The sequence below is a fragment of the Myripristis murdjan genome, chromosome 24, assembly GCF_902150065.1.
Source record: "Myripristis murdjan chromosome 24, fMyrMur1.1, whole genome shotgun sequence".
Classification (NCBI taxonomy): Eukaryota; Metazoa; Chordata; class Actinopteri; order Holocentriformes; family Holocentridae; genus Myripristis; species Myripristis murdjan.
Window position 1 is genome coordinate 3,923,256 of NC_044003.1, and position 61,039 is coordinate 3,984,294.

Here is a 61,039-nt window from a genome sequence, read left to right on the forward strand (position 1 = left end):
AAAGAGAGACACACACATGACGTGCTGGGCAAACACACCGAGGCATAGGAATAGTGTAGCTTTAAGCATATTTGGGAGAGAGGTATGTAAATACCAGTCATTTTGGCCTGAAAAAGCCCTACTTTCCATTCACAGAATGGGCTTGTGGGTCATTCTCTCCCTTACTTAGCATAGCACAGCGCAATTACATAACCACATGTAATTATTGCAGTGGAACAACATGGCTCTCCACGATGTTGGAGGCGGGCCGGGGGGAGCGAGCCTTGGGAGCGCGGCGGTGCACGCCGGCCTGCAGGCTGCCACTGCTTCATGTTGATTACTTAATATGTAGGAAATATGGATCATTACATCCTCTCCTTTGTAAGTGGAGGCTTTCAGACGGGCAATAACGTCCATCATATATCACAGTGAGGTTTGCTTTTACAGCAGCAGACACTTTGCCTGCAGTAAAAAGGCCAGTTTACATCCACAACGACCTCTGCAAAGATGTTTTTTCATGTCAAAGTGACACGGAAAGTGACTTTTTTAATTTGTTGCTGTTGCAGCGCCTGACCAATACATCAGTCAGTCAATATTATCAGCCAATCATATGCTTTTATCACATCGGTATCAGTGTATTTTATTTGTTTGTTTGTTTTTTGTTTGATTCCTACAACAGAAAAAGTTGCTTTGGACATTTATATATTGATATTTGAATATACAAATCTTTTTTCTTAATTCAAGTTTAATTAACATGTATCTGTATACACTCAGTGGCCATTTTATTAGAAATATTAGAAGTTGCGCAGGGTTTGAACAGTTTCTAATTGCAATATAGTCTTTATGCACAGAAGCACATAGATCACAATAGTTAGGTTGTGAAAGTTACGAAGGATGATATTTCACATCTTCATACACTCAGTGGCCACTTTATCAGCTCTACCTGCACAATCTAATCTAATCTAATCTAATCTAATCTAATCCAGCTGTTGTGCCATAAAGTTTCCTCTCCTGCTGCCTATAATGCTCATCTTGTCTTGTTGTCACGGTAACAGAGGTGTTCATTCACTTCTGTGTTTGGCACTGAGCTCATAGTTAGTGCTGCACTTTACTGACAGCTGTTTCCACTATTCTGTCCCTCCTCATTGTGTATAAACACGGAGGACAAAAAACTAGAAACCCCTCTCAGTATAATGCAGTCCAGTAGCAGACCTCTGCAAACTACAACCTCAGTAATAAACACAGAATTAAAGAGACACATTCTGCACAATGTCAACACAAACTGAACATTATAAACTTTGTTAAAAAGTAGAATTTAAGGCAGAGCTGCTCTTAGACTGGAGCTGATAAAGTGACGCTGAGTGGATACAACTATGTTTTAATTCTTTGGTTAAATCACTGAACCATACACATGTTTATTTAGTTATTTGTTGATTCCTTATTCTCTCAGTGTTCATTTCTAGAATGATGTGTCATAATGTTAAATGTTCTAAATGATGTTATTTGTTGAAGAAAGCAGAAGTCTGAGTACCTTTGCGTAGTCGTATCAGTATCACGTGTGTTTGAAATGCACTTCTCAGGATTCGAGAGTGGTTTCAGGAGAGGTCACATGGTGGAAATGTAACTGAGCGCATTGATCCTTCTGTCTCTCACAGCGATCTGCACACGGCTGAAGGTCGAGGAGGATCCACCACTGATTAACTTCTCCTCAAAGCACTCTCCTGTGCTTTTTTTAATTCCAAGGAGTGTTTTTCACATCCACGTGATCCGCTGTGTGAATCAGACGCTTCAGAGCGGCTGGGAGGTTTATTTTTCCACTTTGGACGGAGCCAGGCTAACAACTCCCATAGACTTTAAGTGTTTATGCTAAGCTAACAGGAGATGCTAGCCATAGGAAGTGAACCAGTGGATGTACAGAGGTGGAAATGGTGTCCAACATCTGGTGTGTGTGTGTGTGTGTGTGTGCGCGTGTGTGTGATCTCACAGAGGCGACCCTGTGCTGTGCTGTTGCTCTCCATGCTGCTGGGAGCGCTGGTGCAACTGGGATGCAGCCTCATGGAGACAAACAACCACCCCGCCTCCCTCCCCCCTCCCTCCTGCCCCCCCAAACTCTGCGGTTCTTTAACTGCTGTTAAATTACATGGCTTCTGTTTCTGGATGACTGAAAAGCACTTGGAGCGATCAGAGGGAGCCTACGTGCTCGCTGCTGTCGTTTTGGAATTTCCGAAGCAGGCCTTCCAGATTTGCGGCGGCAGCAGTTGCAGATTTTGCGGCCGCAGCAGTGAAGTAGCATGTCATGTCGGCCACGCAAATTATACACAGGGCTGGAGACCGGGAGGCCCAAACACCCGGAGACGGCCCATTCACAGAAACACGGCGCTGCAAAAAATACAGGCATGTTAACGAGCCCCGCGCAGCCTCCTCGGCCTTAAAATCTTGTTTTTCCTCAACAGTTTAAAAAAAAGCAGGATGAAGATAATCCCACTTGTTTCCAATGCAGTTTCAGGAATTTTTCAGGATAAACATGTTGGAACAAGACAGGTGAGTGGCGCTAATTTCAAGATGATTCAATAAAACTCTGGAAACAAGTTGATTTGCATTGAAACAAATGGGATTATCTCATCCTACTGGCAGATTATTGAGCTTGTTTGAAGAAAAAATCGAGATTTGAACCGTGAAGATGAGACTGGGTGAGATTTTTTTTGCAGTGTGTATGCAGCATCTTTCTAGGTTTTCCAGGCTGTTGCTTGTGAAGGTTTCATTGTGTCATTACAGTGAAGCTCCAGTGTACACAGTTGTTCTTGCGGAGATTATAGCTCACTTTAACCTCAGTCGTTAGAGCCACTCCGTCATTAACATCCAAGTCGTACTATTTTTTTGTGGCCGGGCTGTGATGCTACCCTGGCATTTGTGCTCCAAAAGGGCCAGCAGATCTGTGATTTTGTGTGTCATCTGGTTTAAGATAAATCCTTCGACTTTTGTTCTCCATCACAAAGCCGTGACGCTGCCCTGATGTTGTGCAACAAAAGGAAAGATGTGTCATTTTCTGTGGAACCGATGAGAAATCCTGACGTGATTTTGGTGTCCACAGCCTCGGTGAGCGCGGAGGAAAATCACTGAATGGCTGGAGGGAAGAACATGATGTTTTTAAAATTAACCACTTTATCAGCTCCACCTGCACAATCTAATCCAATCTAATCCAGTCCAGCTGTTGTGCCCTAAAGTTTCCTCTCCTGCTGCCTATAATGCTCAGCTTGTCTTGTTGTCACGGTAACAGAGGTGTTCATTCACTCCTATGTTTGGCATTGAGCTCATAGTTAGTGCTGCACTTTACTGACAGCTGTTTCCACTATTCTGTCCCTCCTCATTGTGTATAAATAGGGAGGACAAAAAACTAGAAACCCCTCTCAGTATAATGCAGTCCAGGAGCAGACCTCTGCAAACTACAACCTCAGTAACAAACACAGAATTAAAGTGACACATTCTGCACAATGTCAACACAAACTGAACATTATAAACTTTGTTCAAAGGTAGAATTGCTGCTGTCAGACTGGAGCTGAGAAAAACTGCAAAACTCAAATTAAAGTTGGAGTCTTTACTCTCCCAGGATCTGGTTGGCAGACGGGCTTTCAGACAGACACACCAAACCAGACACACACAGCGAGACAGGGATCATATCAGATGGAACAGCCTGTAAAAACAGCCTAACAGGGGACAGACACAGTAAAAGCTTGGTGCACAGCGCCATCTGCTGGACACATCGTGCTACGACCGGACTGCGCTCCATGTAGACCTGCACAACAGCGGACACATAAATAACAAGAACACACTCACAACTGTTGAACCCCCCCCCCCCCCCCTCCACCCACCCACCCCCACCCCCCACACACACACACACGCACAACACTACACAATATGAATCAATCAATCAATAAATAAATAGACAGAAATAGATATGAATATAGATATAAAGTAAATCAAAATAAATATCATCTTTTTTAATTGCAAAAAATCTCTCATCTGCCATAATTTCTGCACCATAATAATAAAGGAATGTTTAGCAACATTTATTATTCATTCATTCATTCATTTTTAATTTAATAAATTAAAACCATATCTATTTATTTATTTATTTATTTATTTGCTTACTTATTTAAAACAGTTTGTATTTAAAAATCTGGGTCTTTTTTCCTTAAAGATTAAAAAAGTATCACAATAAGAATCATATCGGTCATATGGCGTTTCTTTTCTGTGAGATCTCCTCTGATTAAAGCTCGTGAAGACAGGAGTTATTATAACTGTCAGAGACACGGCTGGTGTCCTAACAGGAAGGTCATAATTCCCTGTCCTATCACCTAAGATGTCTGATTAAAAAAAAAAAAAAAAACTCTGGCTCCTCTGACCCCACCCCCCACCCCCCACCCCCAACATGTCATGTGACTCGGCAAACATGTCTTTGTTTATTTCTTTCTTTATTTGAACACAAAGGGAGGGTGCCAGTGGGCATCGGAAGTTATCATTACAATTATTATCTTTCCCGAGGGGCGCACTGGCGGCATCCCTCCAGCAGATGGCGCTCGAGGCAACCGCCTATACCGCCTGTGCCAGGAGCCAGCCCTGCACTGTTACCTGAATGTCTGCCCGTCAGGTCTGGTAAGTTGGTTTCCTGGGGTCAGTCTCAGGCCAAACGTTGGACTTGAGCCAGTGTAAATGCAGTGGCTGTACTGCTGTGACATTTGCTTAAAGGGCTTGTACCTTCCAGAGAATGAAGCCTGTTGATTTTGGTGAGTTCATGTCCCAGTCCACCTCTGCAGGTAACTGAGGGCATTTTCACATCAGTGGAATCATTGAGACTTTTCAAACAAACCAAAACGTGTCAACAAAAGCCTTGTTGGTCGGGGTCAGACAGAAGTCAGCAGGTTACTCCCCTTGGAGATCAGTGAAGTACACTCCTGATCAAAATCTTAAGACCAGTTGAGAAATTGCAAGAATTTACATTTTGCACTGTTGGATCTTAAGAAGGTTCTAAGTAGAGCTTCAAAATGCAAAATGAAGAAATGGGAGTGAGACAAAAAAAAAACATTGAGTAAGCAATTTATTGCAAACAACCATTAAACTGAAATAGGCCATTCATCAGCTGATCAAAAGTTTAAGACCGCTGCCTTTAAAAGCCCAAATCTTGGCAAAAATGTGGATTCAGTGTCATTTTCTGTCAGGTCTCCACACTGTCATGACCTCCTGATGGCAAAGGCAACAAAGCTTTCTGTCTTTGAACGCGGTCGGATTGTTGAGCTGCATAAGCAAGGCCCAACAACAAGGCCCTCACAGCGTGCCATTGCTGCTGAGGCTGGACGCAGTAAGAGTCATTTTAAACTTCCTAAAAGATCCTGAGGGTTATGGAACAAAAAAAGTCAAGTGGTAGACCCCCAAAAATTTCACCGGCCCTGACCCGGAGGATCCAATTGGCTGTCCGTCAAGACACGGGACGATCCTCGGCCCAGATTAAGCTTGTCACTGGTGCCAACCGGTGGAAGAAACTTGATACACCTGTTTGAAACGCTGTAAACGTCTCTGCCCACATGCTTCCATGCGTCCTTTACGTCGCCATGGATGTCAAGCGACAAATCCACTAGAGGGCAGCTCAGAGTCCAAACTTTCGGACAACTAAAAGCATCGTGACGGTGGAGGAGGTCGTGATGATGAAGCTGCTGCAAACAGGCAGAAGAAGAGGTGTCGTAGACGGCGGTGAGGTCACTGATCACATCGCAACAGGAGGATGGAGAATTTTTTTCTCTGATATTAGCCTACCAATGAGAGATATTGATTTCTTATGTCTTGTTCTGGTCTCTCTTGAACTATCAGCTCATGATTTGCGGTGGTGCTGCTCAGTTTCATCAGCATCCGTGAGCTTCCTGAAAACCTGCAGAAATACGGACGAAATGAACACAGAGTACAGACAGGAGGCTGAGCGTAAATGAGCCTTAATGTTGGCCTTTAAATGTCACTGACAAAATATTAAGCAAGAATAAATGCTTAATGACTGTCTTTCCTGTTTCCAGGGCCAAGTGAGTGCATCCAGCTGATATATGGAGCCCTGGGAGCAGGAACGGGATACTTCACTCTCAAAGTGTGGCATGAAGGTCAGGGAACGTGAAAGGCCGGTTTGAAGAGCTGCTGTTTAATTTCTCAGTAAGATTAGTTTCAATTAAACAAAGGCCATAAAAAAGACAGTCGGGTGCTTTGTTTGTCTTACCACCCACTCCACTGATGTGCACTCCCACAGTGCCGAGTGGAGCGGCCTGCTCATGCACAGCCCCTCTGGATGGCGTCCAGCGCTGTTCTTGGTGGAAGTGATGAGGAAACTCCGGCCATTCAGCGACTCTGAGTCACCGAGTCATGTAAACACTGGTCTGAAAAAATACTCCAGCATGTCATGTGGCTTTAGGTCACATCAACACAGCTTCATTCTCATAGCTGCCTGCCGCTGACTCGGGGAGATCCAGAGGGACGCAGCCAGACATGTGGAGCGGGCCCACATGTTAATCTTCTTGTTTTCTCCAGTAAACCTGCTGCATGTTTCCTCGCGTGATCGTGCCCTTCTTTGAATTCCTACTGTCATAATATTTTTGACATCAATCCATCAGCAGGGATTGCTAAAAGCATGCATTAAAGGAGAGTGAATGACACAAATGTAAACAGTATTGACGCTGTTTATATCAGCTGAGCGAGGCAAGCTGTGCTGCCAGGAATCTCCATCTTCAGTGTTAGAGGCTTGTTTTTATTCAAACACGACATCAAATCTGCCAGGGGCCGAGTGGTGGACCCAGTGTCAGTCCAACTGTGTGCTCAGACCAAACGTGAGCTGACGTTTTAACGATTCATACAAAGTCAATTCAAAGACACAAATAAACGTGAATTCGCACCGGCAATGCAAATGACACAAGCACGTGAAATTTGGATTGTTGAATTTTTTTCAGCCTTAGTGACAAATTCATTTCACAGCCATATTTTACGTGAGTCTCTTATTTTCCTAACTCTACAAAACAATGTCCATCTTAACGAGTAATTTACTATCATCTGCAAACAGGATTAAAAAAAAAAATCTGCCAGTGGGATGAGATAATCCCACAACGCTGATCGACTTGTTTCCAGAATTTTTCTTGAATCAGGTGTCACTTTCTTGATCCTGGTGGCTGATCGGCCTCATTCTGCCTCGTTTCAACTCATTTATACTGAAACAAGTGAAGCTGCACTGGAAACAAGTGGGATTATCTCATCCCAGATTTTTTTTTTTTTTTTTTTTTTTTTTTTAGCTCGTTCGAAGAAAAACAAAACTAAATGTGTTGAGATGGAGATGATTTGCACTGATGGAGTCTCCATCATTTATATGCAGCAAAAAAAAAAAAAAAAATGTAAGAGCTGAGTGTAAAAGTGAAGAGGATGTCTGTGTTTCTGTTGCACGTCATTACTGGAGAAATTCATGAAACAAGTGAAACTGCAGTGGAAACAAGCGGCTCTTTGTGGTTTTCAAATGAAATGTGGGTGGATCTATTAGTTGAGAACTCTACATCCACATGGTTTTAATTAGGAACTGGCTCTAAAACATTTCCTTGGATATTTTCTCCCATAAAATTATAATTATAAAGGTTATGGACTCATTCGAGATGTATTTTTGTCTCTATCCATATCGATCTATATCTATCCTTATCTATCTATAATCGATCTGCAAAAGAACAGATATCGTGTCTCGCTCGCTGATCAGATCTTGAGGTTTACTTTCAGATTTATTTCCTGTCTGATTTGCAGTCTGTTTTCTTTGCACCTGATGTTTGTAATCTGCGTCTGTATTCTGACATCTGACTGTCCTAATCTAACATCCAGGTGTGTGTTCTTTACCTGTTTTGAGGACTAATGATGGTGAAATTGTCACCTGTGTGGAGGTTGGTGGGACCCAAATACAGAAGCAGGTTGCAGAGAAGAAAAATAATTTATCAACAGAAAACTACAAAATAACACGAGGATGTCGAGGCAGAAATGACAAATTTTATTCTTTTATTCATGTGGGTTCAGGTCCTGTGGGTTCAGGTCATGTAGGTGGTTCTAGTGAGCTGCTGTTTGCCTGCTGCTTCAGTAAATGACCAGATGTTTCCCTCTGACTGTCATTTACCAGATTCTGTTATCGCAGCGTTTTCAATGTAAGTGGGGCAGAGGCTCCCTGACAAGCTGCAGAAGTCCTTGAGAAATGAGACTTTTTTTTTCTTGCCTGGGATGAAGGGATGCAGGCAAAAGTTCCAACAAACCCAACAGGAAGCCGCATTTTATGCGGTCCAAGAGCCAGAAGTCATCAGCTGCTGGCATTGTTGTACCGGTCACTGGGGTTTTGGGAAAGGGTGGGCTTTCCGAAGAATCGATTTAACCAGTCAAAACAGCACCAAAGGGAATCTGGTGGATGTGTTAGACTCACATGGCTGAGCTGTTTTGTTTTAACAGGAACTGCCTTGGAAGTTTGTGTTTCAAGCTTTTCTGTATCGTTTAGGATCGATCCTTTTTTCACTGGACAAAGTGGACAAACTCCACTGTGGGTGAAAATCTGAAATATGACTTTAAGAAATAGCTGCAGCTTATAAACAATTTCTAATTGCAATATAATCTTCATGCACAGAAGCACATAGATCACAATAGTTAGGTTGAAAAAGTTTGCAAGAATGTTATTTTACATCCTCATACACTCAGTGTCCACTTTATCAACTCCACCTGCATAATCCAATCTAATCTAATCTAATCTAATCTAATCCAGCTGTTGTGTCATAAAGTTTCCTCTCCTGCTACCTATAATGCTCAGCTTGTCTTGTTGTCACGGTAACAGAGGAGTTCATTCACTTCTATGTTTGGCATTGAGCTCATAGTTAGTGCTGCACTTTACTGACAGCTGTTTCCACTATTCTGTCCCCCCCTCATTAAATATAAATAGGGAGGACAAAAAACTAGAAACCCCTCTCAGTATAATGCAGTCCAGTAGCAGACCTCTGCAAACTACAACCTCAGTAATAAACACAGAATTAAAGTGACACATTCTGCACAATGTCAACACAAACTGAACATTATTAACTTTGTTAAAAGGTAGAGTTGATGTCAGAGCTGCTGTTAGACTGGACCTGATAAAGTGGCCACTGAGTGTAAGTAACAATATGCAACTACAAATACACATATTGATTATTTTACTCTATTTTATGAATGCACAGCACTGTGTAACTGTGTTTTGAAAGGTGCTATATAAATAAAGCTCATTATCATCATCATTATTGTTATGTACACATAGAAAAAGTCACAGTTCTGGTTTGCCTTGAGCCATTATTACCATTGGGTTACATGTTAATGTCTGTCCTAGAAGTATAGAAAACGAAAACAGAAAACAGAATCATGTGATGAGGCTCCACATACAGAGGAAAATGGTTAGAGCATCTCCTGACGCTCATTTGGCCGGTGCAAGGACACGGACGGGGCTGCCGGGCCAACAAACACTCTGCTTAACGACTGCACTGCGACCACAGAGATGTCACATCCTGTTGTTGCATTTAGTGTAAGAACAGAGGTTAAACATAAATATAGCCGCGCGTTACAACAGAGGCTCCTGTGTTCGCTCTGACATGGCAGTCTGGGCCAGTGTGTCAGCGGTCAGGTCCGCTCAGTTTCTCATGGCGAGCGCTCTGTAAACAAGCAGGCCGAGCAGAGGTCAAGCTCCTCGCTCCTCACAGCTCAGCCGCCTGCTTTGCTCCTCATCTGCTTCTGATTCTTCTGATTCAACTTTTAATTGGATTCGGAGGAATTTTTCTCATGTGATTTACAGTCGAGGAATCAGGGCTGGTGTCGTTTCCGCATCAGATATGACCAAAAACTGACCACTGCGAAAAATAAATAAGGAAGGATGTAGATATCCATTTTATCAGTTCATTTAGTCTCATATTTAGCTTTAAGAACTTGTTTTTCTTCAACTGAGTGGAAAATAAATCCAGAGGGAGGAGATAATCCCTCTGGATTTGTGTGATTTTGCTTGTTAAAGGATTTTTTTTTCTGGGATCATTATGTTGAAACAAGGATAAGAACAAGAATAAGGCTGTTCTGTAAATAGTTTTTTTTTTTTTTTTTTTTAAATAAATAATGAATGAATAAAGGAATAAATACAAAACTATAATAAATCTGGTGGCAAAAATCAAACTCTTAGTCCATCCAATTTCAATTATAAAAAACTTATTTCAGTTTTTGTTTCCTAATTATATATTTAAATTATATTCCAGCATCCACTGAATGGACAAAAGTATCAGTCCACCTGCAGGAGCTTTTCTGACCTCCCACCCTAAATCCAGAGGCATCAATATGGAGTTGGTCCAGAAGAGCCTTTGTGAGCTCAGACTCTGATGTTGGACCAGAGGGCCCGGCTCCCAGTCTCCGTTCTAGTTGATCCCAAAGGTGTTGGATGGGGTTGAGGTCGGGGCTCTGTGCGGGCCGCTCAACTTCTTCCACCCCAAACTGAGCCGGCCACGCCTTTATGGAGCTGCTCTCTGCACTGGGGCTCAGTCATGCTGGGACAGGAAAGGGCCTTCCTTCCCCAAACTGGTCCCACAGAGCTGGAAGCAGAGAATTGTCCAAAATGTGTCGGTGAGCTGAAGCGTTCAGATTTCCCTTCAGTGGAGCTGAGGGGCCGAGGCCGAGCCCAGAAACACCAGCCCACAGCGTGACCCCTCCTCCAGCAAACTGCACAGTCGGCACAACCCTGAACTTGCTTTACTAAAAAACTGTTAAAACTGCCATTGGTGATAGACAAGGCATTTTTATTTGTACAGCACCATTCATAAACAAAGCGACTCAAAGTGCTTTACAGAGGCATGGAAATACATTCAGAAAAATAAAACAACCAGAAAATATGAAAAAGCTTGAAATCAGTAAAAACAGAACATTTTAAAAACAAGAACAATGCAAGAAAAGAAATCAAAATGATAAAAGCAAAAAATTACTTCATCATTAAAAGATGGAAACACATGTGCAACAATAATAGTATTAGTACAGGTAAAACTAATACCACCACTGCTGCTGTTTCTACTGCAGTTTTTACTGTATTACTGCTGGCACCGTTACTTTTAAAAATAATGCATATTTTATTTTATTTTTTGATGAACTGAAGGAAATGAATTGCTTAAGATAAAAGTAATTAGCCCATAGGATCATCAAAATGACACTTGATTGAAGAAAATTCTGGAAAAGAGTTCATTAGTTTTGGAAACAAGTGGGATCAAAAACTGGCTTTGTGTTGCGTTTGGTGTGAACACACAGACAGACTGTTTCCATTGTTACGGCTCTGCTGTGTGCACGCATATAAATTATATAAATAAATAAGAAAAGTAGAAAATATTTACACATACCCAAAACACTCTCTTGGTAAAAGCAAGGACCAAGAGTTAAACTGAAATGATAAAACTCATTAAAAATAAAATAAATAAAATTCACTCCTGTAGTGCTACTACAGTTACAAATAAACCCTGTGATGTTAAAAAAAAAAAAAAAAAGTACAAAGTGAAGTACAGATGCCATGTTTGAATATTTCGTGTCTTTTGAATAAAGGTGCTATAAAAGGTTCAAAATTCATATCACTGCACTTAATTCTGTGCTTTCAAGTGCTAATGTGTTATTTATTTATTTATTTATTTACAGCACAGAAAAAAATCCGCCAGCAAAATGAGAATATCCAACTTCTAGAAAAAAAAAAAAAAAAATCCCTGACACAAGTGAAACTACAGTGGTAACAAGAGGGATTATCTCATCCCACTGGCAGATTTTTTTTTTTAAAATCTTGTTTGAAATAAAAAGCTGCAGCGTCCTCAGGTTAAAAAAAAAAAAAAGAGAAAAAAACTGTAATTAATTGTAATTAATTAATTGTAATTAGCATGACTGAGTTTGCAGTGTACTGACATTCTTACAGTGCAGTGTTTTAAATAGATAAAAAATAAGTCTGTGCTGAGACAGTTAAAGTGAAATAATCCACACAAACAGCAGGCCTGCCCTCGTCTCTGAGCTGCAGCTTCCTGTCATGAAGATATGGAGCGATGCCAAACCAGTTAGAAAAGCTTGAAATGGAAACCTCCAAGGCAACTCTTTTAAAGCAAAACAGTGAAAAAGCTTCAAGCTTTCAATTTGAATTTTAACATTATTACTCTTTTAAAACTATTTTGTGAACAACGGTCTCCTTGGAGGTTTTTCTTACATCTTTGAGACTGGCTCTTCTCCAGGGAGCACCTTTTTTTTTCTTTTACAATCTTTTGGATAAATATCATATACTTAACACACTGTACAAAAAGACACAGGATGGACTCAATACAATATGTTGTGACAGGTTAAATGTCAGTGATGATACAGTCTGATGTCACAGAGTTTTTCTCTGAGCCAAAAATCTCTCTGGCGATGGCACTGGTTTGTCAGAATGTAAACATTTTAAAAATATTAAGTCAGGGCGGTGCTCGGTGGACCCATCCATAGCAGTTTTTAATGTCACCACTTGGAGGCTCCAGTAGGTTCATTCTGCCACAGAACTTGAATCGAGTAGAACAGACCGTCCCAATCAAATCAAAATGGCAGGATGGTTGAATCAACGGCGAGTTTAGTATGTATCGCTGCCTTTGTTGATTACTGCTTTCAGCGAGCAGCCACAGCAAAACACAGCAGTTCTCAAGGTCATGTGACACTTTTACAGCCCTACTCCTGATGTCGTCACCGTAACAACGAACCACAATCGGCAAATTTTATTCTGTACCAGCCAAATGACCAGTTCCACAACCGTTCGAATTTGTTCTAGTTCTGTGAGTTCTGCACCATCCCTAGTAACCTTATTTCTGAAAAAAGTAAGTCGGTAAGTCAGTGAGTGACACAGTGGTTCCTGTAGGCCTGTAGGGATCCGGAAATAATTTGCATGGAGATCCTGTCAGATTCTGATAGATGAGCCATCTCGTTTGTGATTAATTACTACAGCAGAATAAAACATGGCTGATAACACGTCTCATTTCTCCACCTGGCGATACGTACTTTCCCATTTTTGTTGTGCAGTATATTGAATGGGGGTGTATCGTCCCGTCCCTAAGCACATTTTAGAATACTTTTGTGATATCTAAATATTTTTTCTTCCCTGCAAAACAATTTTACCCTTGCACACTAATGAACATAAAAAATTGCGTCATCGGCATATTGAATTCCACTCTTTTATATCGCTGTTGATTCCCGGCTCTGGAGCTCCGCAGAACGGCCTGCAGCTTGACAGCGAGGCACGCCTGAGGCCAATGTCGACTGAGTCTTACACTGGTCAGGCACTGATCTTTGTTCTCTGCATAATTTCCTCCAGATGATCCTCAGCACTGAGGGACTGAGGAAGATGAAGAGCCAGGGGTCGATGATGGAGTTGAAAGACAGCATGCGGAGAGCGTTCAGGTCGGCGGCGTGGCTTTTGTCCGTCCTGCCCATGAAGTTGATGTACACTCGCAGCTGGAGGGGTGAACATCAACAGAGACACAAAGAAAAACAACAAGAAAGATTAATATCAGCAAAACAGTGCACACTGTCATGATAACTGAATATCACTGAAAAATCTCCATCTTAACACGTCATTTAGTTTCATCTTCAGTGTTAAAATCTTGTTGTTTTTTTTCCAATCAACTGAAAAAAACCTGCCAGAGTGATGAGATAATCCCACTTGTTTCCCAAAGAAGCTTCACTTTTGCAGGATTGTTTCTGGGAACAAGTATAAGTATGTTGACGTAAGGCAGAATAAAGCAGATTAGCCCACAAGAATCAAGCAAATGATTCACAATGGCCCTGTCTCCACCTGGTTTTAAACTGTGTCTTTGGTGATTCAGTCACAAGTGGACAGGTGTTAGTCTGTCCGTTCACACCTGGCATTAACCTGCGTCTCACCTGCCCACCTGTGACCGGATCTCACTTTACTGCTCTAAATGCAAATAAACAACATCCGTCCTGGGTCACCTGTCTGTTTACACCTCTGATGTGATGTGGACAAGACACACTGAGGACACACAGCTGCTGTTCACACCTGAACTGAGAGCTGCCAGCAGCTGATAGGGTCACGCAGGACGGAGGTTAAAACCAGGTGGGAACAGGGTCATAGACTGACATCGTGTTTGACGTAAGACAAGATGTTATCACTGAAGCTGAGACTTGATGACTGCCTTGATGACTCTGTCAGATGGAAAGTTTTTGCAGAGAAGACAAGCTCTGACAGAGACAGAATCTATGAGGTTGCATCAAAATCTCCCACATGACGTCAGCGGCTGAAACCAGCCTGTGTGTGTGAATAATGTCTAAATACAAGACGACCAAGCCAGAAGAGAAGAAATAACTGAAGAAGATGAGAGTGATGTGGGTGCAGGTCAATTCATTGATGTCACAAAATTATAAATAACAAAGGTCCTTCAGCATATTTGGAAAAGAAAAAGACACTATTATTGTTTTATGATTCCCAGTTGCATTTATTATTATTATTATTATTACTATTATTATTTTCAATGCAAAAACTATTAAAATGATGAAGTGATTTTTTGGAGTCTGTATCAAATAAACATGTTTTCTTATGTCTGGAGAATATGGTTTGTATAGACCAGGGCATCTTCTCTTAGAATGTTATTTTCTCACACATGATCAGAGAACTACAGCTCCTGCAATTTGGCCATATTTCAATTTCAGTGACATTTTGAGTCACTGCCTAATATGGGTCTAGATAAATTCAATAATGTTGTCACTGCAAGAGAATAGTAATTGTTCTTCAGAGCTTCTATGGTCTATGGTAAGGTTACAGAAGTGGCTCTGAACTGGATGATAAAGAAGTATAAGTCTGAGGACAGCTGGAGGTTTTGCCTGGTGTCACTTCTGCTTGCCAAAAGTCGAATACATCATGTTTATAATGCACAGCCTCATAATGAAAATCAAAGACACAGAAAGACAGACCTGGTGCTGGTGTCTGTCTTATCACTGAGCTTATTCACTATTGTATCTGTTACTTTTATCTCTTATAATATCACTAAAACAATTCTCTGTTTTTCTAGTGTTTCTGTTTCTAGGGATTTATAGTTTGTCTGTGGTTCATTATAGTCATATTTCTCACTTATGATATTCATTTATGGATTGGCTGTTATATGAATTTTATTAGTATTTGTTTATGTAGCTATTTATTTATGAATGAAGGGTGGCACCTACAGTGGTTTCCTCTGAAATAATGCAAAAAATATTAGAAATAGAAAGCCTTGATTCAAAATTTTATTAGCGTATTTTAATATAGCTACTTTCAGTAGTTCAGTGTGAAAAGTAAAAGTAGTGACTGTGAGGAACGATTCATTTCAGAGTTAAATTATTGATGCATTAACCCTTATAAGGTATTCGGGTCTGTGGGACCCGTTTTCAGTTTTTAGCTTAAGAAAAATGATACTAATAATTATTTTTTCAAACTAATATTTATTGGCCTTGGGTCATTTTCTGTGAGGAGCATGAATCAGAAAAAAATTTTCAATTACCCCCCCTGCATACCCCCTCTACACATTTATATTACATACAGGGTCTTCGGGTCCACTGGACCCGGACCTAGTGAAAGAGTGTAAATCATAGATCCCGTGCACCCTCATGTTCCCTTCCTCCTCTGTGAGTGTGTGTGTGTGTGTGTGTGTGTGTGTGTGTGTGTGCGTGTGCGTGCGTGCGTGCGTGCGTGCGTGCGTGCGTGCGTGCGTGCGTGCGTGTGTGTGTGTGTGTGTGTGTGTGTGCGTGTGTGAGAGAGAGAGAGAGAGTGTGGGAACAGGTGCACACTGTGGGTGTACCTGTTCCCGCACAAGGTTGCAACATTGTTAGAAAATTGGAGTACCCAACACTAACTGCACCCACATTCCCACACATTTCACCCTCTGTCTTGCGGGAACCAATCTCAGGGACCTGACGCTATAGATAGCTCTGTCAGTGTGGTGCCATACCACAACTGATCAAGATGGCAAAGCGATTTTCTGTTCAGACTGACTTACAATTGATATTGGAAGAGAGAGAAGGTTCTGATGATGATGCAGAGGAAGAGGTTTCAGAATGTGAGGATCACATTTCTGAAAATTCTGAGTCTGACACTGAGTTTGAAGAGGAGGATGAGTATCAGCCAACTCAGAAGCGTAAAAGAGCCTCTGGACCAGCCCTTCAGCAAACCAGGACGATGTGAGCAGCCTGGACCAACCCACGAGCAACCAGGCCCAGGACCAGCCCATGAGCAACCAGGCCCAGGACCAGCCCACGAGCAACCAGGCCCAGGACCAGCCCATGAGAGGCCAGGCCCAGGACCAGCCCATGAGAGGCCAGGATCAGCCCATCAGTCGCCTCCCAAACGCAAGCGTACCTCAGGACCAGCAGGCCAGCAGCCAGCCCCAGGGCCAGCTGGTGAGCAGTTTGCAAATGACAACATATGGATGTCAAGAAATGGCAGAACTGAATGGTCTTCATTTTCAAGAAATGAACCGCCCTGCATAGCTGCCAATGTGACGAGTGTTAGGAAAGATCTTTATCTTTTCATTATTCTAGATTGTCGCCGGTAACAAAAGAAGCGCTGTGAGGTGTGTGGACCCAAGATGGACAGAAAAACACAATATACATGCACCCAGTGCAAGAAGTACATTTGCAATGCACACACAGTGAAACTCTGCACCTATTGTATGGCATAGTCTGGTATGAAATGGCCGTGTTCAATTGGGCTAATGTGTTGTTCAGACAGATTTTATGTGTAAATGTTAGGTTACATTTCTAATGAAATTCAAATAAAACACTAGTTATGAAAAAAACTGCCTTCATTTGTACATTTGCTAATTATTTTCTAGTCATGCCTGTTTTATGATAGATTTTCTTATTTTGTTGCATTTTGATAAAAAACGAGTGTTATTTCTATTCATAAATGTGATTTTACAAAGGTAGAGGGAACAAATTTAACATATGTATTGTTTATATTACTTGCAATTGGGATGAAGTAAACATCTGCTGAGTATTTTAACAAAAAAAGTTATGATTATGTTGAATTAAAAGCCCCAAAATGCGACGGGTCCACCAGACCCAGCAGGACTCCCTGTGTAACAAAAAAACGAATACCATATAAGGGTTAACCTGCAACAAGTATTTTCATGTTGGTTAGTTTACACTCTAACATGCAGCACATCTGATGTTTTGCTTGGAGAAGCTTCTTCTGCAAATTAACTAGGAACTGCAGCTACATGCAGTGCAGGAAAAATAGAAATTCTGACTGAATGGAAAACTGACATTTTGTTCCTTTCCACCTCTGCTTGTTTGTATGAAACCCAAAGCTCTTACCACCAGGGGGAAGGAGCAGAAGATGAAGGCCACGGTGATGAAAACCAGCAGCAGAAGATGCCCCACTTCCTCCGTCATGCTCAGAGATCTGTGGCGGCCTCCTGAGTGCGCGAACCTGCCCACCCGGTGCGCCTTGCGCCTCATGTGCATCAACACCAAGAAGTAAATGGCAGACACGTTGCACGCCACGGTGCCCGTGATCATGATGAGGATGAAGGACGCGTAAAAGCCAGAGTAAACTTTATGCCTTTTTTCCTTTGGGCTCATGTCCATGAAGCACCAGGTCCCGGGGCAGTACTGCACGTACGCTCCAAAACCCATGAAAGGCGCAACGCAGAAGAGCACGCAGGCCAGGTAGATGAGCGCGACGGTGACGTATCCGCAGCGTTTGCTCAGGTGCCGCTCGTAAAAGTAAGGGTAACCAATGGAGAGGCTCCTCTCCAGCGCCATGGCGCACAGGATGGCCAGCGTGGAGAGGCTCAGGAAGGTCATGCTGAAGCCAAAGTAGGAGCACACCTTCCCGCCGTCGCTCATGGCCACCAGAGTCCTGTTCAGGGCGTAGGAGGACAGCACGACCGGGCTGACGGACACCGTGCCCAGCAGGTCCGTCACCAGCAGCGCCGTGACCAGGACGCGGAACAAGGATGCGCTTCTCCTCCTGCGCCGCATCTCCAGCAGCACCACAGCGATGATGTTGCCCGCAACGCCGGCGGAGAACATGACCGCGGACATGATGGGCTGGCCGGACTCGACCGTGTCTCTGTCATGACATCTGGCGTGATCTGAGGTGTTGAGCCCATGTGCCATAAGGGAAATGTGCCTGGAGATCTCAGCAGGGACCGGAAGCTTCACTGCGGGCTCACTAACACGGAGTGGTGACAGCGCACATGAGAAAGCACTGAAGTGGTGAGGGTTAGTGCCACACCCACCTCCCGTCTGTTCGGCCTCAGAGGAAGCGCACTCAACATCGGCTGATGTCACGCACTCGAAAAGGTTAATACAAAAAGCTGAGTCACCACGTTTCTAACAAGATATCGGGAATGCCACAAGCCGGTTTGTGCGTTATTGCGCACAACACACAAGTTCTCTGGAAACCACCTCGGGGGAAATATATCTAATAATTGTGTCATATTGGTCTCTGCCAGGCACCGACACAAAGACAAGAGAAGAAAAAATGTATAATAGTATCAGTGCTCTCCTTATCTGACACGATCAAGCGGAACTTGGTGCGCTGCGAGCATCCACGGCAGCACCCGACCTGTGTCAGACTTAAAATGATATTTCATCTTTAGCCGATGCGGTGTTTGCTTACTCCAGGACCTGCGGGAAAAAAACAAATATGAATTTCATCATGTACCTAGAAAGCAGACAGATTAATGCAGGAAAACAAAAAAGCGAGGCAAAAATGTGAAATGTTCTCAACGCAATGACACATTTATCGGTTAATTCATTTCGTTTTATTTTAGGCCTGAGTGAGATGGATGTTGTTTTGCATCGAGTTGGTGGCGCCACCAAGTGGAATAAAGGAATAGCTTAATTTCTCAGCATTTACTGGCATTATGCAGCAAGTTGCATGCTGGCACGTGAGGGTATTTCCTGAATATTAATATTAATATGTGAAAAATAATGCATATACAGAGGAGACAACAGCTGAGCCGAATTCCAGCTCCACAGAGATTACAGGGAGGTAGAGGTGTGCGTGCGTGCGTGCGTGTGTCTGCTCCATCCGTCTCCTATAATATCTCAGGAGACACCGTAGGTAAATTACAGTATCTGCCTTAAGCGTGTGCGGCACGTAGTAATAAGGAGCTAAAGACCATTTGATCCTTTTTTCCTAATCAAATCAAAAGCGATATGACCAATATTCTTATTTTGACGTTGAAACTTTTTTTAATATTTAAAGAAAAAAGACTCGGGTTTTTAAATACGAACTGTTTTAAATAAGCAAGTAAGTAAGTAAGTAAATAAATAAATAAATATTGTTTTTATTTATTAAATTAAAAATGAATGACTAAATGAGTCAATGGATGTGTGTATTGAACGGTAATATTTTTTTGGGGAAAAAACTGGTGCTCAACAGTTGTGGGTGTGTGTTCTTGTTATTGATGTGTCCGCTGTTGTGCAGGTCCACATGGAGCGCAGTCCGGTTGTTGCACGCTGTGTCCAGCAGATGGCGCTGTGCACCGAGCTTTTACTGTGTCTGTCCCTGTCAGGCTGTTTTTACAGGCTGTTCCATCTGATATGATCCCTGTCTCGCTGTGTGTGTCTGGTTTGGTGTTTCTGTCTGAAAGCCCGTCTGCCAACCAGATCCTGGGGGAGTAAAGACTCCAACTTTACTTTGAGTTTTGCAGTTTTTCTCAGCTCCAGTCTGACCGCAGCTCTGACATGAATTCCACCTTTTACCAAAGTTTATAGAGCTACATTGAGAGGTGTTTTTTTTTTTTTTTTTTTTTTTTTATACACAAGGGCCCCACTTGTTTCCAATGCAGTTTTAGGATTTTTTCAGAGTAAATCTGCTGAAACACGGCAGAATCAGGCAGACCGCTCCACTAGTATCGTGAAAATGACACCAGATTCAAGAAAATTCTTCAAACAAGTCGATCAGTGCTGAAACAAGCGGGATTATCTCATCCCACAGGCACGTTTTTTTAATTTTGTTTGAAGGAAAACAAGACTTTCCACTGAATAAGCCTAATTGACCTGTTACCGGGAATTGTTTTTTTCTTTTCTTTTTTCTTTTTTTTTTTTGCAGTGCACTGTAAAAAATCTCCTACTTAACAAGCCATTCAAGTTGTTCTTGAGTGTTAACAATCTTGTTTTTCTTCAAACAAGCTCAAAAATATGCCTGTGGGATGAGTCAATCCCATCTGTTCCCAATGAAAATCTACTTTCGTCTTCTATTTATGAGCTCATCTCTTCCAAGAAGCTCTGAAAAAGGATTCAAAATTCACATCACTGCGTTTAAATCTGTTCTTTTTCATGTGTTGAATGTTAAAAACCTTGTTGTTGTTCTTCCTGTAAAATGAATGGGGGAAAAAATCTGACAGCAAAATGATATAATCAGGTAATAATTTTCTTAACTCAAGCATAATTTTCTTGACCCCAGAGGCTGATCTGCCTTTTTTTTTTCCAGAATTTGCCTGGTTGGGATCAATAAAGTATATCTATCTATCTATCTATCTATCTATCTATCTATCTATCTTTTTTGCCTTGTTTCAACACATTTAGATTCCCTAAAATAAATAAATAAAATAAAAATCCCCAAACAAGTAATGCTGCTCTGGAAACAAGAGGGATTATTTCATCCCACTGGCAGATTTTGTTTGTCTCACTTTTTAATAAGTTGTTTGTTGTAGAGCTCTTGTAGAGTTTGTTGTGCAGACCCAATGATTTTGCTGCTTACACTGACAACCTTGTTAAGTATGTTCCTCTCTTTAACCTTCAAGGATTGAAACCAACAAATAAAGGAAAATGTGATAACAGACTCAATAAAAGAACGATAAAACATAGTCATCAGGGAAGAATCAACCTGGAATTTCAAGAGTTTACGAAGACAAAAAAGGCGTTGCTGACTTTTCCTGTATATGAGTCAGTATTTTTTTCAAAAGACAGTTTGTTGTCAATAATCGTACCTAAGTACTTATAGGACTCAACAATTTCAACCGCTTGACCATCAATCATTTTGGTTTCAGGAGAAGGCTGCTCATGTCGAAAATCAATACACATATCCTTTGTCTTTGGAACATTCAAAGATAAAAAGGATTCATCACACCATTTTAAAAAATATTCAAACACAGGACCATGTGAGGTTTCAGCGCTGTTCAGCATTTCATTCAAATGTGCTTCATTACATTAAAATTCAATACAAAATATGATACAATATAAAATAAATTTAAAGAATAAATTTAAAAAGGCAGAGTCTGATGATAATAATAGAAATTATAGCTGCTGTGCAGCGATGGGTCGGGTCCGGGCATTTTTAGGCAATTCTAAGCAACAAGCAGAAGAATATGAACTTAAATACAAACTGAACTGACTGACACACCAGGGGTGTATTCAACGACGTTACGATACGTAACGTTGTGTGACGTTGTCTCATTGAATGGTGTGTTTGGTTGTAACGTTTTGTAACAGAGAGCAACATGCCTCACAGGTAGTTTAACTCCGTTTTGTGGGCGTGTCACAGGTGTTATCCAATCAGCATCAGCCTGTATTTGAGCCTCTGTGATTTAAAACAATAATGCTCCAGTATGGCTTTCAGTGTACACTATGTTTAAAATTTTACCCCTCATTTGAGGAGGTAAAAGCACATGTATGTGTTCAGTGTGATGATAGATCAGACATAGTTTATTGTTTTTCTTCAACAATATGGCAACTTTAATTCAACTTAAAACTTAAAACTCATTTGTGTAGGCCTATGGTGCAAATCTTTGAAACAATGTTAAACAATCACTGGTTTTTTTTCATAGCGGATATTGAATGTATTGCAGTACCCCTATAATTAATGATCCATTGAAGGTAATGTCTGCTCACACACTTCTTCGGCTACAGTCGCGAGGAGAATGGCCCTCCGGGCTTCCATACTTCCAATGCTTGCGTAATGCAACAGGTTGTTCAGAGCTTTATCGTTTCTGTTAGCTTGACGTAACGTACCGGCAGTGGCGGTTCTGCCCATGTTGCCGCCCTGGGCGAAATTACTGCCTTGCGCCCTTCCGTTCTAGCCGCGTGCGCGGGCGTGCGCGCGCGCGCGGAGCAAGAACTTCCAAGCGATAACGGCCGCTTCCGGTGCCCCTCTGGCGGCTACACGCGCCCCTCCCAGAGCAGGGGCGCCAACACCTGCACAAATACCTTTTTTGGAAAAATACTTTTTATATGGACAAAATCTTGTTTGCATAAAAAAAAGCCACCGGTCAGCATCAGGCGGGCCGGCCGCGGCACCGGCTTGATGCTTACAGGTGCCGCGCCCACCCGGTCAGGTCTGCCGGATCTGACAGGTGAGCGGCGCACACATACTGCCATAATCTCATTATAAATCAACTTTTGTTCATACGCGGCTGCAGCAGCACAACGGACAGTGACACAGACAACATGGTTGATTATTGACTGCACAATGCGGCCATTCGCCGGTAATTGCGGCATCAGGCGAGCCTACCTACTGGTTTATATGCAAGCACAGTAGGCCTACATGTGTATTTGCTTAGACCCCAATATTAGACGAGGGCGTTTTTTCAGGGCATTTTCAATGGAAAAAATATTGTCTTATATTCAGATGAATATGGTAATAGAAAACTGCTTTGCAGCGAGGATGATTTTTTTTTTTTTTTTTTTTTTTTTTGCGCTCAGCGCCGCCCCCCACGTGACATGAAAATATGCCGCCCCGGGCGGCTGCCCGCTTCGCCCGTGTCTAAAACCGCTACTGCGTACCGGTACGTCTGCGCTGAATACACCCCTGGTAAGAAAGGGGCAGGACACAGGCCTGGAGGGGACAGATGATTGGCTGAAACACAACAAAGACATGCAACAAGGGGGCGGGGCTAATGAGACAATGCAGGGCAGGTGTGAGGACGAACAAGCTGACAAGACTATGGAGGAACAACAGGGACAAAATGAACACAGCAGACTAAAATACAATAAACATTATAGCTGCTGTGCAGCAACGGTCAAGGCCAGGCAAGTTTAGGCAATTCTGAGCAACAAGTAGAGAATAGGAAGATAAAAAGAAAGGTGGCATTCTTATGTGCATGTTGCATCATTTGGGAGTTGACCTCACAGTTTCTGGCATGAAGGACAAGGCTCTTTCTCACTGAGCTAATTGGCAAGTATCAGTTCACCTGAGGCTTCACAAATTGACTAAGCCAGTCACATGACAGCAGCCACCTATGCATGGAAAGGCAGATTTCAAACCACTGTAAAAAAAAAAAAAAAATCAGTCATCAAGAAAAAAATCTGACAATGATGACCTTTGAAGGTCACTTGTGCAAAGTTTGGTGAGTTTTGGCACGTGGGAATGTTACACATGCTGAGGCCTGAATTCACAGTCTTCGACACCGAGGCCTGGCCTCTATCTCACTGAGCTAAAACTTCACATGGAGCTTCACAAACTGACTGAGCCAATCACTGACCTGCAGCACAGCAGCCAGCCATGCATGGAAAGGCAGATTTTAAACAGCTGTCAAAAATTCAGTTATTAAGACAAAAATCTGAAAATACACATATTGCATGTAGACAGCATGGAGATATTGATCATTTGTTTTTAACAATGATTGATTTGCTCCATAAGTGAAAAACAGATGTTTAAAAATACCATTCTTGCATTGACTCCAATTGTTCACGAGAGCAAAATTCAAAATGCTGTCAAAAATGGAGTTTTTGAGATACAATTCTGAAACTTGCCACACATCATCGACCATGACTCCAGAATTTTGTCCATTTTTTTCATGAACATTGAAGATTTATTTACCAAGAATTTGCAAGTCAATGTTTACAGTACCGTTTATGGTCAAACATTTTGATGCCTTGTAGGCTCAGTTTTTGATAAATCAAAAATCTGTGTGGATTGTTTGTGTAGGACAGTCTGAAGATGCTCTGTAGCAAGTTTGGTGACATTTGAGCAAAAATTGTGGGAGGAGATAGGTTTAAGAAGTTTTACAGTTTTGTGAAAAAAACAGAGTGATGGACTTGATAATTTTCAATAAGTCTGAGTGCACAAAAGTTTCTTCAGTATTGAGGCTACAGTTTGATGAAAGTTGTGAAGTTGTAGCACATATGGTTGATTTGTTATGAATTTTCGAAGTTTTGGACTTGGCTTGCTATAGCGCCACCATCAGGACTATTGGCTTGAGTTTGCAGCTGAGGTAATCTGGCATGGGACTGGACCTTTGTGCAAAATTTGGTGATTTTTCACCCATGGGAAGTATGATTTCCTCAGAAGAAAGAAAGAAAGAAAGAAAGAAAGAAAGAAAGAAAGAATATCTACAATAGTGTCCTGGCAGCTTAGCTGCCCGGACCCTAAAAAAGATGAAAAAAGTAATGGAAACTGAAACCCAAATCCAGACATCTGTGGGATCCGGTGCACGTTTTCCTTTTGTTTTATTTTATGGTTTTAGTTTCATGTTCCTTTTTTCAGACGATAAGTTTTTGCATTGATTTCCTTTAATTTAGTTAATCAGTAAAGTGTCCTTTGGCGACTTGAAACACATTCAGAAATAAAATAAAATGTGTTATTGTGATTATGATTATGTTTCTGTGCCCTGTAGCTTTTATTTCATGTTGACCCAAACATTAATGTCAACCTGTGATGCTGCAAACACACACACACACACACACACACACACAGACACACAAAGCGCACTCTCCGCCAGGACAAACCACCGCCGCCAAAAGCCTCCAGGCTCCATCTCCATGCAAAAAATGGCAATGATAAAGAGAAGCGATAATTAAAATCACACTGCATCATTAACACAAAGCGACCAAGCCAAACCAAGCAAATGTAGAGAATCATTGAATTTGTCAAATATCTCTTATGAAACAGAAATACTTACCTAAAATGCAAACAAAAAAAAAATTGTCAGATATGCAACAAGAAAATTGTTTTGCAAATTTTGAGACACCACAATACTGTCTATAAGAAATTCAGTTTTTCTTAATTAAAAAAAAAAAACGCTACTCTTATTCTGTCTGATATTGATGGAGGGATATTCCAAGCAGAACAGTTCTCATCAGTTTTAGCTCTTGGACTTGGCAGCAGGGCCGTAACCAGGGTTTTGAAACTGGGGAGGTCCAAATCATGCAAGCGTGCAAAGTGCGCGAGCAAAAAAAAAAAAAAAAAAAAAAATTGAGAATTTATTTATGAATAAAACGCATAAATACTGTTTTAAATTATACATTCAGATCACATAATGTTGTAGACTGGATCTTTGATTAACCATTAACATAGCTTTGATGTGTGAACAGGCTCCAGCTATTTGTGCCAGTTGAAACACCTAACTAGCGATCAGTGACCACGTTTGTATTAGTCTGATTTATTAATAATAATTAGGTGTAGTCTGACTTATTTGAGAAAGGGAACAGCACAGCAATATTTCTATTAGGACCCAGGATGACAAAGCCAAATGTGACTTCACCGTTCTGCCAAAACGCCGCGTTAGCCCAGCAACGGGGCTAGTGAGCTAAGCTAAATGTACCCGGCCGTTTAGCCCCAATGCTGATAATGTGGTAGCTAGCTAGCTAGCTAGTAGCTAACATTACATTATAAAACGGGTGCTTCCCATCCTTAAATGTGATTGGCTGAGCCGCGTTCCATGCCGTTTTTTCTTGTGTGTTTATTTTATGGGCTATATGTAGGTTAACCGTTTAATAAAAGCAATAAGCCCCTTGAAGCCGTGAGTTACAGTGATTTTACAATGCCGGACTCCGCTGCGCTTCGTGCCTCAGAACGCCCCTCAGCCTTTGTAAAATCACTAACCCATGACTTCTCAGGGCTTATTGCTTTATTACACTTGCTAACGTGAGCTAATGTTACTGTTTTCTTTTAGTTTCAACAAAGCTACATCATGAAAGCTGCACGAATTCTGGCGAATATTTTCCTTCCTTCCCTCTCATTTAAGCGATTGAACTCTGAATGTCAGTGGAGGCTGCATGGAACAAGGCGACTGCATTGCACTGCATCATTTGACTGAGCTTGACACAGCAGGTGAGGCAGCAGCATGCGCGCTCCAGTTTCTCTTTCCCAAAACCAAACATGCCCAAACTACTGTGTTGTAGTAAGCTAGTGTAGTGACCTAATCGGCCGAATTTGAACTCCTGATTGTAGGCTGTTACGGTTTGTTAATATCGTTTGTGATTTTTTATGAATTAGATTTTCAAATAATTTTGTGAATTTATATTTCTATAAACATTCGGAGGAAATAATTGGGGAGGTCATGACCTCGTGACCTCATAACGCCGTCCGCACTGCTTGGCAGCACTTTGTGAGAAATTCAGTTTTCCTTAATTTAAAAAAAAAAAAAAAAAAAAAAAAAATCTACTTTTAGTCTGTCTGATATTGATGGAGGGATATTCCAAGCAGAAGAACAGTTCTCATCAGTTTAGCTCTTGGACTTTGCAGCACTTTGTGAGTTTTGTGTCCCATGACAAAAAAACAGTAAATACTATTGTATCGTAAAAGAATACTGGCGTTATTCCAAATAATACTGTGCATGAACAACTGAAGACAGCTGAAGACGTTCTCCTTTGTGTTCATGCAGTTTCACTCTGTTCTCCTAACAGCTTGGCCCCGGTCTCGTGAAAAGTTTGAAAAATGATGAAAAATGATGCCTCGCAAAGCAAATAGCAAGAAAGAGAAATGAGGATTAGGTGGAGTAGAGGAACAATTGGAAACAGAAAGTAGTTTGACATTGATCTAACACGGTGGAGAGTCGGGGTGTGCAGGTCTGAGCAGACACTCACTGTACGGACAGAAGTCCCGGTCCACCTGCAGGAGCTTCTCTGAGCTCCATCCTGAATCCAGAGGCATTAATATGGAGTTGGTCCCTTTGCAGCAGAACAGCTTCCACTCTTCTGGGAGGCTTTCTGCCAGATGCATACCTGTCAAGTGTCCCGTTTTGGCCAGGATTTTCCCGTATTTTACCCTCCTTTCCCGGCCCCCTCCCGTATTAGTATTTTCCCGTAAATTTCCCGTATTTAACCTGCATTTATTAAAAATAATAATAATACCCCGGGGCGAGCCGCCCATTCCCAGTCTGACCTCTGCCACCCACTACAGTAACCTACTGCATGTACTGTAGGTGGCAGTTGTTGCGAGGTTAGTGTGACATTGTCAGAGAAGAGTGACAATTGACCTCCGAAACTGTCAAGGTAAATAAAAATCCCATGTCTGATTAAAAGGACCAAAAACGTTTTTTTAGTTAAATGGAAGACATGATGAATGTATTTGAACTAATGATTTATAATGATCATTAGTTCATTAGATCATTAGGCCATGCCTGTGTATTTCAACGTGATGACGTGCATACCGGGGGCAATCGTGCTTGGGCACGTTTGGTGTGTGCAGGCCAGCTGGGGACTGGGGTTTTTGGTTTTAGCACGATATGGGCCAAACTTGACAATGATGGCTGAGGAAACTAATGTTTAATAAATTGTTACATGAATGAAGGCTGTACTTTGTCATTTAATCTTATTTCACCTGTTACCTGTTGTGTGTGTGACTTCACATGGGATTTTATAATAAATATATGACTATACTGCATTGTCTTTGCAAGAGTAGTGCATATCCCATGATGTCAATCATCTAGATTTCTAAATACATACACCTCCTGTCCGTTTAGAAAATAATTTGCTTCAGTTTACAACAGTATTGGTGTTTAATTGCAGAAAAAAGAAAAAAAAACCCGGCTATTGTGGAAAGGAAAGACATTATATCACTGACAATTTTTAAACACCCCTGGTACTCCTAAACTGTGGGATATTTCTCTCCATGCCTGGGCTTTTTTGACAATGTCACGGTATCCCTGCAGTCTACTGTCCCACAGCTCTGGACGCAGAGAGACAGCCACGACGATGCTCTCCTCCATTTTTCTTGTGCCTTTCTGCTAAAAACCGCCAATTTTTGCCGGTTCCACTATTCTCTCCTATTGGGCGCGCCGAGGTGACGTCACAGGGCGCAGTGCCCAAGTTGAAATTTTCCAACTTGGGCGCAGCGCCCTGACCCGCGGCAGCGCCCTGACCCGCGGCAGCGCCCTGACCCGCGGTACCGCGCTGTCCAGCGGCAGCTGCTCTGCGCTGCGCCCTCCTCGGCGCAGAGCAGAGCGCCGTGGCGCCCAGCAACCACATACACAATGAATGGCTATGCCGCCGAGGTCGGCGCTGAGCGCCCGCTATGTGAAAGCCCCTTAACAGGTGTGGCCCCGTTCTTTTGTCCATACAGTGCATCTATCTATCTATGAATATTTCTCTACATCCCCCCTGTTACACATGCGTTTAAAGGCCAATTACAACAACAAAGCAATAACTGTATAATATAAATTGGTTGTAGATAAAGATCAGCTGTGCTGCTGAGTCGCTGTCACGGCACCTGTTAGATTAAAAATGACTGAGAAGTCGGCAGAAGTATAACTATCAGTCCATGATTTTTTTTTTTTTTCCAGCGGATATTCTAGTTACATGATCGCTAGCAAAACAGTTTTGTGTTGCTATATGTGGTATTTATTCAGTTTGGAGAAATCGTGATGTCTACAAAACATGATAAGCCCAAGGACTGACAAGGACTAGTTAACATCAGATCTCTTGTATTTCCGCTGAAACGGAGAGAATACTAGCAAAAACGTTTATATTTTGAGAGCAAAATGACCACAGTATGAATACATTTTGATTATACATTTTATTTTGTTGGTAATAGTTGTGTAATCACATTATTACACAATGCTTAATGCTTAAGTGAAGGACATTATTGGGTGTTATAATGGTGAGAAATACAACAATAACACAATCACTGCACACAATGATTGTAATTAAATGGTAAAACAAACAAACAAACAGCAGTGCAGGACTAAAGTCGAGAAAATCTGAATGAAACTCCTTGGAAACAGGATGTCTCGTTTTGTAATAAAAGCCGTCATGTGTTGGCTGGACGGGACTCTCTTTACGTCACCGCTCCCCATCTCGTGACGTTTGCAGGTGAATAACGCTCGTTCTGCAGCGGCTCTCTGAATCCTCCTGTGTTTGAGGCCAAACTCCGGTCCGTGTCATCAGAAGAGGCGGCGGGGTGATCAGCCGCTCGGTGACTGAACCTCTGGACAGGAGCAGAAACAACACCGGGAGGTTAAAGCGCAACACCGCTCGTTTGGAGTATTTATGAATGAAAAAATAAAGACTGCTATTTTAAGAACGTGACCCCTGATTTGATAAACTGGTTGCATCCTTTATCTGCAAAATGTCTTGAGTGGACAGGATCTGCAGGATCAGATATTTGGCCTTTTGTAATGAAACCATTCACACGTCACTGTTAAGCTCTCAGACGCCCCTGAGAATATTGGTGAACATAAACGGCTCGGCTCCACCGGCAGAACCTGATTAAGAGTCTCGTGATGCTGTCAGGTGTAAAGTCTGGAGCTGCTCTATTGAAAATCAATGGAAGAGGGATTTTTTTAGATCGTCTCATTTAAACAGGGATATTAACATGTCAAATTTCTAACATGGAAATATGGAAATAACATAAAATTGTAAAACATATGCTATAATGTAAATAGAAATACACTCATTAATCCATTGAATTGACGTTGTGCTTGTCGTGTATGTGTGTGTGTGTGTGTGTGTGTGTGTGTTCCCTCAGAGGTTTGTGATGCTTCACAACATCATGATCAAACCTTCATCCTCTCTTTGATTTGTTTTAGATGTAAATACTGTATGTTGTTTTGACAGCCTTTAGGTCATTCAAGCTGATGCACAGAAATGTACTACAGGTATGAAGGATCACAAAGTGTGCCTCCATCGACACCGTCCTTGTCGTCCACATTACCATTCCCGCCAAAATCATGAACAAAACAATGAAAATGCCTCTCTTCTCAAATGACATACTGGGTCCATTCTTTAGCACTAGAAAGAGATGTTGAGCAAACAGAGTTATTTCAATTTGCTTGACATCTGTCTATATCAGTTATAACTAGGGATGAGCGAGTACACCACTATCTGTACCTGTATCTGTTCAACCATCTACATTATCTGTATCCATATCTGTATCTGTACTTGGAGTGGGCGGGGCTTAAACCGGAGGTGGGTGGCCGGCGCTTACATGTGCGCTGGCTTCCAATCAAGTCTTCGCTCTCGGACTCGTCCGGGTAGATGGCCGTCACAGTGACATCGTACAGGGTGTCGGGCTCCAAGTCCTCCAGAACATGGGTGGTTTCGTCCTCGTTCAGGATCGCCTGGTGGCAGACGGAGAGAGAAGAAGTAGGTCACTGTCTATGCTGCTACCATGACAGCAAAGGGAGAGTCAGCATGAAGAGGAAATAACACATGAATGACAGCATATGCAGTTTGGAGAACAGTCTTTGTCATAATTTTGATGATGTGCAGCCTCACTAGGAATGGCACCACTAATCAGGCCACTGCCAGCACTATGATCCATTGACCGAGGCCTGTTACCTGGTCTACCCAAGGAACAAATAGGTGAACACATGTTTGACCTATCAGGGTTTCCATCACAGAATCAATTTAAAGTGAAGAGTTCAGCAAAATTTGGGCAAAAGAAAAACTGGCATTTCCAGCGGGGTCCCTTGACCTCTGACCTCTGGCTGTGTGAATGAAAATGGGTTCTCTGGGCAGCCACGGCTCTCCCCTCTGCAGACATGCCCACCTTCTGCTAATCCCATGCAGTTTGGGCCACAAACCCTGCAGTCCAAATGTGTTCTTGTGGCCTGTTGTAAAATGGGGCCTAAACAGTCTGAAGCTGAGACTCTTGAGGATTCAATGAGCCACATTTGATTCACACAATAAACTGTACCATCAAATTGCAATACTTGTAGAGCTGCAATACTTAGCAATCACAATACATATACAATTGGTACCCAAGTATCATGACAGTATCGAATAGAAGGATAAGCATATCCTCCCAGCCCTAGAGATTATACATATTTTTTCCACACAAGGGAAAAATGGCTATCAAGATGGTACTAATTAAATTAATTAATTCTCACAGATTATCTTCAAAATCTGCCGTTGTTGCCATGTGTTTACACAGGAATACACGAAATTGCGTCTTTTTCTTCTTTGTTTGTTGTTTGTTGCTCTTTGCCACCAATTTTCATTTAGTGCCCATGCCTGAAATGTGAGATACTGCAACAGAGGTTTGCGTGACGTTCCAGACTGTCGGCTTCATGTTTTACCACATAAGAATGTGAGGAATGATTTTTGGAGATCCAAAAACAGCAACGACTTCGGTGCAAAACAGGTTTTACTTCAAATGGCAAAAATCCAGCTGTTGATACTTTCAGCCTCCATTGTTCAACCAAGAAAGTTTCACCTTGACCCTAACTGGGTATCATCAGATGGTACTCAGTTTACAATCTCCTTAGGAAACAAAGTCTAGAGCAAACAACTGGGTTTGGATTTCATTCATGGATTTTTGTGCTGAGAGAGCGGTGGGTGTTGGTTCAGCAATGAAAAAAGTGAGCGTAAAAAATAATCTACGAGGGCCAGGGAACAACAAGAATTAAACAAAGGTGGCACTATTGTTGCATGGATGGAATTGGATGTTTTTACTTAAGTTTTGGCGTACGCAATAACAATAACAAGTTTTTCTAAGAATGGTACAACTTTAAGGGATCTGTGAAAACTGCAGGGCACAACATACACAAGAAACGTTTTACAACCACAGCTTCCTCAGAGTTTTACGTCTTACCTAACGTATAATGATATTCATACAATATGGCTCTTTGTTTCATTTTTGCATTTAAACAATGCTCACTTGATTTCATTTTTTAACCCTTTACTGTATCGACCCGCCTTGATAGAGGCATAAAGGCCAGAAAAGTGGGTGCAGCTCAAATCTGTGGATCAACTCAGAAGTTTAGAGTCAAGGAAAGTGAATGTGAAACGTTTTCCTTCGACTCAGCAGCATCGAGAGCTAACTCTGCTGCTGATGTGCCCTTAAGCAAAGCCCTTCACCTGACCTCACGCGGTGTGGCTTATCTCTTTGAACCGTCTTCCTCTGTTTGACTCAGGCTTTTCTTGCCAGCTGCTGAATGATGACTCGACTTTTCCTATCTATTCTTTCTTTTTTTTTCTTCACCTGGTCCAGTTTGCTTCATTTTCTTCCCAGCGCTGCAAACACTGGAAGGCATCACACCTGTGTGCACTTTGTAATGCCTCGCAAACTTCTACAAATTCATTAATTGGATTTTGCAGCGTTTACAGAGCTCCAGCAGCTCCTACGTTAACGCATTTAATTTCACATTTGGAAAGATGTGCACATCATTTACTGTTTGTTTTGGTTTTGAATGGGACTCAGTTTGCTCTGGTCTCAGTCTTGATTTGGTCACGATCCTGTTTTGGACTCTGTATCTGGTTTTAGAAGTGAATGGATTAAAGTTACAGTCTGGATCATAGGAGATTTAAATGGAGGTTGGAAAATTATTTATAATTGGAAAGTTTGGCTTGGTCACAACATACTAATGTGCTCATCTCCTGGGTACTCATTCTTTTATGCATTATTCGCCTTATATAATTTCATATTTTATTCCATCTCTTGATGTGAATGCCAATGTATGTACTTTGGTAATCCATATGTGATCGCCTTAGTGAACAGATGTAGTTGTGTTATGCAGCATCAACACAATATTTCAGTTACCGTATTTCACCAATTAATCGCCCAGCCGCAAATAGCCGCCGGGTTCTTATAATCGCCTAGGGTCTGCACCCATTTTGTGTATTAAACACCCACCCGAATAACCGCCGGGGCGATTATTTGCATTATATGTAGGTAACCCAAAATAAGGCTATTCACCTTATTTTTGCAGAAGTAAACAGTTAGCTGCAGACTAACAGTGCGGCACTTCCGTTTTCTGTCAAAATAAGAGCGCCAGCTAACGTTAGAACAAAAGGGTGTACCGTAATCTTAAATCAACCGACTGAAAATATATTGGACAGCAGCTGTCATCACGATAATGTCCTGGTGCAAACATAAATAAAGGCCTGCAGCGAATAGCCGCTTAGTTCTTTTAAACGCCCGAGGTCCAAGTCAATTTTGCATATTAAACGCCCGGGCAATTAATTGGTGAAATACGGTATTTGACTTCAACTAATGGGGGTCAAACAAGGTGTTCTTCTGTTTAGCTGCATGAATACCATGAAGCTGGAAGTTGCTGAAAAAGGGCGTACGTTTCACAGTTGATATTTCCCTTGATAAATAAAGAAAAAAACAACAAATCGTTCATCTCTGGGTCTTGTCAACCTACATATTGGAAGATTTGCTCGCCGTTTTTGGTCCAGCCGATGCGGTAGAGGGCAACGTCCCAGGCGCCGTGCTCCCACGTGGCTCTGAAGGAGGTCTGGGTCACCTCAGAGAACTGCAGGTTCTTGGGGGCAGGAACAACACCTGCTCACATGTGCACAAATAAAAAGGGGTGGGGGTGGGGGGATTAGAAGGAAGTCCTGAGAGATGAGATGAGGCAACACCATGTGAGAAGTGTTTACTGTAGCTACAAGTGCATTTCATTGCTCTGTGCAGGCCAATGTACTGGTAATGTGTGTATGCTGGTGTGCATGTGTGTGTGTGTGTGCGTGCAAGAGTGTATGGGTCTGTACATTTAACATTAAGGGCTCTAGTTTCCTGGCACAGCGCAGGGAGGCACAGTGAGGCGAACCCCCCGCAAAGCTAGTTTCGAGGAGCGCAACCCAAGGCACGCTCAGTTTGGTAGTTTGGCAGACCGAGGTGCGCTGAGATGGGAGTGGCGTTGCAGCAGGGGGAGGTGTTGACAGATTCAACTTGGCCTAGTGACAGTTTTGTGGCAAAAGGCTTCACCGAGGTGCGCTCAAAGTTCGCCATCTGAAGCCAGGTCTACTTTCAGCACAAGGCGGTGTAGCGGAAGTTTGGCTGACCGGCGCATAGTGCGCACACGTCACCAAAACCTCACAATCAGCACAAACGGTGCCAATCTCCTTTGATCTGACATCAGATGTGACGGGACAGTCAATATGGAGATAAATGTATGTGCTGATTGAGATAGTAGCATTGAATAGTGGTTTTTGTCAGTATTTATTGCATTGTTAATGTCTGACATTCTGGACACCTGTTTGTGAGGTTTTGGTGATGTGTGCGCGCCGGTCAGCTAAACTTCCACTACACCGGCTCCGCTCCGCCTGAGACAGTAGACCTCAATGTCAATTGTGTAAACTTTCATTACACCTTCGCACAGAGCATTTTAAAGGTGAGGACAGGGGCTCATTTGATTGGTTTAAAGTGAATCGGCTGTGTCAAACCCACTCCACACCTTCTCTCCTCCCCTCAGGGATGGCTCCCTTCTCTCTCACTCTCTCTCTCTCTTTCTCTCTCTCTCACACACACACAGATGTATTGGTCCATAGCATGGGCTATGCTCAATTATGTCAATTAGAGTAATGAGCGACGCCAAGAGGATCGAAAGCCGTCACAGCCGTTTCAAACCCCGTTTCCCAGTAGTTCAGTTGATTGGAACAACAAGCTGAGCCAAAAGGATTTAAGGTTCCAGTCAGGCCTGCAGCGTTTGTCCTGTCCTGTCTCACGTCTTCAGTCCAGGATTTGTCCAACCTCGGGCCATGACTGGGACTTTTCCTCACCTACTTTATAATCTTGCAGGATGTGCTTCTCCTCACCTTCCCTGCTTTTTCATCTTCTACACACCACGTCAAACACTTTAGGGAATTAGATTTCTGTGTAGTTTGCACTGGTCTGCAAACTTTCTATAAACTGGATCATCTAATGATGTTTCATTGATTGTCTCCACAGCACCACACAGAATTAAGAGGGATTTCACCTGTAGAAACTGATCAAGTGCCCTGATAAGTCAAAATCTGATGCACTGATGGATGTTGAAGAGCTCCTGGAGATCGATCTGAATCTCTGTGAATCCTTTTCCAATCATTTTCTTTCTATCTTGAATCTGGAGAGAGGTGTAAACTGTTTATTGCCCATTTCTGGTCTTGAACAGCCTTCACTTCCTCGGCTCTTGGCTTTGACTTTGGTCTCAACTACCTTCCGACCTGATCTCAAGTAAAACTCAACTGGATGGTTCAACCATCACTTTTCCTCTGTGATTCTTTCTTGGTTCCCTGATGCAGAATTAATCTTCCCACACATGATGTTTAAGTTTGCCTCAGAATGACAAATAATGTGCCATTTATTAGTTTGTGAGGTCATCCTTCTGGTGTCGACAGGGTTGAGTTTTTGATGCTTTGTGTCACGCCACTTCCCAGTTTCACACACATGATGGACGAGTTGCTCTCCTCACAGAAAACCAACACAAAACGGAAAGTTTCCCTGGCTTTATTTCCAACAGGAAGTCAAGAAACTGCTCTTATTAATTTCTTATCCATCTCTTCAGACTTGTTGCCACCATGTGCCTATTTTTACTGAGCTCCACGCCCTCCTGCAACGCAAACACCTCCTGGCTGCACCTGATTGAACCAACACTTCACTAGAGGGCCGTCCTCTCCCAGATTTCAAACTGGACCAACATGGCGGCTCTTTTGGAAACTTTCTTTGATATTCTGAATATAGTGTGCCGAAATGTGTTTCTGAAAACATCTGAGGCAAGAAAATAAAGCCTGCAGCTGCTGAATCAGCTTCATTTCAGATGGACGACTGAACGTTTCTCAGGAGTTTCTAGAGGTGGCAAATCAGAGCCAGACGCCTGTAATTTGCATAAAGCAGCCTAGACCTCAACTTTTTGCAGATGAGGAGACGGCACAATGATGCTCAGTCTCTTGAAATGCAACACTACCAGAATGCATTGCACAGCTGTCTACATAGACAATGAATGGAAAACATGGAAATGACTGATCCTGTGGACATGAACCAATCGGGATTTGAACCAAGCAAGGACGTTTGGTATAGTTCGCGCAGAGTTGACACCAGGAAAGCACCTGGCCCAGATGGCATTCCCGGGTGTGTACTCAAGGCCTGCACGGACCAGTTAGCAGAGGTATTCACCATCATCTTCAACCTCTCGCTCCAACAGTCCGTGGTTACTACCTGCTTTAAATCAGCCACCATCATTCCTATACCAAAGAGGAACAGTGAGGGACAGTGAGGGACAGTGAGGAACAGTGAGGATAGTCGTTCAGGCAGTAAACTGCCTGAACAACTATCACCCAGTTGCTCTCACTCCCATCATCACTAAATGTTTTGAGAGACTTCCTCCCTCCCTCCCTTCCTCCCCTCTATCAAGTGTGCCATCCCTGCTGACCTTGACCAACATCAGTTTGCATACCGAGCAAACAGGTCGACAGAGGATGCTGTCATAACAGCACTCCACACAGCCCTCACTCACCTGGACCAGAGTAACACCTACGTGAGGATGCTGTCCGTGGACTTCAGCTCAGCATTTAATACAATCATCCCCCAAAAACTGGTAACGAAACTGAGCAACTTGGGGTTAGGCAGTTCACTGTGCACATGGATATTGGACGTCCTCAGGAACAGACCTCAGAGCGTCAGGATGGGAGATCACACCTCCTCCACAATCATCCTGAACACTGGAACACCACAGGGGTGTGTCCTCAGCCCACTCCTCTTCCCCCTCTTCACCCACAACTGCTCTCCCATCCACCCCACAAACACCATCGTCAAGTTTGCTGCCAAAAAGGCTGTGCTCCCCACCTTCTCCATTAAAGGAGAAGAGGTTGAGAGGGGGGAGAGGTTCAAGTTCCTTGAAGTTCACATATCAGCCGACCTCACCTGGTCTGTCCACACCTTGTATCAGGTGAGAAAGGCCCACCAGTGTCTTTACTTCCTCAGGAAGCTAAAGCAGGCTCATCTCCCCCCACTCCCTGCTGATTAACTTCTACATGGCGTCCAATGAGGATGTTTACATGCACACCATATTCCTGTATTATTCGGAATATTCCTTTTGCGCATGAGTCATGTAAACACACACCGAATCCAATTAAGGTCATAATCTGGTTGGAGAGAATTCCAAATAAGACCCCTGGCATATGCCTGTTCCAACCGGAATATCATGCCATGTAAACACCTTAATCGGAAAATGCCGTCCTCCTCCTCCAGAGGAGCCACTGAAAAGAACTGGGTGAACGTATAGCAGCGACAGAGTGATGATCGGGCTGCATAGTTTTGTCCGAACCCGACCCGAGATGGGAGCGTAGTAACCGAGCCTGACCCGAACCCGACAGGCATTCTTTCTTGTGTTCAAACATGATCCGAGATTTTGCTTGTCTAAGGTTGCATTTACCACGTGAAAAAGCCTCGATGTTGCCTTCAGTGTCATCACGAAACTCGTCAAGTTGCCCAAAACAGACAGAAGGTCCATCCTTTTTCACTAAAATAACGCCAACGTGACTGAACCCGACTAAACTTGAACATAATTTACTAATTTGTTTATATTCTTTATTCCTACAGTGTGTTATAATTTGTGTCTTTTAAATGCAATATTGTGGATACTCCCATAATTTCATCGTGCAATACGTGTACAAATGACAATAAAGGCTATAACTATTACTATTACTACTTTCAAAATTTTTTGTCCAAGCCCGGGCCTGTCAGGACCTGACCCACCGTGGATACCCGGATCAGGTATCCACACTCTGATCAGTGACGAGAAAATACTTTGATGAACAAAAAATGAAACAAATAAAATGAGAATTCCCAGTGGGGTTTTTTTGTTTGTTTTGTTTTGTTTTGTTTTTTGCCCAAACCTGTGATTGCCTGTCCAGCCATCACAGTCCCGGGTCCCTCGGTATAGACGGGCGTGATGGTCACGTCGTACTCGGTCTGGGAGATGAGTCTGGACAAGGAGAGGGTGGTGACTTCTCCGTTCACCTCAACCTGCCGAATTCAAAGAAGGGATTAAGGATAAACAACACAGTGGGATTATGGAAAACATTTCCCTTATGGAGTAAGACATGAACATGTATCCAATTACAGAAAAATTTGTATTTTAGCAAATTTTACGACTTTTATGGACAATCTACAAACCTTCCAATAGAACAGTGCTCATCACTGGTTACTCATTTCGCTGCCAAACTGAAGGTGAGGCAGCGACAGGATGAAGGCCAAAACCTTAACAACCACCTTAGCAGCTGGGATTTGGGCTAATATGCAAAATTTGTGATTTTTTTTTTTTTTTTGTGATTTTGATTGATTTTTCCATTTCAGCGGACAGTTTACTGAAGTGAGCAAGGAAGAAGGAGAAACCTGCACTCGGCGAGCATAAATCCACCACGTGGGCTCCCTCTCCAGAGACAAGAGGCTTTCAGAGGTAATCCTGAGGAGAGGCGTTTGAGTCCGAGCCTGTTGTTCATCAGGCCTTTCTAGAAACTTCTCAATGAATCAATCAATCAAACTTTATTTATATAGCGTCAAATCACAACAGAAGTTATCTCATGACGCTTTACAGGTAGAGCAGGTAAAGACCACGCTCTACAAATTATAATAGAAAAAAAAAAAAAAAGAAGAAACCCAACAGATTCCCTCCAGACCACCCACCAGACTCAGGTTGGGCGGTCAAGGAAAGTTGACCGCCCACCCTTCTCGCAGGTGTCCACCAACGACACCTTGGGCTGCAGACTGTTTGTGCCACACTAACATCCAAGTGAGAAATTATGAGGACGGAGTGGTGCTCCTATGATCCCGTCCGGCTGGAGCCAGCTCGTCCCTGCCAGCAGACGTCTTTTCCCATAAGGCCCGGCCAAGCAGGCAGAGGTCCTGTTCCACCGAGAGGCCGGCTGTAACTCTTGAATTAGTCTTCGCTTGTCACTTTCCCAGAACTAAGATATCAGCGAGACTGCTGACAAAACTTTACCCTTATAAAGTTCAGGGGGCGCCTTTCGTCAGCTTTGATTGTTTTTAAAAAAGTCTACTCATCTCCTCCGTCCCTTCAAAAGCCTTTTTGTTTTTGTCTGAGAGACTCGGCACCTTAATGAAGACCAGCTGATTCACCAAACAAAGCGGCGGGCTGCCACGCAAAACGCGACAAGGATTCACCGTCATTTATTTTGGCCGGCTCATAACCATGCGAGGATGATTTTGACCGGAAGGCAGCTGGAATTTGCTACCACTGTGCGCTACCAAATCCATTCTTTCTTTTTTTCTCTCTTTCTCCTTTAAGTCATCCTGCAATCGACCGGAAAGCAGTCAGTAAACAGATTTTACCTGTTTTCCATCCCCGTCCTCTGGAGTGTAGCCGATGATGTACTTGAGGACGTCTCCAGGCGCAGCGTCCCAGTTGAGGTTCATGGTGCTGTGGGTCACATTGGTGATTCTCAGGTCTCCAGCTGGACGGACAGGCATAGAGGGAGAGACGGGCAAAGACAAGAGATTTTCAACAAAGTGTGGGGGGAAAAGCATGTGAAGTTTACTGACTTAAAAAGATTTAAAGAATTTAAATAAATGCTGCTGGCATGGTTGCAACAAAACTCGAATCAATGAAAAACAGATGGTCGTTTGTTTTTTAAGATGAGACATCTACCCTGTGTGAAATCTAATGCACATACAGTACAGGCCAAAAGTTTGGACACACCTTCTCATTCAATGTGTTTTCTTTATTTTCATGACTATTTACATTGTAGATTCTCACTGAAGGAATCAAAACTATGAATGAACACATGTGGAGTTATGTACTTAACAAAAAAAGGTGAAATAACTGAAAACATGTTTTATATTCTAGTTTCTTCAAAATAGCCACCCTTTGCTCTGATTACTGCTTTGCACACTCTTGGCAAAAGCAGCTGTCTGAATGAATTGAATCTGAATTCACTAACTGGTCGGCTGATTAATCGTGTCAATATATGGAATTTTGAGGTAACCGGCATCTGATATCTGCGCTCTCGAGACTGATAAACAGAAAAACACGGCTGCCTGATCAGTGGAAGTTTATGGAATAATTTGTCTTTTCATGTAAGAGCTTAAAGTCCACCTCTTCTTTTTGGCTTCCATCACAGCTGCAGCTGGACAACTGTGCTGCTGCTCTTCCATTTATCTGTTAGGATTTATTTTTTACTTTTATTTATAGTTTGAATGTGTTTTTGGTTGTTTTTGCCATCTACTGCTTAGCCTGTACAGCCCTCTGGTTTAATAAGAGCTCTGCAGACGATCCAGATTTTTTCACCTCAACATTTCAATCAATGTCGTTGATGTTACGTTGACCTGTCAACAGCGGGGGACGGGTGCAGCGGAGCGCCAACCGGGGGTAAAGAGGCTGTAGTGAAGCCCTGACCGGGTGGGGTGGGGGGGTGGGGGGGAAGCTGTAGTGAACCGCCAACTGGGGGGTGAGAGGGGTCTGCTATCGGCACCTTTTTTTCCCTTCGACTTTCGACGGACACTGGCGACACGTCGACGTCAATTAATGATGTCGACCAGTCGACCTTTATGTTAATACTAGGGTTGGGAATCTCTGGCATGAGGCCGATTCGATACATATCTAGATACACGGGTTACGATTCGATTCAAAAACAATATATTATTTTATTTAATACAGAACGATTCGATACAGTTTAAGAACGATACGATTCGATACGGTTTAAGAACGATACGATTCGATACAGTGTAAACACAATCACCAAATGGTGGACCGCGGTCCGGGCACCAGTTCTGTCCGGACCCGTGACAACAAGAGAGCACTGTTTACTTCAGATCTTTTGTAGCACAGAGGAAATATGCTTCTCAAACACTCAGTATTTAGTGATAGTGTATGTTTATGAGTTGTAAACATAATAAATTATCTTGAAGGAGTAGATGTTTACCAGTAAGTTTGACTCCAATAATTTAACAATATGTTAAATTATTTAACAATATGTTAAATTATTATTTGTTTTAAAAATTTTAATTACTTATCAAACAGACCAACTACCAATGAATGAGCAGGAGTATGCCTGTGATAACATAGATTGAATATGAAAAATAAGCCAAAGTGATACCTCTTCTCTGAATAGACGAGCTAAGACAGTGTGCTGCTGTTAGCCAGGGAAAATAGATCGGAGTGGCAACTCTTTGCTTTGTTACACAATCTATGTCAGCGCGCTGCTGTAGCTGGAAAGTTTCTCTGCCTTTTGGACTGGTACGGTGCAGGTGCAGTTGTTGTAATTTTTTCTTGGTGGTGCAGGTGCAGGTGAAACGACTGGAGGGGTTGTGCCACCCAGATTTGATCTCACAGGGCGCCAACCAGCTCCGCGCTGCGCCCTTCTCTGCGCAGACCGGTGCACCCTCGCGTCCCGCAATCACATACACAATGAATGGCTGTGGTGGCCGAGGTCTGCGCTGAGCATGCGCTATGTGAAAGCCCCTTAACGTTACGGACCATGCGTGAGAGTCCCTTTCGTGAGCTCTTGCGTTGTTTAGAAATTAAAACTGTAAAGCCTCAGGCAACCGATTCATATGCTGTGTCTCAAATCGCGCACTTCCGTTAGTGCACTGTCTGTAAGTACACTTAGCTGACAGTACACTTACCGGCACAGTGCGCGAATTTTGACAGAGAAGGGTGTCTCAATTGCCGCACTTCCCGTTGTGCACTTACCGGAAATGACGATCGCCACAGTCGGCATCAGGCGAGCCCCGCGGCACCGGCCGCTCACCTGTCAGATCCGGCAGACCCGACCGGGTGGGCGCGGTACCAGCTGGAGCCACGGCCGGCCCGCCTGATATCGACCGGAGCCTCGGCTGGTCTGTCTAATGTCGACCGGAGCCGCGGCCGGCTTTGGTTTTCGGTGGTAAAGTTATCCAGAAGTAGACGTGTACACATCCTATCTTCAAAATAAAAGCATCACCACTGCTTCTAATGTATTAGGTTTTTATTTTTGTAAACAACCGGAAGTGACTGTACTTTGCACAATCGCTAGCTTGAGAGTTATCCGAAAACGTCGAAGCGATTTTCAAAACAGACGTTATTTGGACAAACTGACCACATATTTGGAATCTACGTAGTTACTTTCTCGCCTGAAAAAAAATTAAAACTTAATAAAGTGACATATTAACAGTCGTAAAACGAAAAGTCAACTCAGCTTTTTTAGCTAGCTCCTTCCGGTCAGTGGTGCTGTGAGGGTGATAAGTGTCCATCGTTCCACACTCAATTTTTTGACCGTTTTGAGTGTACATCCGGGCATTTACAGTGCACTTAATTTTGTGAGTATTTTGTTAATATTTCCAGTGTGAACGCACTTATGCACTCAAAATACTAAGTGTAAGTGCAGAAGTGCGCGATTTGAGACACAGCAATAGTCTCGCAATATCCGATCCACAACTCTACAATCGATTCATCTAAGGATTCTTGGCTGATTCGTATTGATTGAGGAGTCTGCTACCGACACAGCCGTATCTCTCGCCTGTAAAATCGGTTATCCGGTCGTATCGGTTTTTCGTTCCCAACCCTAGTTAATACCCTACTGCAGACAGAGTTTATCAGTTTGGGAGAGGAATGAGGTGGATGAGAGAGCATGTTTACAGATTTGTGAAGGTTTTACTGGTTGAAATTTTAATTTACAGCCACTCATGCAGGATGACGTCACTGTTTACGATGTTTTCCAGGAAGCAGAGGTCATGTGAGGTCGCCTCATGTGGACTGTGAGATTACAGAGGCGACGTTGGTCTGCAGGTGTGAATAAATAACCTGCTCTTACAGTTTGCAGAGCCTCAGTTTTTGTTGTGAGCGTTTCAAACATCAGGAGTGACGTCCACTCAGGAGAAAACTACATGTTTCACTGAAGAATTTGAGTGGACTCACATGTGATCTCGGTGCCCGTCAGCGGCGGGCTGCTGTTCTCGCCCACCACAGCGAACACGTTGACCACGTACTGCGTCAGAGGCTTCAGGTTGTCCAGCACCACGGTGTTCACCGTCCCGTTCACCAGCACCTGCAGACAGGAAGACACGCTTAGCCGGCTGATGGACCTGAGCAGGAGGAGGCAAGCTCCACACTGCAAAAAAATTTAAAAAAATCTAATCCTAATAAGTCATTTAGTTCCATCTTCAGAGCTAAAATTTTTTTTTTCTTAAAGCAAGTGAAACAAGAGTTGGAAACAAGAGTAAATTCCCTGACTCTCTCTCTCTATATATGTATATATATATACATATAGATATATACATATATAGATATAGAGATATAGATATATAGATATAGATATAGATAGATATATAGATAGATAGATATGAAGCCACCTTGCTTTAGCCTCAGTTGAACCCCTGAGAAATCTACCTCCCTCTCTCCATCACGGGTTTCGGTTTTAGGATCTGCTCTTAAAGGCAATTGCACCTGGCACACTAATTGGTTTAACTGGCGTAACGCCGAAACCACGCCTATGCATAATATAACGGGTAGCGCAAGTGTTTTAGGGATAACGGCAGGTGCGCAAGTTAGCAACTTTTGCGGGGGAACGCCTCTTACGCAATGCTAAATCCTCAAATAACGGGTTTAGGGACTCTGTTGCAAGATAGGGCCCTGAGTGTTATTTGTTACAGTTTGACCCGGGGCTGATTGGAGCCACAAGAAAAGAATAAGCAAACAAGAAACTAAATAGATTTTCAGCTTTCGATCTCCAAGTTTTTGTCGAGTATCCACAGATGGTAAGAGTACATTTTCTAAGCCAGGCTGCATACTGGGACGGCCTGACTCAAGAAAAAACAAACAAAAAAAACTAAAAAACAACACAGAAACAGACTAAATGAGGAAAGTGTCCAAGTGATCCAGTCACCTTTTTACTATCTGAGTTTGCAGTGGACTCTTGGATAAACAGGCCACAGAAAGTTCCCAGTGAATATACGAGTCCTCGGGGCGGCAGATGAACCAATCGCTGGGCGAGTTCCTCGTATCGAAACCAGGTGTAAGCCGAGAGCCGGCCAGCGCGGCAACACCGAGCGCAGGAGAGGGACATTACATCTCCTCCTCAAAATCACAGCCGACCTGCAGCTGACCATGTTCCCCTCAGTGGACACAGACATACTGATCCAGTCCTGTCAGCATGCCAGTAACATGAAATAAAATAAAATAAATAAAGAAATGCTTTTTGCCATGTCTTGTCAGAATGCCAATAAAATAAGAAAATAAGAAATACTTTCTGCAATATCTTTTCGGGATGGAAATAAAATAAAACAAAATAAAATCACATAATAAAATAAGACATATATTTCGCCATGTCTTGTCAGGATGCCAATAAAATAAATAAAAACAAAAAATAGAATAAAATAAAATATGAAATACTTTTTGCCATGTCTTGTCAGGATGCCAGTAAAATAAAATAAAATAAAATAAAATAAAATAAAATAAAATAAAATAGGAAACACTTTTTGGCATGTTTTGTCAGGATGCCAAAAATAAAATAAAATAAAATAACATAACATAAAATAAAATGAGAAATCCATTTTGCCATGTTATGTCAGGGTGCCAAAGATAAAAATAAAAATAAACAAAAATATCATTGATGTTGACCCTGAGCCTCCTTGGTAATCGGTGCCACAGTCTGCTGCGGTTCCTTCATGGTTGATTGGAAACTGATAATGAAAGTGAATGAGACGTGGTCGCTCACATGACTGACATGTTGATGCTTTCAAGCCGCAGCACTGAACATCATCCCGCCCCTCTGCTCCGTATGATTTGTTGTGAATGGACAGAAAATGTGTGTATTCACTGCAGAAACGTCCAGTCTCACAAGTTTCATGTCATCTGCTATTGTTTTCTTAAAAAAAGTGACAGCCTGTGCCAGCGGCTGAGATCATCTCCCTGCTTTCCAGAATTTTCTGGAATCAAGTGTCATTGTCATGATCCTCGAGGCTGCTCTGCCTTTTTCTGCCTTGTTGTTTCAACAGATTTATTCCTGTTCTGAGGAGAAAATTACTGAAGCAACTGCACTGGAAACAAGAGGGATTACATCACCCTATTGGCAGATTTTTTTTTTTTCAACTTGTTTTGAGAAAAACAAGATTGTAGATTGTTGAAAAAAAAAAAAAAATATATATATATATATATATATATATACATGTTTGTGTAGATTGTATATATATATGTGTGTGTGTGTGTGTGTGTGTGTGCGTGCGTGCGTGTGTATATATATATATATATATAATATCTATATCTACATATAAATATAGATACACACACACACACACACACACACACATATATATATCTACATCTATATACTGTATCTATAGATATAGATATATAGATATATAGATATATTGATATATAGATAAATATGTGTGTGGGTCTGGGTGTGTGTTTGTGTGGATTGTAAACAAGTGGGATTATGTCATCCCATTGGTGTTTTTTTTTTTTTTTTTTCATTTGTTTAAAAAAAATAAAATGAATTAAATAAATTAAGAAATACTTTTGCCACATCTTGTCAGGATGGAAATAAAATAAAATAAAATAAAATAAAATAAAATAACAAATACTTTTTGCCATGTCTTGTAAGGATGCTAATAACACAAAACAAAACAAAATAAAATAAAATAAAATAAAATAAATAAAATAAAATAAAATAACAAATACTTTTTGCCATGTCTTGTAAGGATGCTAATAAAACAAAATAAAATAAGATAAGAAATAGTCTCAGGGTCCCAGGTAAAGGGTCAGCTCACCTGCAGGGTGGGTCCTCCGGCTGCTATCATGTACGTGACGCGGAACTTCTCCACGGGGCCGCCGGGCGCCGTCCAGTTGACGCTGAAGGAGTGGTGGGTCAGATCTGAGGTCACCAGGTCAGTGGGCGCCTCCAGTTCGCCACCTGAATCAGAGTGAGCGAGAGCGGAGCGTGAACCCTGGTGAACCCTGCCGCCACAAATCTGCCGTGTTAGCGGTCCTGATGGGGGGCCGCTCCATATTTCAGCTCCCTGACAAAGGCCTTCTTTAGAAAATATTTTTCCCCGGCCATGCTGTAACTCACCATCGTGCTTCCTCTTAAAACTAATTTACAGACAAAAAGGCCTTCCAGTGTGAAAGTTTCCATTAGAGGCTTGGATCTGTTTTCCCAACATCTTTCAATGGTCTGAATTAATCAATATTGTCAGGCAGAAATGTGTCATATTCAAGATAATATCCGCACGTACTGGCTTCCCTTTCATCTTTTCATTGGCTCTCATCAACGGCCAAGTGAAGCCAATCCTCTTCATATTTTCTACCTACTGCACTGCGATTCAAGGAGAATAACAGAACAGTTTGTTCTCATCTACTATTCTGATTATGATGACTTTATAATGTTTTCTGTCTGTTAGTCCGTGGTCATCAGTGCTCCAGTTTCATTTAGAGAGGTTTGCTGATGTTTATTATGTTTGCTGTTTTTTATTTGGACTTTCCTCGCAGTCCTTCATGAGCAGAGCGACTTTCACAACCCCAAGGACTGTGAAGCCGGAGATCCTTCCACAAGTTTTTAAAAGAATCTGTGATCGTGTGATTGCTGGATACTCACACCAGATCACATATCAGATCCTCTGTTAAATGAAAGTGTATTTTATAATGTGAGACAGCGTTTTCCATCTAATTAAAAACACTGGAATGTGGTCAAACCAATATATCTAAAAATATCACAGAGGCTCCTCACCTGAAATAGATCTTTTTTTTAACATGCATTTGGTTATTATTTTGCTAGTGTTTTTCAGGATGATTTTAACAGAATATTTATTCTGTTCTGTAGATATTTCATAAATTCTATGCCAAGGCTAAAAGGTGAAATCTTTTTAGATATGTTATATTTTATTCTTTATTACTTTTAGGGTATGCCGTTTTTTTGTTGTTGTTTTTTTTTTTAAAGTTTATTCAAGTATATTTAATTATTTATGCAAGTATTCTTCGTATTTAGCTAAAGTTTTTATTTTGTTTCCCTGGTTTCCCTGGAGGATTTTGTTGGCCTACATGCTGTTTTAGAGGCCTTTCCATCTTGACAAAAACACAGCTCTGGGGCACAGAATCCCAGCAACTGGCATTGAAGTATTGCAGTCAGATTAGAGAACTATACTTTGATAATGCATCGCTGTGCACTTAATTTGAAAGGTTTTTCAGGACATTAAAGGAGTTTAGAGTTGCCATAGCAATTTGCATTCCCACACATGTTTGTATATGAAGCCACTTAACCTACAGTTCAAATAAACTGCTTTGGAATACACTACCAGTCAAAAGTTTGGACACACCTTCTCATTCAATGTTTTTTCTTTATTTTTACTACTTTCTACCTTGTAGATACATACTGAAGACATCAAATATATGAAGCAAGATATATGGAATTATGTAGCAAAGAAAAAATTGTTAAATAACTCTAAATATGTTTTATATTTTAGATTCCTCAAAGTAGCCACCCTTTGCTTTGTTGACAGCGCTGCAAACCCTTGGCCTTCTCTCAATGAGCTTCATGTATCCACAATCTGATATCACAATCTGATATCAATACAGAAAAAAAAGTAGGCCACTGAGATGCACGGCTGTTGCCACACAGGATGCTTGGCCTGCAGTACCTGGGCCCTTGACGCTGTTGCAGAGGTTGATGGTGAGGTCATCGACCATGTCCAGGAGGAAGGCGAAGTCTCTGACGTTGTACATGTGAATTTCGTCGGGGTCGGTGGCGATGGACCTCAGCTCTTTCTTGCTAGCACTCTTCACACCTGTGAGAAAGAACATACCGTCAAAACCTAAGAACCAAAACAAAGGTAACATGTCTGTAACCTTTCATGTTGCTGGCAAGGTCTATGGGAGTCATTAGCCTGGCTCCATCTAAGTGAAAAAATAAACCTTACAGCAACTCTGAAGCTGTCTTATATGAGAGAACTGTAACTGTAACCACTGAAATAAGTCTAGTACAAGTACCTTCAGCAATACATGGATCACTGTGCAAGGTGTAAGGATACAAATGTTCAGCGGTTACAGTTCCACCATCTAACTTCTCTCTCATTTAATTAAAAAAAAAAAAAAAAAAAAAAAAAAAAAAAAAAAAAAATCCAATACGTTTTATTTCAAATCCACATGATCCACTGTGTAAAACAGACAGCTTCAGAGCTGCTGGAAGGTTTATTTTTTCACTTTTGAGGGAGCCAGGCTAACGACTCCCATACAGTTCAAGTCTTTATGCTAAGCTAACAGTAAATGCTACACATACAATCTGAACCACTGGACATTCAGAGGTGAAAATGGGGTCCAACATCTGGTCTCAGTCTGGGGAAGTCATCAAAATGGTATTTTGCCCAAAACACTAGGAGTAATCCTTTAAATTCTTCCATTTACATTTCAGGGATTTAGCTGGTACTATTACACTGTGACTCAGAATGAGTGCAACCATAGAAAAACCTTCAAATAGCACATGAAAACAAGACTTAAAGAGGTCTAGCACTCTGGCAGCAGATAAAACTGATGCCAAAGGCCCGATCTCCCAAATTTTTTCTGATATGAGGACAATGTCTCCATGTACAAAAAGTGAGAGAAATCTGTTCCCCAACAGGAAGGGACAAGACTACAAACAGGAAGAGGTCTGACACTGAAACAGCGATGTGGAAAACAAAACTGTGGAGGTCAGGGGGGCAAACAGGTGGAGAAATTTACCTTCAACTCGGGTAAGTTCCATTTCCAACTCATGACCTTAAGCTAACCTGAGCTAAACCAGTTCAGCAGTCTAAACATGACCACAACACGTGTTACCTAAATGCAAAGCTAACCTAAAGTTTCTTACTGACCTAAACTTGACTTCTAACTAACCTTTACTACACTGACAGAACTGTGTTCAATTCATAGCAGAGGAACCAAGTCTTCAAAAGGAAAGGCAAAGGAACATTCTTCATGCCTACAACACATTCTGGTGCTCCTTTCACAAAGAGCTCAGGACTAGAGGAAACTCTCACCGATGGCGTAGAGCTCGATGCCCTGGTCTCTCAGCCTCTGGGAGCTGAGGACAATCTCGTCCTGGGACCTTCCATCGGTGATGAGGACACCGATTTTACGAGAGTCTGGACGCATTCCCACGTTGGCTTTGAAGTTGTTCTGGAGGATGTAGTTCAGAGCCCTTCCTACATGACAAGGCAATAAGAAGGTATTACAAACCTTTCAAACAGTCTGAAGAAGTGCTTCGACAATAGGATTCACAGTGGAGTGTAAAAACCAAAATGTGTAATAAATAAAAGTTCAGCGACCACAAAGTACACCTGAACAGGACTGAGTTTATTTCCATGAATTGTTCCAGCAAAGACACTGACCTGCTTGATTCTAAATCATAAAATGGTATTATGAATTGCAAATATAATGGCAATGGACAGCTTGTCAAATCGTGATGGATAAGGTGTCTCATTTGTGAATACAAGAGGAGTAGAAACTTGAATATCATAATTAATCAGATTCAGAAAACTTTATTTGTCCCCGGGGGGGAATTTAAGGCACATTTGAGCAGCATGACTTAAAACAAGAAAATAAAATAAATAAACAAACAAATAAACAAATAAACAGTGTATACACAGTATACTAGGGCTGTAGTCAACCAAAGAAAATCTTGGTCGACTAAAGTCCTGAAATTTCGACCAAAAGTCGACTAATCGGGGGGCCGCGGGAATACAAAAAAAGTTACTATTTTTAGATGAATTCACTGGGCAGTAGCCTACGTGGTAGCCTTGGGCTGATCTGTCATCAGCCATCAACAGCTAATCAAGTTTGAATACCTCCTAGTTTCCCCTCAGATTTGATTTAGCTTCATGAATAATATCTCCATACCTGGACAAGAAGTCGATTTCAGCCATTCAAAGTTACTTTTATTTGAAAGACCACCGGAGTGAAAGTCTTGGGGAAGCAACAAAGTACAAATACTTATCTGTATTTATTATTCTGACAATTTTTTATCTTTTACTCCCTACATTTTAACACAAACATCTGTACTTTCTACACCTTACATTTTCAAACCAGGCTCGTTTCTTTGGTTTTAAAGCATTCGTGGGGAATTATCGATTATTTTTAGTTGAAGCTGAAGCAGTACTTGTGCTTTTGCCAGAATCTGTACTTGTACTTAAGAATGTGTGTACTTTTGTGTGTGTAAAAACAAAGCTTAGAGAATGCTTGACTTCCTTTTTGTGGGCCTGCTGATAGTCTCTAAATTTTATTGACTTTTTTATTTTCATTAATGTAATTTGTAACTTTTTATTACCCGTAGATGCATGAGTTAAATGTACTTTAAAATGTCTCACACAAATGACAATATTTTAAATTATAAATCACTGTTCTACAGACAAAATATGTTGGTTTCCAGGGCTGGGCAATATGGACAAAATCAAATATCACAATATTTTTGACCGAATACCTCAATATTGTTATTATGATGATACTGTGGAAATGACAGTTGGTGCTTTCATAAAATATTTACACAATAAGAGATCTATAAGTAATACCTATATCAATCAATCAATCAATCAATCTTTATTTGTAGAGCACTTTTCATCATGACATGTAGCACAAAGTGCTTTACATGTTAAAAACATCCCCTGCCCCCCTCCCCACCCCAACCTCTAAACCCCCACCCCACGATTCTCTCTTACATACACACACAGATACACACACACACACACACACCCACACACACTCGCACACACACACACACACAGACACACACACACACACACACACACACACACACACACACACACACACACACACACACACACACACATAATGTTTGTTTGGCTGAGTACAGAGGAACCAGGTCAGGAAGCGCTGCCATCTGCGCATAATAAAGTGAGTTAAAGCAAATAATAGAACAGCTACAGGAGTCTGCTAAGTTCAGAAAATTGCATCAGTTTACAAGACAATCACCATGTTGTGATATCCAAAATCCCAGATTATATCGAGTCTCATATCATATTGATATAATATCAGTATATTGCCCAGACCTAAATCAGGTTCAGCAGAAAGGATGAAAATAATCAGCTTAAATTATTGAAAAATGCATTCAATCTAATACGGGTCATTTTTGACCCACTCATGGAGGAGTGTAGCTACCAGTCACTTATGCATCTAAGGGTTAACATAATTACAATAATGCTTAATTACTTGCAAGTTATCTACGTCAACTTATTATGACAGGCAATAACAAGGCATCAACAACCCCAGTTGAGCCCGTTGCAGCATCAACAGCCACTCTGGACTGTGTGACCAGGTGTGACCAGGTGTGGATCGGGGGTGAAGGCCGATCAGCTCACCTGTCATGGTGTTTCCTCCTTTGTACGGCAGGTTGACGATGGCCTCCAGCAGGGAATCCCGAGTCGCATGGGCGTTGAGGTGCCACTCAGTTTTGGGGTCTCCGCTGTACTGAGTCAGACCTGCAGAGAGAACACAGCACGTACTCAGCATTTCCAGCCTTCCTCTTCACTCAAAACTACCATGACAATAATAACAATTAAATATTTATCCTGCACTTGAAGGAAAAGCCACATTAACAAGGAACCAGCAATTTAATGATGTTCATTCATCCAACAGCACCACTGGTCAAACAGTAGATGTAATAGGAATAGTACTAGTGTTGACAGCTGGAGAGTTCGTAGTAGTCAGTACTATAGCGTTAGCATGATTGTTAGTTACATAAACAGTAGCAGTAATAATATTAGTGGTATTATTTGGTAATATTACCGATCTGGACTCTGTCAGGGCCGATTTCGAAGACGCCGACCATGCGGCCAATAAAGGCCCGGATGGTTTTGAAGTTCAGACGGCCGATGCTCCACGAGCCGTCCACCAGCAGCACGATGTCGGCCTTGGCTGTGGTTTTACACTGGGCATCTGAAAGAGTTGAGGTGGGGGGGCAGTGAGAGGGAAGCCTGGTGCACCATGGACACCCACACGAAATGAAGCGTCCACTTACTGCAGCAACACATTTAGTAATATATGAAGTTTTAAACAGGAGAGGAACGGAGGATTGTGTGCAGGAAGGAGTGAAAAGGTGAAATGTGAAAGGTGTAGAGGATTGTGGGTTATGACACACAGGAGAAAATCATATCAGTGTCACAAAGGGCAAAGAAAATACATTTATACAACATCATCTTACACAACATTATATAACTCAAGTTTACACAGTTTTACTTTCGCAACACATCGTATAATAGCAGGATTAACTGCCTTCTCCTCAGGGCTTTTTTTTCTTCTTCTTCTCTTCCAAGTCAAGTGCTCGTTGTGAATCCGCAGGCGAGGCAGCCCTGCGGTTGCTGCCTGGCTGTTTCTGAGGCTGACACTGAGGCCGTCCCCCTCGGATAGGTAATAATGATAAAAAGTAATGATATTCTGTAATGACAGTCTGTTTGAGTTATACTACCGCCAGTAAACAATATACTGTCCCCCCGACGTTCATTAATAAAAACAGATGTCATAAACAGAGGCAGCTCTAAAAGGCATCTAATACACTGCAGACGACTGTGTTGGATCCCATGTATCTGAGTAAAAGCACAGGTCTTAGCCAATATCAGCCCCGGTCTGCTGTATGTTGACTGGCTATGCGGTACACATCACCGGTGTCCTGCAGAAACCCCGCAGTAATTGTGCCTTTTGTTGGTTTTGTGCTGAGGCCAACAGCTGACGTTGCCCTCCAAGTCATCAAAAGTTTGATTTAAAACAACAAAGAGTGATTTTTGCAAATTACCACTGTTTGCCTTTGGGAATTGCTTATGTCTTTGTGATTATAATACAAAGCACAGGTCAACTTTTATGCATTACTTCAAAAAATGTTAAATTGTGTATCCATTTAAGACTGTACTCCGCCTTCAAATCTTAAACCAAGCAGGGGAAAACTGTGTTGATGCCACATTAACATTCATTAGTGTTATGGTCCCTGTGTGACCGCCCCTCATTATTCATTATTTATTCCTTACATTCAGTCATTGTTTATTATGTACATTCATTTTATTGCTTAGTTTCTGTTCATTGTGGTGTGTTTTCCTTGTTTTAATCTGTTTTGTTTTGTGAATTGACTGATGTCCCAGCATTCCTCAGGATTCCCCCTCTGGTCCACACCCTCCGGGGCTGTCACCTGCGTTTCCTGCCTGCCGTGGTCCCCGCCTCTCATCTGCCACTGGTCCAATCACAACCTGCCGAATCATCCCTCTCCAGCTGGTAAAAGCGTCTCTGTGACAGTGACAGGGCCAGCTGTCTCTGTGCCTCTCGTTATGTTAACTTGTGTTTTTGAACAGTGTAGGCTACACGTGTAATTGTGTCTGTTAATGTAATGTTAACTTAGTCAAAAACGAGTTAACAGAGTTAACAGTCCAATAGTTATCAGATTGCCTTGTGATAGTCGTTAACTTAAATGGAGGCCATTGTGTCACGAGTTTGGGGGATTTGTTTTGACTTTGGTTTCGTTTTCTTTTCTTTTCTTATTCACTGAAACATACAGATCATTTATGTTTAGATTTCACTAGGTTTATGGGTGGCGGCCCAGATGTATTTTTGTTTTCAACATGTATTTGTGTTTTCTTAAAGCTGAACAGCTGCATAGGTAGGTTATATGAGGGAGGTGAGGAAACTCGCGCCAAGCAGCTAAAAGTAATTTGTACTAATCATAATCATGTGCGACACAGTTTGGTCTGCAGCTCTTACGCAACAGTGATATTGATTCCACCTGACAACAAATAATTCAACGTTCTGGTACTAATCGGGGTGGTATTTCATAGTCAGACCACTCCTCTGCTGTTCTCAGATGACTTGGATCGGGATGTGTCTGTGTGTCTGGTCTGCAGGCCTGCTTAGTGAGGCCGCTGGTGGAGTGCAGTGTGGTGCTGGTGGTGTCATCGGCTTTTACCCGAAGGATCAAGAGGTGGCGGTTCAGGAGCATCGGAGAGGGTTGTCTTCTCCTCTCCTGCCAGGGGCATACTCTGCCCTCCGTCAAACATCCCAAACACTGCCACGAGTACTCAGTTCCTGCCCTGGGGGAAAGAGGAAGTTACAAAGATCAGTCTTTCCTGTTCCGGATTCAAAGGCTTTCATTATGTCTGCTCTTGCATAATGATTGGTAGCAGGTCATTTACAACTGCACTAGGCAAGAATTTTATGTACAAATAAAGATGTCTCATAACCAACTCATCCAACCCACGGTTCGGTCCAAACTTCGGTTTTTGAATCACAGTTCGGTTCAAACCTCTGTTTTCAAAAACTACTGAAGAAACGTTTTGAAAACTTCTAAAAAAAACATGTCTGGATTTTATTAACAAAATGTTGCATTGCAATAAAGAGCATGAACATTACTATAACACTTTTCTTACCGCTCTTCTCTGATACAGCTGCCTGTAGTATTTCCGACAGATGTGACTTTCACACACACGGTGTTTTTAATGACCCAGTTGTCAGTGATATAATGTCCAACCATGTGTAGTTAATGCAGTGAACTCGCTGCTTCAGTCCTCTTGTAGTTTAGCCTTCACGTCTTCATAAAGTTTAGGCAACACATTTTGGCTGAAATGTGGTCGACTGGGCACGTCATGTCGCTGTTCCAGGACACTTAGCAAATGTCTGAATTAAGCATTATTGTAATAATGTATGTAATAGTGCGATTATACAACTATTACTAACAAATAAAATGTATAATCAAAATGTATTCACATTGTGGGCATTTCGCTGTCAAAATATTAAAGTTTTTGCCGGTATTCTCTCCGTTTCAGTGGAAATGCAGGAGATCTGATGTTAACTAGTCCTTGTCAGCCAGCCAGCTTGGGCTTATTATGTTTTCAGGACATCGTGATTTCCCCAAACTGAATAAATACCGAATATAGCCACACAAAACTGCTTTACTAGCTCAATCATGTTGTAACTAGAATATCCGCTGGGAAAAAAAATGTTTTTTTCATGGATTGATAGTTATACTTCTGCCGACTTCCCGGTCATTTTTAAGCTAACAGGTGCCGTGACAGCGACTCAGCAGCACAGCTGATCTTTATCTACAACCAACTTATATGAAGTTATATTTAAATACAGGCTACTGCTTTCCAGTGTCGGCTCCACAACAAACATCTGTCTTTTAATAAACTCACCGGCAGACGTTTCATTCCAGCTGGGGCTGTGTCCCTCCAAGCTAACATTAGCTCCTGTTCATGAGGCTGAGCAGCAGCAGTTGAAGTGTCTGTCCGGTGTTTGTCAGCTCGGCTTGGAGACATCTGACGGCCCAAGACGGTGACCGGGCCGGACCGGCTTCATGTCCTGACCTCTCCTGCTGATCCAGCTCTTCACTCGTCTCTCTCGCGTATCTCTCCTTTTTCTCTTCTGTCTTGTCTTCCTCGTTCAGCCGTTTATCCAAACTCAGGTCGCCAAATAAATTAAAATCGACACCCAAACGGTCCTTTATGCAGAACAAAGCTGACAGCGGCTTTTGATGCGGGTTTCAGGGAAACGTTTGTCGTTGCCATGGAAACCACACAGACTCGGGCAGTAAGATGTAGGCGGAGTAATATTTTCAGTGATGAGGTCTTTAAGCACGAGAGGGTGTGCTTCACCGTTATTATTGTCTCGACGGTGATGCGGCCGTTTGATAATGTCTATCCTCACTGATATTAACAGTGAAGCCAAAGTGAACCGAGGCTCGGGAAAACGGAATGAGTTTCTAAACCGAAATCCTTTGGACAGAGGTTTTCCGGTTCGGTCCAAAACCGATACACCCCTATTAATTATGTTGCTTAATGCTTATTACTCATTCCCCCCAACACAATTGGGTCTTTCTTTCCAACTTCCTCTAAGATGGGAGCAACGTTAACTGACAGCTGAATGCTTAAATTAGACCTGTTTCTGAAACAAGTTGCTAATGAAGTCTCAGTAACATTGTCCTTATAAATAACCACTAATGAGCTAACGTTAGCTCGCAAATAAGTAACTGTAAGTAACCTTGTGTTTATGCCATTTTAAATGAACTATTTCATCACATCACATCATTACCTCGGTCCCTTTCACGCTTCTCCTCTTCTTTTCTTCTAAGGATACAGAGCCGCAGAGGGATGCAGGCAGAAATTTAAATTGGAAAAATGATTTCATTATTATTTAAAGACTTATGGCGATATGTTCTGTTGTTGTTTTGTAGTGTGTTCTAATTTTTCGAATAGACACACACACACACACACACACACACACACACACACACACACACACACACACACACACACACACACACACACACACACACACACACACACACTCAGGCTTAAGAGATATAGCTTTAACCTGGAGGCTGTCTTACTTTGTACAGTGTGTACCAATAATACCAGGATGACGATGTGCTATTAACTTGACATTTATTCAAGAGGCTGCAGGTTAGACGTGCATACAGGAAGGCTGACTTCCACATACTGACTCATGTAGACCTAAAGACACACCCCACAGATACACTGTATGGACCAATTACTGTAATCAATAGGTAAACAGTAGATGGTGTTACAATATAATAATGGTACTTATCAATGTCAATCCAATAATTACTTGGATATTCTGTGGGAATATTGCACAGGCTCTGCTCTAAAAAACGCTTTCACTCAATAATTTTTCACCAAAACTTTGATTGTTTAAAGCAGATGCCCCACTTGTTAGGAGTCTTCTCACTTTTCTCCAAGATGCTCAGACCTTTAAGTCAACTTGCCAAACTATTCCAAACGGTAGGCTGTAATGTGTTATTACCCTGTTACGACCCCTCCAACCTCTCAAAAGGCGGTCAGCGTCCCAGCTCTGATGTTAAAGGTTTTATAATTAACCAACCGGGGTTTGTGCGCCTCCCACTGAATCAAAAAAATGCACCCCAAATAACCAGTGACTTACCCGGTGACAGACATCATGCGCTTACTCGGGCAAAGATACCAGAACCTATAAATGAACTCCAAGTAATATACGATAAAGACAATTCAATGGCATGTAAAACCTGTTAATATAGGCGAACCATAAAAAATCCTCCTGATCATCCAATGTGTTTTTACAGAACTTTTTTATTCTGAGGTCTTTACTCTGAGAGAATATCCAGAGGTGCAGAGTAGCAGATTTTCTCTGCCTAACCTCTAAAACCTCTGGAAAGTATTGTGAAACTCATGTTTTGTCGTTCTGTTCAATCAGGAAAAGGACATAGGGAGGAAACTTGGCCACCTGCCGTCTGATTTTTTTTTTTCTTTTATTTTCCATTGTTTTTTTTTTTGTTTGTAGTGTTTTTGTTTTTGTTTTGTTTTTTTAAACTGGACAGTCTCTGTGGATCTTGTGATTTTGTCAGTGGGTAGATTTTGAGCAAAGGTGCCTCCTGGTGTTAGAAAGATCAAACTACATCTGTCTGAGCAGAGGATGCCCTGCTTAGCTGCCCTGCTTAGCGGTAGGGAACAGCAAGATTCCTTTTCTCATAGCAACATCTGATGGAATCTGACAGAAAATTTAATTGCTAGGAACTAATTGGTCAAGGAAAAGTTCTGACAAATCAGCCTGTTATCACGAAAAATCACAGAAGTATGAATGAAACAAATCAGTTCACAAATACACACATTATTTTACATGATGTGACTTTTTATTCACAGCAGCTGAACATTTTCAAGCAGTCTAATATCAGAGAGAGGAGGTGATGTCAGGAGTGTTTGGTAAGAGGAGGTGCAGGAGGAAGAGGAGCAGGAGAAGGAGGAGGAGAGCGGCTTTACCTGATGTCTGGGCCTGAGTGGAGGACAGCAGCGCTGCGAGGAGGGCCGCCGCCGCCAGAGACAGCCTGCTCTTCATTTTCGCTCCCTGGCTCAGCAGCACATGAATGAATCTGCGAGAAAGGAAGAGCCAGTTTAGGCTGAGAGCTCAGCAGCTTCACCGCTTCAGGCGCTTCACCTTGACCCGGGTTTGGGAGAAACCTCAGCAGACAGACACTACGTGCACATGGACTTCAGACAGCCGCCTCACATGAATCTAAAAAGCACTCGACGCTGTCTGGCCCGTTAGAAGTCTCCAGAAAACGCAGCTGACACTAAATTAACCAACCGGGGTTTGCGCGCCTCTTGCTGCATCAAAAAAATGCGCCCCAACTAAGCAGAGTCTTATCCGGTGACAAACAGCATGCGCTTGCTCGGGCAAAGACATCAGAACCTATTATGAACTCCAAGTAATTCACAATAAAGACAATTTGAATGGCATGGAAAACCTGTTAATTTAAACGAGCCATAAAAAATGCGCGCACTCTCACTGCATGATATTCCAATGTAGGTCTTCTATCAAGCATAAAGCCTGTTCTATCACTGTAAAATCTGATGCAGTTTCATATTTCTTTATTGATAAGATGGCAATATGAACAGACAGAAGCTCTCTCCAGTTTAGAGTAACCGAGCACCAAATGCGCCGTGCGTAATTACGCACAGCAATGCCAAGAATGGACCCAAGGTTTATGCTGTTATCCGGATAAAAACGAAGTTAAAATTAGATTATCTAAGAGTTCTGTTCTATCTTTTTCTCTTTTTAGCTTCTTTTTATTAATTGTTTTTATGCATGTTTTCTTGTGTTGCTTTTATATTGTTTTAATGCCTTAATGCCTTTATGCATGCCATAAAATCAATTAAATTGACATAATCTGAGAAATACAAAAAAAAAAAAAAAAAAAAAAAAAAAAAGCGTTATTCATGCATCACTGACCTACGGAAGAGGTTTTCAGTATTCTCTGGTTTGATTCGAAGAACGGAAAAGGTTAAAGCCTTTGTTGTAGACACCCCGACTGTGAAATGATGGAGAGTGAGATGGTCCAGTGGAAAAGTCGGAGAGCTCAGTGGCTTGAGTTCCCAGACGCGTCGGCCTGCCTCTTTCCAAGTGGGAAGACTCTCCACACAATCTGCTACTTAATAGGGGGCTGCTCCCAGCTCTCCCTGCACCGTCGTAAGCTCTTACGACATCCATCGAGGCCAAATGATGTGTAACCTCTAAAAGTGCGGGGAGACACACTCGGAAACTTTTACCTATTTCATCTTTAGCCGATGCGGTGTTTGCTTACTCCAAGACCTGCAGGGAAAAACAAATACGAATTTTATCATGTACCTACAAAGCAGACAGATCAACGCAGGAATACAAATAAGCGAGAAAAACTCTTGAGGAAAAAATGTGAAATGTCCTCACCACAGTGAGAACAGACAAAACAGGTTGTTTTGTCTTATTTTTATTTTATGTTATTTTATTTCATGTTAATTCATTTCGTTTTATTTTAAGCCTGAGTGAGATGGATGTTGTTTTGCATCGAGTTGGTGGCGCCACCAAGTGGAATAAAGGAATAGCTTAATTTCTCAGCATTTACTGGCATTATGCAGCAAGTTGCATGCTGGCACGTGAGGGTGTTTACTGAATATTACAGTTTTTCTCAATTGATTTGGGTCATTTCTTGAAACAGAAACTACATTCTCAAAATAACATGTACAAAACTCCAAACCACTTGGCAATTGTTCACAACATACTGGAACTTCTCATTCATTTCATGAAATTGCAAATGTCTTAGTACATGTCTCAATGTCTCAGTACATCTGTGCAAATGATTAAGTACAGTTAGCCTACAGTTAGCACAATTTCCAAGTGAATAGATCTTGTTGATCTAAACTGACTGTTGGGTTCTCAGTCTAATGGTTGTTCTCTCCAAAACATGTCAGCATCATTTCATTGTATAAGTCATCACATGCACAATAGTCTGTTCAATTGTCAAAATTAGTCAAGAACATAATACCATGAATAATACCATATATGAATCTCTTAGAACATTTGATAAGTTGTTTACAGTTTTTTTCAATAATTTTTTTTTCAGTATAATGAAACTGGGATCCACTTTGTCGTCATCTTCACCTCCAAACCACAGCAGAAGTTTTCTTTTGCAAATGTGTTCATACCTTTTCATTGGATTCACACATTTTTCACGCTCTTTTGCACAACACTTCTCACATGTGTCATTTACATGGCCCTGACTCCATTGACTTCACTATGGTAGTCAAAAGCAAAACATCTGCTCACAGCTGATAGAAATGAGCTGCATCTCTGTGAAATCACTAGTGCACCTGCATCACTACCCTTTCCACCAATCACCATTCACCAATCAATCAGGATGCACCTACAAAAAAGGGGCCTATAAATTGTATTCTGTATTTTTTTTTCTCAACTCCTTTGAGTTTTTCTGTGTAATACTGTATGTGAATTACAGTATTTCAGTTTTTGCCATCAATACAGTAAAATTTCACTTCAAAGTCTTTCTGACTTTGGATGCAGTTCTTTACTGTAAGTTCACATTTGAATGTGTAGCTCACAGGAGAACCTTGTTCAAACTGACAGCTGTATTTTGTATTCTGCTGTCAACATGTTACAGAACAGTAGAGCTGACTGAAGGAATCTACTCATTTGGGCAGAAGTTGAGTTGTTTGAGGGAAATATTGGCTTTTGCTACTTGCTTTACAATATGTAACTATGTAAATTGTCAAAAAAAAAAATATGACTGCAATACAAAAAAAAGTAAAGTGGAACTTGCTCAGACTGTAAAGGGTGTGTTGCATTTTGGTGTTGAGTATGAAGTGAGTGAGTGGCTGGATTTACTCACCTGACTGTAATTTGTATTGGGCGGTGACAAAATGGGCTTTTGCTGCATGTTTGAAATGTTTTGTCATGGTAAGAGCCTTTTGCAAACAAAATGTGTTATTTGGGGAAGAGCGCCTCTCATTAGGCCGATGTATTAGCTGTTTTGATACCAGGGTTTCTGAGCTGACAGAGGAGGTAAAGCGATTTAAAAAAAAACTGTAATGGTTACAATTTCCTTGGCAGTATGAGTGCAACGTGTGATGTCAAACCTTGGAGGCTACTCATACCGTAAAATCCGATATACACACACACACACACACACACACACACACACACACACATATATATATATATAAATATATATATATATATATATATATATATATATGTGTATAGAGCTAAGACTGAGAGGTGGACATGAGGGATATTTCAATGGTCCTCTGCCATAGTGACAAAACATCTAAACATTTTGACTTGCAGTGCTTACACAATGCCAAAGGGACGATGCATTTTGGGGGCACTGACTATTGATATGAGAA

The 61,039-nt window shown here is 41.9% G+C and overlaps 2 protein-coding genes and 1 long non-coding RNA gene across 3 annotated transcripts; 1 reads left to right on the forward strand and 2 right to left on the reverse strand.

Annotated features, from left to right (window-relative positions):
• The first annotated feature begins 1,041 nt into the window (after nucleotides 1-1,041).
• LOC115356523 (uncharacterized) lies at nucleotides 1,042-1,871 on the forward strand. The gene is made up of 3 exons (XR_003927975.1): nucleotides 1,042-1,052; nucleotides 1,443-1,450; nucleotides 1,723-1,871. It is a non-coding gene; the product is annotated as an uncharacterized LOC115356523 (long non-coding RNA).
• A 1,703-nt stretch (nucleotides 1,872-3,574) lies between these two features.
• LOC115356584 (prostaglandin E2 receptor EP2 subtype-like) lies at nucleotides 3,575-18,162 on the reverse strand. The gene is made up of 3 exons (XM_030047802.1): nucleotides 17,356-18,162; nucleotides 13,291-13,503; nucleotides 3,575-3,772 (listed from the first exon to the last, which is right to left on the reverse strand). The coding sequence occupies exons 1-3, from the start codon at nucleotides 18,160-18,162 to the stop codon at nucleotides 3,575-3,577; spliced, it is 1,218 nt and encodes a 405-aa protein (XP_029903662.1).
• A 10,615-nt stretch (nucleotides 18,163-28,777) lies between these two features.
• Nucleotides 28,778-58,761, reverse strand: LOC115355688 (collagen alpha-1(XIV) chain-like). Its single transcript, XM_030046538.1, has 13 exons — nucleotides 58,596-58,761; nucleotides 57,626-57,735; nucleotides 51,627-51,776; nucleotides 51,200-51,319; nucleotides 48,866-49,030; nucleotides 47,492-47,638; nucleotides 45,629-45,771; nucleotides 42,777-42,906; nucleotides 39,215-39,336; nucleotides 37,759-37,888; nucleotides 33,306-33,445; nucleotides 30,143-30,275; nucleotides 28,778-29,143 (listed from the first exon to the last, which is right to left on the reverse strand). Coding segments are annotated over exons 2-13 (1,458 nt in total). The 5' UTR covers nucleotides 57,702-57,735; nucleotides 58,596-58,761; the 3' UTR covers nucleotides 28,778-29,141.
• Nucleotides 58,762-61,039: the final 2,278 nt, after the last annotated feature.

Excerpts from the sequence above, each read along its gene's own strand:
- LOC115356584 (XM_030047802.1), bottom strand. The coding sequence starts at position 18,162 with ATGGCACATGGGCTCAACACCTCAGATCACGCCAGATGTCATGACAGA. Across the intron at positions 13,504-17,355 it reads TCTGCTCCTTCCCCCTGGTG|CTGCGAGTGTACATCAACTT; the intron begins GTAAGAGCTTTG and ends TCACCCCTCCAG. Across the intron at positions 3,773-13,290 it reads AGTCGACATTGGCCTCAGGC|GTCTACATGGAGCGCAGTCC; the intron begins GTGCCTCGCTGT and ends GCTGTTGTGCAG.
- LOC115355688 (XM_030046538.1), bottom strand. The coding sequence starts at position 57,701 with ATGAAGAGCAGGCTGTCTCTGGCGGCGGCGGCCCTCCTCGCAGCGCTG. Across the intron at positions 47,639-48,865 it reads CATCGAGCTCTACGCCATCG|GTGTGAAGAGTGCTAGCAAG; the intron begins GTGAGAGTTTCC and ends TCTTTCTCACAG. Across the intron at positions 30,276-33,305 it reads GCGAGCAAATCTTCCAATAT|GCGATCCTGAACGAGGACGA; the intron begins GTAGGTTGACAA and ends GTCTGCCACCAG.